Here is a 60,948-nt window from a genome sequence, read left to right on the forward strand (position 1 = left end):
CCATCAAGATACAATAGTTAATTATTGTAACTCAGAAAGAATAGCTTTCCATTTTATACCATCTTACTCACCTGTGTTTGGCGGTTTGTGGGAAGCAGGAATAAAAAGTATTAAGTATCATATGAAACGTGTAATAGGAGAAACTGTGTTGACCTATGAGGAGTTGTATACGGTTATAGTCCAAATTGAGGCTATCTTGAATTCACGACCCTTGACGCCTATGTCAAGAGATCCTAATGACATGTCATATTTATCCCCTGGACATTTCCTCACTGGTTCGCCACTGACTTCCTATCCAGAATTGTGTATTGTTGATGAAAATGTTGGTAGATTGAGCTTTTGGAAAAGATGTACTCAAATGCAACAGCATTTTTGGCAACAATGGCACAAACAATATCTTGTGATGATGCAAAATAGGCCCAAATGGAAAAACCAAATGCCTAATTTAGAAACGGGAACAATGGTTCTCATTAAGGGTGATAATATATCTCCTTTAAATTGGCCAGTGGGCAGAATTGTAGATGTGATGCCTGGCAAGGATGGTAAGGTTCGAGCCCTAGATGTAAAAACTAGTAAAGGTTCCATCATGAGAACTTCTGTTTGTTACAAAAGTATGTCCCTTTCCCATAGATTATACTTAAATAATTTTGTTTTCTTTTTATAAAAGGTATTACTTAAAGCCTTAATTTTCTTTAATTTTTTGTTAGCGAGTAAGTTTTTATTTCTTTTACATAATAATGTTTAACTTGAAGACTTAGAGTATTCTACTAGGTTTTATTTTTATGTGCTCAATCACCTAAATAATTTTATTTTTGATTTAATAATAATAATAATAATAATTTATTTATTATCAAAGAAATTTGTACAGATGTGCAATTAAGTTAAGTGCCTATATAGAAGGTGTACAAATTATTTGTTGAACTCTGATCTCCAAACTAAGCTTATAGGCCTGTGTCTTGGGGATCAGCGTTCGGCCAGGCAGAGATTGATCTGGTTGAGCTATTAGTTAGGGCAACACATCCTATGCAAAAGGTATCAATAATATAAAGATATATAAGGGGCTAGAAGACTTTTAAATAATAAAAATTCTAGAAAATCTCGGAGGTGATAAAGAAATTTACGGTGGAAAAGCAGGTAGGATAAATCTTGGTTCTTGGACCAGTCATCTAGCCAATTTTACAATGCTAAAACTTACTATCTACTGTAGATGAAGGCTATCGCTCCCAAACTCGTCGCCAGACACGTCAGAGAGAAATGGATCCTTCGTAATCTCGTATAATAAGTATACGTTTATATCGGAAAATGACACCAAACTGGCGAGCAACCCTGCAAGAGCGTAGCCCTCACAGAAGTTATATATATGTCGTAAAAGTGGTGGGTGTAACATCATCATCAGAATGGAGGGTGGGCGTTAGAAGACAATAATGGCCGTCATCAGTATCACAATCATTTTATTTACTTCCACATAGTTTTTGTATCACGATTAAATAAAGTCACAGCATAAGGTACACACTCACGGCAACGTCACGGCAACGTCACGGTATTCGTAACGGTTACACAGTCTCTCGTTATCTAGCGCGCATAAGGACGTTAGCGCGAAGGGGCCCTCCACCACCCATGGTTCCAACATTCGGACCGAATCATTGGGACATGTGAACGTACTTGCTAGGTGCTCTTTTCCGATCACACTTTCTTGACGTCCCTACAAGTTATAGGTGAGCGACTATAGCACTCCACGTTCCGATCGTAATTATTCGACACGTCCGTTCACGACGAAGGTTCGCGGTAGACTGCCCGACTAGAACGGCAGTACACGTCCGCTCGACACGACGACTCTGTAGTGACTCCCTGACTTCACTCGGCTCTGCTCGTACGCCACCTTTCGTCGGAGCGTTGCAACTTCAGGATGGAAGTGTTGCAACTTCATTATAGTGTCTAATTTGATCAATTTCTCTTCTTTATTCATAACTAACTCCGACATATAAATGATAATAATAAAAGGAACAAAGAGCAAAAGGAAATGGTATGCTTGATTACTTGTGTGTTTGTGTGTGTGTGTGTGTGTGTGTGTGTGTGTGTGTGTGTGTGTGTGTGTGTGTGTGTGTGTGTGTGTGTGTGTGTGTGTGTGTGTGTGTGTGTGTGTGTGTGTGTGTGTGTGTGTGTGTGTGTGTGTGTGTGTGTGTGTGTGTGTGTGTGTGTGTGTGTGTGTGTGTGTGTGTGTGTGTGTGTGTGTGTGTGTGTGTGTGTGTGTGTGTGTGTGTGTGTGTGTGTGTGTGTGTGTGTGTGTGTGTGTGTGTGTGTGTGTGTGTGTGTGTGTGTGTGTGTGTGTGTGTGTGTGTGTGTGTGTGTGTGTGTGTGTGTGTGTGTGTGTGTGTGTGTGTGTGTGTGTGTGTGTGTGTGTGTGTGTGTGTGTGTGTGTGTGTGTGTGTGTGTGTGTGTGTGTGTGTGTGTGTGTGTGTGTGTGTGTGTGTGTGTGTGTGTGTGTGTGTGTGTGTGTGTGTGTGTGTGTGTGTGTGTGTGTGTGTGTGTGTGTGTGTGTGTGTGTGTGTGTGTGTGTGTGTGTGTGTGTGTGTGTGTGTGTGTGTGTGTGTGTGTGTGTGTGTGTGTGTGTGTGTGTGTGTGTGTGTGTGTGTGTGTGTGTGTGTGTGTGTGTGTGTGTGTGTGTGTGTGTGTGTGTGTGTGTGTGTGTGTGTGTGTGTGTGTGTGTGTGTGTGTGTGTGTGTGTGTGTGTGTGTGTGTGTGTGTGTGTGTGTGTGTGTGTGTGTGTGTGTGTGTGTGTGTGTGTGTGTGTGTGTGTGTGTGTGTGTGTGTGTGTGTGTGTGTGTGTGTGTGTGTGTGTGTGTGTGTGTGTGTGTGTGTGTGTGTGTGTGTGTGTGTGTGTGTGTGTGTGTGTGTGTGTGTGTGTGTGTGTGTGTGTGTGTGTGTGTGTGTGTGTGTGTGTGTGTGTGTGTGTGTGTGTGTGTGTGTGTGTGTGTGTGTGTGTGTGTGTGTGTGTGTGTGTGTGTGTGTGTGTGTGTGTGTGTGTGTGTGTGTGTGTGTGTGTGTGTGTGTGTGTGTGTGTGTGTGTGTGTGTGTGTGTGTGTGTGTGTGTGTGTGTGTGTGTGTGTGTGTGTGTGTGTGTGTGTGTGTGTGTGTGTGTGTGTGTGTGTGTGTGTGTGTGTGTGTGTGTGTGTGTGTGTGTGTGTGTGTGTGTGTGTGTGTGTGTGTGTGTGTGTGTGTGTGTGTGTGTGTGTGTGTGTGTGTGTGTGTGTGTGTGTGTGTGTGTGTGTGTGTGTGTGTGTGTGTGTGTGTGTGTGTGTGTGTGTGTGTGTGTGTGTGTGTGTGTGTGTGTGTGTGTGTGTGTGTGTGTGTGTGTGTGTGTGTGTGTGTGTGTGTGTGTGTGTGTGTGTGTGTGTGTGTGTGTGTGTGTGTGTGTGTGTGTGTGTGTGTGTGTGTGTGTGTGTGTGTGTGTGTGTGTGTGTGTGTGTGTGTGTGTGTGTGTGTGTGTGTGTGTGTGTGTGTGTGTGTGTGTGTGTGTGTGTGTGTGTGTGTGTGTGTGTGTGTGTGTGTGTGTGTGTGTGTGTGTGTGTGTGTGTGTGTGTGTGTGTGTGTGTGTGTGTGTGTGTGTGTGTGTGTGTGTGTGTGTGTGTGTGTGTGTGTGTGTGTGTGTGTGTGTGTGTGTGTGTGTGTGTGTGTGTGTGTGTGTGTGTGTGTGTGTGTGTGTGTGTGTGTGTGTGTGTGTGTGTGTGTGTGTGTGTGTGTGTGTGTGTGTGTGTGTGTGTGTGTGTGTGTGTGTGTGTGTGTGTGTGTGTGTGTGTGTGTGTGTGTGTGTGTGTGTGTGTGTGTGTGTGTGTGTGTGTGTGTGTGTGTGTGTGTGTGTGTGTGTGTGTGTGTGTGTGTGTGTGTGTGTGTGTGTGTGTGTGTGTGTGTGTGTGTGTGTGTGTGTGTGTGTGTGTGTGTGTGTGTGTGTGTGTGTGTGTGTGTGTGTGTGTGTGTGTGTGTGTGTGTGTGTGTGTGTGTGTGTGTGTGTGTGTGTGTGTGTGTGTGTGTGTGTGTGTGTGTGTGTGTGTGTGTGTGTGTGTGTGTGTGTGTGTGTGTGTGTGTGTGTGTGTGTGTGTGTGTGTGTGTGTGTGTGTGTGTGTGTGTGTGTGTGTGTGTGTGTGTGTGTGTGTGTGTGTGTGTGTGTGTGTGTGTGTGTGTGTGTGTGTGTGTGTGTGTGTGTGTGTGTGTGTGTGTGTGTGTGTGTGTGTGTGTGTGTGTGTGTGTGTGTGTGTGTGTGTGTGTGTGTGTGTGTGTGTGTGTGTGTGTGTGTGTGTGTGTGTGTGTGTGTGTGTGTGTGTGTGTGTGTGTGTGTGTGTGTGTGTGTGTGTGTGTGTGTGTGTGTGTGTGTGTGTGTGTGTGTGTGTGTGTGTGTGTGTGTGTGTGTGTGTGTGTGTGTGTGTGTGTGTGTGTGTGTGTGTGTGTGTTTTAGTTTTTGCCTCATATTTATTTAGTTTTTGAATGTCCAGAATGTTATTAACAGCGTTATAGATAATTGAACTAGCGATAATGAAACTGCGCGTTGAAAATGTTGTTTTATGGGGGAGGACTCGACAAACATATTTAGTTTTCCTTATTGAGGGGTCAGGTATTGGAACCAGCAAATGTTTACGCAAGATTGTACGTAGCACATACAGCTGTCTCACGGTTAGTACTCTAGAAATGGCATAAAGTTCTGCAGTAGGAAATCTAAAAGGTTTGTGATGAATAACTTTAAGGACGGCTCTTTGTGCTCTTTCAATTTTGATAAAAGAAGTTTTTGTAGCGCAGCCCCATGCTGGAATACAGTAGGTGAGGATTGACTCACAAAGAGCGGAGTATACCATTTTTAATGTTTGAGAATCGGCTGAATGTCTTAGGGTTTTGAATATGTGAATAAGACGTCTGACTCTTGTAGCTAGTCTATCAATTTGTAGGGACCAATTTAGATTTTTGTCAATATAGACACCAAGGTATTTCGTGTTAGAGGTTTGCGATATTGTAGTACAGCCGCAGTTATCATTACGTTCACAGTTAGAATGTACAATCAGTTTGAAGCATGATGGGGGTTGAGAGTTATTTCTAATGGAGAAAGGAATAAAGTTCGTTTTGGAAAGATTTAAAGACAGTAAATTAAGTACAAGCCAATTATTTATTATATTCATTATTATCCTCAGCGGTTGTTTTTATTTCATCCCAATTCGAGCCGTGGATGATAACGGCAGTATCATCAGCGTAGGTAAAAATTTTACATTTGGGTAATTTGATATCACACAGTTGATTGATGTACAGTAGAAAAAGTGTTGGTCCTAGAATTGACCCTTGGGGTACACCATATTCGTTGTCCGCTTCGTCACTCATAAGACCATTAATCATAACTCTCTGTGACCGACCAGTAAGATAGTCACGAAATATATCGTGAACAGTACCTCTGATGCCGGCGTTTAGTAATTTAGCGAGAAGAGCAGGAACGTGAACGGTGTCAAATGCCTTCTGTAGGTCGAGAAAAATACCTACACATTTTTGTCCCTGATCAAGGTGCATGGTTATATGGTCAACTAAATCAATGACAGCATCTTCAGTTCTGATTCCAGTCCTGAAACCATATTGGTGTTTTGAAAGAATGTCATATTTGTTGAGAAATTGCATAAGCCGCTTATTTAGGAGTTTCTCAAGAATCTTAGACAGGGACGTCAGAATGGATATAGGCCTGTAGTTGGTAAGGTTACATTTATCGCCACTTTTTTGAAAGCCTTAGGGAATATTCCTGAGTGGAATGCAATGTTGCAGATGTGTGTAATAATGGGGGTGAGTATATCCTTATTAGACTTTAATAGCGATGTGGATATTCCATCATAGCCGCAAGCCGAATCAGAACGTAGGTTCATAATAACAGATTCTATTTCGGTGTCGTCAGTGTCAAGGACTACCATCGAATGTTGATTATATTGGTCACGAAGGAGGTGAGAGATGTTCTGAGTGATAGAAGAGTGGATTTTTGCAGCAAGTTTTTTACCTATCTCAACAAAATACCTGTTAACTGAATTTAACGAGGACTGGACAGCTTCTGTTAGAGTGAGAAGTTCTTGTGGTGAGTGCTGGGACTTTGAGGTATTAGTGATTCTTTTTATAGTGTTCCACAGTGCCTTTGGGTTGTTTTTGGATTTTAGAAGTTCATTTTTTTCATAAGCAATTTTTAGTTTACGAAGAAGGCGGTTACAGAAATTACGATACCGTATGTATGTGGTTCTAATAATTTGATTGTTAGGGGATTTCCTGAATTTTTGATGGAGCCGGTCTCTATTCCTTATGCAGCGTAGTAAGCCTTGGGTGATCCAAGGCTTGAGGATTTTCTTTTTCCGTGAAATAGGAGTAGGTTTGGTGTGTTTAGCAATAATGGTCGACAAGATAGAGACAAGGGCATCAGCAGCTAAGTTAGCATCCGCAATAAGTAGAATGAAATTAAGATCAATAGATTCTAACTCACGCCTGACACTTTCAAGGTCTAAAAGTGATTTTAAATGGGTATTGTTGTTGAGTTTGTGCTTAAGTTGAAGACTGACTAATGTAGGTAAATGATCAGTAATGTGAGAGTTTAGTACAAGAGTAGTTGAATTAAATTTAGACTTAATGAGAACATGATCGTAGCATTTATCAAGACGTGTAGTGAGCACGTGTGTGGGCGACATAGCATGAGTAGCATTAAGAATAAGGTACTCGTTGGAGAAACTAGATTTATTTTCTGGCTTAATATCAATGTTCAGGTCACCTACAAGAATTATATTATTGTGTTGTTTTAGATTAGTTAGGACCCCGTCAAGACTCTCAAGAAAACTGGCAAAGTCATCCCGGCGAGCAAACGAAGGAGAACGGTAAATTGAGATAATGGCTGTCTTGTTATCAATTATACAAGTGAGGCAGTCCGCGCAGTTGAATACTGGCTCAGAAACGGAGTGAGTTATGTTAGATTTAATGTAAATAACTACTCCAGCATTTTTATTACGATGGTTTGAAGTGGAATAGGAGAAATATCCTTCCAGATGCGGTAAGTTGGGGCATTTAGGGAGCCAGCATTCAGTCAAAACGATAACATGACAGGTAACTTTAATTTTCAGCAATAATACCCGGAGTTGATCGAAATTTTTACTGATGGAACAAATATTGAGCTGTAAGACTATGAGAGAATGTATTGCATTTATCAGGATCACATGAGTATGAATTACAGCTGTCAAGAGACTCGAGCTCAGAATTAATTTCTGTTATGGAAGCCATTTATATATGAATTTAGTGGGTAAGTAATTGGTACATACGGGATGGGGGAAGTTTAAGATCATTGTGTTCCATGTGTCAGTTGTGTAAAATAAAATTAAGAATATGTGTAAGAGTGAAGTAAAAATATAATAATGTTGTGTGAGACAGAGTGAGTGTGTGGTGAGTGAGTGTGAGTTACATAAGTATAGTATGAAATAGTATGGCAAATAAAAGAAAGAATTAAAGTTAAAACTTAATTCTGGAAATACAGTTAGTCATTGCTGTTTTGCAAGTGCTTGTAGGGTCTGCTCCGATTCGACGATAATGTGTTTCAAGCCGTGAGCTTTCCGAAGAAAAATTTTCTCCCCAGCTGTCCAGCAAAACTCATAGTTGTGGGTCTTAGCGAATTCTCTTGCCAAGTAAAAGAGTTTCTTTTTGGAGCTTGGCAGCATATCCGTGACATAGATCGGTTGAGATTTTCCCTGGTATCCAATCATAGTTGTATTCAGGCGATCATCTTTGGATCTAGCTTTATTGAAATTTTTTGCAGCTGTGATCACCTGTTCTTTGTTATGTACGGAGGTGAGTTCTACGACAATAGGCTTATTGGTTCCAGATTTTCCTGGGATACGATATACATCTCGGATACCGTTGATTGGAGTTTGCAGAGCCGCGCCGATGTTCAATACCATCTGGGTTAATGAGGACGAAGTTTCAGGTTCAGTGACTGGAACATTGCGAATTTCCAATGAGGAACTGCGCGAACATTGTTTTATATCAGTGATCTTTTTCTCTAACTCATTGATTGTGTGTATATATTCTTTCCGTTCTTTCTGTAAGATTTCTATTTGTTTGTTCATGTCTTCGAATTTTTGGTTTATAAATGTCATGGATTTTTCTATTTCGAGATTCGATTTTTGTATAATGAGGTTTTGTTTTTTCAGCTCCGCGATATCGGTGGTCAGCTTAATCATTATAGCATTTTGCTCACTGAGGACACGAGTCAAATTGTCATCTCTTTCAATTTTCCAAATGTTGAGGATTTCCAATATTTCATCCTTAAGATCATGCATTTGGGCAGTGGGCGAGAAATCTGGGCAGGGCCTTTTGGAGTTGCGGCTTTGCGTATTGACATTATTAGATTCCGATTGCATTAGAGATTGGTGCAGATTTGGTTCCGATTGGGTTTGGTTTAGCGAAGTTACCGGCGAGGTAGTCCGAGCCGGAGGCGGCGGCGAGCGATGAACAATAGACATTATACACAGTACCAGTCAAGAAGTGCAATAAGCTATCTCCTTCTAAAAACCCGCTAGAGGAGCACCTTATGGTCTTCAACTTATAGTGCGACAAGGAGGCTCCGAAGTAAACCCGCAAAGTTAGTATTAACTCGTTATAATCCAGTCGTGCGAGACACCGGCGGTACTAGTTATTTTCCATCAGTCGGGGGTCTAACGCCTGGACAATAGTAAACCAGTCGTGCGAGACACCGGCCGCGCTAGTTAGTCACCATAAGACGGGGGTCAATCGACTGGTCGGTTGGCCAAGGCGGCTAGCGCAAGTAGACACTTTTGATGGACGAGTAATATACGGAGACGGGGGTCTATGAACACTGGTTATACACAATTAGCTCGCGTGAACACGACTATTATGCACGGTTGCACCGAACGAACTGAATTTGTGATAAATGTGTTAAGAGTTTGAGTTCTCTTTTAAGTTTTATTTTACATACTTAACTAAGTATTTTTGTTTCTTTTATATGTAACTTAACTTCAATTCTGATAAGTTTTAATTTAGACATTAGTTTATAATATTTTGCCTAAGGCCCCAATATGTTCGGACAACGAACAAAATATAAAAATGTCTATGGTTTTGTTACTATTAAAAAGGTATTGTCATAGACAAATAGGAGACTTCCTTCTTGGCATCAAAAATGGATGCATAATGCGGCGTCCCAAGAAGCCGCTTCATAACTCGAAAATGTATGCGGACTTTTTTGAGTTAATTCGTATCTTTTTTTTTTGACGTGACTTATTATAGATTTGCCGCAGATGGCATTAACTACTTGGCCGGACAAATGGGGAGCGCTGAAGGCTCTCACCCGATACAACGTTTAAGACAACAGGCCTGAGAGTGCCCAGTTGGGCGCGAACCTCGGCTCCGGGCGTCGTCTGAGAGGAAAATATTTGAAAGAATTAATCGACCCTAGTGGGTCGATAGCGATAAGCGCTGAATGAGGGAAATCGTCGACCACGCCGGCGGGGTCGGTATCGGGGTCCTGAAGTGTTTGGTGTCGCGAGCTGATTGGCTGCCTCTATGGCTAGAGTAAGAGTTAATTCGTATCACAAACCTAAAGGTCTATGTAACCAGGCCAAAAATTTCCAAAAAGAAAAAAAGATGAGGCTTTAATTATGACATAATACATTTGTGTGTTACCTGTGGATTCCATTGCCTACCGATTTGAAAATATGAAAATACGTTTATTGTTTTTAACGAATTTAACGTACCTAATATAGTATTTGGCTGTATGGGTTATGTTTCCTTTGCCTGTCCTATAGACAAAATAACAAAAAAAAAAAAAACTAAACATGGCATGGTCTTATGGTCTCGTTGCTGAAAAGTTCTCTTGAGTCTTGATAATTTCTGCTACCTACTTTGTTAGAATTTGTAGCTTACAAGTTCATCGAGTAGTGCGAGAGCGTCGACATTCTACTGTAAAAACTTCCAGAGCCATTGTGTGTTTTGGATAGAGCCGATATGATAAAAAGTTTGTGGATAATGTTCGTTGATAAATTGCAATGTAAGTAACATACAATCAATTAACACTGTTATTATATATGACACTGTTATTATATAGTTATTTATTTATAGGTGTTAATGCTGATCGACTTTGTCATACTAACTCATAATCATACTAAGAGATGCAAGCAACAATAACAAGTTTCCTGAAGAATGTTCCAGTCGGACAGTTGGAAACAATTATGTCTGTATAAGTTGTGGAATATCTTTGGAAAGGCACTCACGAAGGTAAAATCACAGGCCATGGGCTTATGGAAAGAAGTGAAGAGTGGTATTATATAGAAAAACAATCTCCGAGATAGGTATTAAAGTATTATTTTTTTTAATTTATGTTGTACATAAAAAAAATATGTGTTTCAATCATAATTGTTATAAGGCAATCCTTAATAATGATTAAAACATTGTTCTAATTTTAAATTATTGTTGGCAATGTTTCAGTGCCATTCCTACACATTAAATAATATTGATATAATCGGGCATATTGTGCAATATACTATTAAAGACATTCATGTTTGCTTTCAGATGCCTGATGGATGCCCATGTATGTGTTGTTTGCAGGATGAGCTCACCTCAAAAGCATTAATATCTAGTGAACATAAAAGCTGTGTTAGGTGTGTTGTTGCAATGTATATAATTCTATTTATTAACCCCCGACGCAAACAACGGGGTGTTATAAGTTTGACGTGTCTGTATGTGTGTAAATGTGTATGTGTCTGTCTGTGGCATCGTAGCTCCCCAAACGGATGATGCAATTTTAATCTTATCTTATCTTATTAAAATTTAGCCTATACGATCCCCCTGCTGGGCAATTTTAATACGGTTTTTTTTTGTTTGTAAGTTATATTAGTCGAGAGTGTTCTTAGCTATGTTTGGTAGAAATCGGTTCAGGTCTTCAAGGTCATCAGGATGTTTGTTAAGTGTGATAGGAATGTTACACATTCAGTTTGCTTGCAAGTATAGGTATGTGGGATAAGTTATTTTTTGCTTTTTTATAGGGTTTTGAATTTTTTCACCTTTTTTCATAATAATTGAGTACTTTTGTTTTGTCGGGGGTTTTCTTTTTGTTCATAGATGTCGGTAAACTATGAGTTTATATCACTTTATAAGTATAATTTATATTATTAAATCATTAAATAGATAAAAACCTGTGTATATTTTAATGTTATTGTTAAGTTTATTCTCTACCTATGTACTAATATGTAACCATATTAAGTCTGTTCAAAAATCATAAATAGGTACTTGTTATTCTTCTATCATGTAGGTTGTGAAGAAATTTTTGTGTTTTGTCCCCACCGGGACTTGAACCTGGGACCTCCGGAATGTCAGCCACTGGACCACATAGGCCGAGAGTACATGGTTAAGTTGCTGTTTTATTTCAACTATTTAATTAAATGTAGGAATATTTTGTATTATATGAATTATATGAATTATATAATAAAACAAATTATTTCTAAAAATATATCTTTCATTATGTTTTTAATAAAATTGTTTCTTTATAAAATTATTTTGAAAAATAAAAATAGTAATCACGTCGTTTAACACCACTTCAACTGATAGGATCTCACAATCAATGTTTCTTGTGGTATCAAAATTGTTAGTTGCATTTACCTACTGGCATTTAATTTATGACCTCTTGGGACCAGATTTTCACATCAAACATCCTTTGGTGGTCTTTATTGGTCTAAATGCAAGACAAATATAATTACAAGATCTATAGGTACCAATGAGGGACTTCCAAGGCTACGTCCCCAAAAAAAATAGATGGCGCTGTACAGATGTGCGATCGTTTAAATATGCCTATATACCCTTGCCATTACATTTGAATAATATTTATTTACCCGAGCAATGAGAAAATAGGTATTTATCATGTTAAATCTGGACAGCGCCATCTGTATTTTTTTTGAGAATCTAGCCTGGAAAGTCCTCCATTAGTTTTTTTTTATAAAATAAGAGTAATGTGTGTTATTGGTGCTGATTCCAGTACACACTATCTAAGTTTATTTGATGTACCTGTCATTATATTATCAGCTGACGGGTAAACGACTGGTTTAAAATTTATGGAATAGGTTCACAAGAATTTTAGGCAGAAATTAAAAAACCCCAGCAAACGTTTGACAGCACACATGTCACCGACGATAGAATTAGACCAAGATTTAAATAGGTCTCGTGAAAAAAGAATAGTTTCAGATGCGATAGTTTTGCCGGGGCATAGTGTGTCTCCGTGATGAGGAGCAGTTTTCGAAGACCGGGAAGTATTTCCGTACTCTACAGACGTTCCGATCACACCTCCCATACATCATTTATAGCCCCGAGGCATTTTCTATATAAGGGAAATTTTGTATGGCGGCCATCTTGTATTTCCGCCAATTTGATTTTTGTCACCGGCGATTGAATTTGACCAAGATTTAAATATGTTATGCGAAATAAATATTGCTCCAGGTTTAATAGTTTTGCCAGGCCGTAGGGTGTCTCCCTGATGCGGAGCAGTTTTTCAAGATCGAGCAGTATTGAAATACTCAACATGACGATCCGATCACACCCCTATACATCATTTTTACCACAGAGGCATTTTCAGGAAAAACGAAAAATTTGTATGGCGGCCATCTTGATTTTCCGCCATTTTGTTTTTTTTTTACCGGCGATTAAATTTGACCAAGATTTACGTAGGTAAAGTGGAAAAAAAAATGTTCCGAGAGCGATAGTTTTGCCAGGCCGTAGGTTGTCTCTCTGATGCGGAGCAGTTTTCGAAAATAGAGAAGTATTTCTATATTCAACTTGACGTTTTGATGACACCCCCATACATTATTTTTACCGGTGAGGAATTTAAAAAAAAAAAAAAAATTGTATGGCGGGTTTTTTTTTCACCGGCGATTAGATTTGACCAAGATTTAAATAGATTTCGTGAAAAAATTATTGCTCCAGGTTTTATAGTTTTGCCAGGCCGTAGGGTGTCTCCCTGATGCGGAGCAGTTTTCCAAGATGACATTCCGATTACACCCCAAGACATTGTTTTTACCCCTGAGACATTTTTTGGAAAAACAAAAATTTGTATGGCGGCCATCTTGTCTTTCCGCCATTTTGTTTTTTTTTCACCGGGGATTGGATTTGACCAAGATTTAAATATGTTTCGCGAAAGAAAAATTGCTCTAGGTTTTATAGTTTTGCCAGGCCGTAGGGTGTCTCCCTGATGCGGAGCAGTTTTTCAAGATCGAGCAGTATTGAAATACTCAACATGACGATCCGATCACATGCCTATACATCATTTTTACCACAGAGGCATTTTCAGGAAAAACGAAAATTTTGTATGGCGGCCATCTTGTTTTTCCGCCATTTCGATTTTTTTTTGACCGGCGATAAAATTTGACCAAGATTTAAATAGGTCTTGTGGAAAAAGAATAGTTCTAGGTGCGATAGTTTTGCCAGGCCGTAGGGTGTCTCCCTGATGCGGAGCAGATTTTCAAGATCGAGAAGTATCTTTATACTCTACATGACCTTTCGATTACGCCCCCATACATTGTTTTTGCCCCCGAGACATTTTCTGGAAAAACAAAATTTTGTATGGCGGCCATCTTGTTTTTCCGCCATTTTGATTTTTTTTCACCGACAATAGAATTTGACCAAGATTTAAGTAGGTTTTGTGAAAAAAGAATCGTTCCAGGTGCGATAGTTTCGCCAGGCCGTAGGGTGTCTCCCTGATGCGGAGCAGTTTTCCAAGATCTGAAAGTTTTCCCATACTCACCGGAAAATTTTGATCACATCCCCCATACACCATTTTTACCCCCCGACGCTCCTTCTGGGAGAACAACCCTGTCAGTGAGTCAGTCAGTCAGTCAGTCAGTACATGGGTTTGTAGCTATACAGGGTGTTAGTGACATCGTAACGAAAAAAAAAAAATGGAACGCCTATTTTATTGTACTAAAAACGATGGTGGGTGTTTTTCTTGTCGCAAATGTTTAATTAAGATTTTCAATTTTTACTGTGCCGCAATGTAAGTCGAACAACGCGCCACACAGACGCTAAACTTACGCGCGGCTACGTTACGCGTGTGAGATACGATGTTGATATCTAGGTAGGAGTTTTCATTCTCTTGTATTTAGATGCTTAGTAGTGGTTCAACGTTTAAAAATGTTGTTTGTTGAAGTAGAACACCTACTGCCACGATTTTTCACGCACGGTACCTACCTACCAGTTATTAAAACGTTCCTAACTTATTAACAATAAAAACCCTACTCTTGCCTTACCTTAATTGTTATTCCTTCGGATGAAGTACCTAGGTAGGTACCCTAGAACATGTCACGTCACGTAGGTATGCAACATCGCGTTTCCTCCGCGGTAGGTAGGTATCACACGCACTCACAAACACAACACCTTGCTCTTTAATAAACATCAACAATCTTCCATACTTTTGCGCAGTAAATGGTCTATGATCTATCATCATAGTCGACACTACTCATTTACAGAATGAAACAAACACTCACAAACACGAAAAAAATATCCTCGAAAAACATCACGCGATTCGGGTCAAGCTTAGTATTCGACTGAGCGGAAGCGCGCGGCGGCGTTAGCGCAAAGCATCAAAGGCGCCGACTAAGGGCGCCGACGACGCACCGGCCGCGGCCGCGTCGAGCCGACGACTAGAGAGAGAGAGAGAAGTATGTTTATGGTGCAAGTGACAGAGAAAGAAATAGTATCTGTTCGTATGCCTACTTTATTGGCGAGCGTTGCCCTTGACCCGTGCGCCGGCTATTCACCTGCGCATAGCTGAAGTTGTAGATACGTTATTATTATTATTGATGACATTGATAAAATTTAATAATTAGTAATTTTTATTTGTTTATTTTAAATGTGCGTTCTATGCAGCTTAAAACACAATATGGGACTGAAAAAAATCTATTATTTTTATGAATTTGGCGACAGGAAACTTCACTTGATACCTATCAACTCAAAGAAATACCTAGTATCTGTTCGTAATGCCTACTTTATTGGCGCGCGTTGCCCTTGATCCGTGAGGCTATTCACGTCCGAGTATCCATCAAGACAGATCAAACAAGCCCTAACTCGGAGGTCTTGCGTCCCAGGATCCTTTAATTATGTCTTAGAACCTTCTTGGCCTATGTGGTCCAGTGGTTGAGCGATGGGATGCGGAGGGTCCGGGTTCGTATTCCGGTGGGGACATATCACAAAAATCTGTTTATAAGGCCTTTGGTTGGGACGTTACAGGCTGATCACCTGATTGTCCGAAAGTAAAATGATCCGTGCTTCGGAAGGTACGTTAAGTCGTTGCTCCCGTCTACTAGGTACTTATGTAAGCACATAGCCGTTACATGAATATTGTACACAGAACAGAATAGGTTTAATTAGTTCTTTACTGATGATTTAACAATGAGATTTAAAACTACGAATAACTTAGTACTTAGTACCTCGGTACGGTACCAACATGTAACAAGAAAAATAAGATCACTCCACTCGGACAATTTTTTTCTTTGAACATGCCGACATTGCCTACGCGGCGGAGTTGCCGAACTATCGATAGGTAGATTATCAATTGTTGAACTTGAAAATTGTCTAAACTATCGAAAGTAGTGATAGTACATTTAGATCGATACTAGCGATAGTACCGATAGGTCTTGCTTTGTAACAATAATGGGTATTGATCTAAAAGATCTATCGATAGCTACCTACTATTGTTTTTTTTTAACTAGGTATCGATAGAATATCGATAGGCAACACTCTGGCGGAGTGTCCGCCCAATTCTAGACGCGATCTCGCTCGATTTTTTTGTAGCGAGGTTTTGCGTAGGTACTTACATACTAAGTTGGTGGATGGTTGACATAGTAGGTAACTAATTACCTAATCTGTGGTGGTTGTGTTAGTTGGTTGTTAGTTATTCTAATGACAACAAAGAATACAATTATTTACTGTTTCAACTGTTTTAGGTAGATAATGGCCCTGATTCCTATGAGTAAATGAATGAATAACCCGGTCGAATCAAAAAGGTATCTCGCTGGTAAATTAATTCTGTCGGTTGTTTTAGATTTCTGCTTAAAATTGACGTGTATTCCATAAATTTTATGCCTGTTGATTATCCGTCCATTTAAGAATAAGAATAAAATAAATTTATAATTTACGATAGACAGAGAAAGAAATAGGATCGGTTCGTAGTGCCTATTTTGTAGGCCGCGCCGCCGCCGCGCCGCCGGCGTGCGGCGCGGGGCGCGCGGAGCGGGGCGTGTGGCCGTTGACCCGTTCGAGCAGCTGTTGTCTCCATTACATCGAAAATTTTCGATAATTTGTCATTATTGTTTTTTTTATTGAAATTTGGATTCTATGCAGCTAAAAGCACAATATGGAATTGAAAATAATTAAAAACAAAACTCAAAATTTCATGAATTTTGCGACGGAAAATTCCACTAGATATTAACTCAGAATCATGGTCTGAATCATCCCTTTCAGTATTCGTTACGATGTCACTAACACCCGGTATATAATATATATAAAACTAGATGTCGCGTGGTTCGCTCGCAGCAAGCTGCTAGCGTGTCCTGTATTAGTTCGAAGCTTTGTATGGCGGCCATCTTGTTTTCGTGACATCAAAAAAGTTCTAGGTGCTATAGTTTTGCCAGGCCGTAGGGTGTCTCCCTGATGCGGAGCAGTTTTCCAAGATGACGTTCCGATCACACCCCTATACATCATTTTTACACCCGAGACATTTTCTGGAAAAACAAAAATTTATATAGCGGCCATCTTGTTTTTCGGCCATTTTGTTTTTTTTTCACCGGCGATAAAATTTGACCAAGATTAAAATAGGTTTTGCGGAAAAAGAATCGTTCCAGGTGCGATAGGTGCGCCAGGCCGTAGGGTGTCTCCCTGATGCGGAGCAGTTTTCGAAAACCTGGAAGTATACCCGTACTCTACATGACGTTCCGATCAAAACCCTCATACATAATTTTTATCCCAGAGGCATTTTCAGGAAAAACTAAAAATTTGTATGGCGGCCATCTTGTTTTTCCGCCATTTTGATTTTTTTTCACCGGCGATAAAATTTGACCAAGATTTAAATACATTGTGCGAAAAAAGAATTGTTCCAGGTGCGATAGTTTCGCCAGGCCGTAGGATGTCTCCCTGATGCGGAGCAGTTTTTCAAGATCGAGAAGTATTTCCATAGTCAACAAGACGTTCCGATTACACTCCCATAAACAGTTTTTACCCCCGAGCCATTTTCTGGAAAAACAAAATTTTGTATGGCGGCCATCTTGTTTTTCCGCCATTTTGATTTTTTTTCACCGACAATAGAATTTGACCAAGATTTAAATAGGTTTTGCGAAAAAAAATTTGATCCAGGTATAATAGTTGCGCCAGACTGTAGGGTGTCTCCCTGATGCGGAGCAGTTTTCCAAGATCTGGAAGTTTTCCCATACTCACCGGGAGGTCCCGATCACTTTTCTCATACATTATTTTTACCCCCCGACGCTCCTTCTGGGAGAACAACCCTGTCAGTGAGTCAGTGAGTCAGTCAGTCAGTCAGTCAGTCAGTCAGTCAGTGGGTCTCCAGCTATATATAGTATAATAATAATAATAACTAGATGTCGCGTGGTTCGCTCGCAGCAAGCTGCTCGCGTGTCTTGTTTTCCCGCCATTTTTTTACCGCGATAAAATTTGACCAAGACTAAAATAGGTCTTGTGAAATCAAAAAAAATCTAGGTGCTATAGTTTTGCCAGGCCGTAGGGTGTCTCCCTGATGCGGAGCAGTTTTCCAAGATGACGTTCCGATCATCAATTTTACCTCTGAGACATTTTCTGGAAAAACAAAAATTTGTATGGCGGCCATCTTGTTTTTCTGCCATTTTGTTTTTTTTTTCACCAGGGAAAAATTTGACCAAGAATTAAATAGGTTTCGTGAAAACAAAAAAGGTCCAGATGCGATAGTTCCGATTACAACCCCATACACAGTTTTTACCAACGAGGCATTTTTTCAAAAAACGAAATTTTGTATGGCGGCCATCTTGTTTTTCGGCCATTTTGTTTTTTTTTTTTCACCCACAATAGAATTTGACCAAGATTTAAATAGGTTGTGCGAAAAAAAAATTGATCTAGGTATAATAGTTGCGCCAGACTGTAGGGTGTCTCCCTGATGCGGAGCAGTTTTCCAAGATCTGGAAGTTTTCCCATACTCACCGGGAGATCCAGATCACACCCCCCATACATCATTTTGACCCCCCGACGCTCCTTCTGGGAGAACAACCCTGTCAGTGAGTCAGTCAGTCAGTCAGTGAGTCAGTCAGTGGGTTTGTAGCTATATATATTATAATATAACTAGATGTCGCGTGGTTCGCTCGCAGCAAGCTGCTCGCGTGTCTTGTTTTCCCGCCATTTTTTTACCGCGATAGAATTTGACCAAGACTTGAATAGGTCTCGTGAAATCAAAAAAGTTCTAGGTGCTATAGTTTTGCCAGGCCGTAGGGTGTCTCCCTGATGCGGAGCAGTTTTCCAAGATGACGTTCCGATCACACCCCAATACATCATTTTTACCTCTGAGACATTTTCTGGAAAAACAAAAATTTGTATGGCGGCCATCTTGTTTTTCGGCCATTTTGTTTTTTTTTTCACTGGCGATAAAATTTGACCAAGACTTCAATAGGTCTCGTGAAATCAAAAAAGTTCTAGGTGCTATAGTTTTGCCAGGCCGTAGGGTGTCTCCCTGATGCGGAGCAGTTTTCCAAGATGACGTTCCGATCACACCCCAATACATCATTTTTACCTCTGAGACATTTTCTGGAAAAACAAAAATTTGTATGGCGGCCATCTTGTTTTTCGGCCATTTAGTTTTTTTTTCACTGGCGATAAAATTTGACCAAGATATTAATAGGCTTCGTGAAAACAAAAAAGTTCCAGGTGCGATAGTTTCACCAGGCTGTAGGGTGTATCCCTGATGTGGAGCAGCTTTCGAAGATCGAAAAGTATTTCCATACTCAACATGATGTTTCGATCACATTCCTCATACATCATTTTTACCCCCGAGGCATTTTCGGGAAAAACGAAAATTTTGTATGGCGGCCATCTTGTTTTTCCGCCATTTTGATTTTTTTTTACCGGCGATTGGATATGATCAAGTTTTAAATAGGTTTCGTGAAATTAAAAATGTTCCAGGTGCGATAGTTTTGCCAGGCCGTAGGGTGTCTTCCTGATGCGGAGCAGTTTTTGAAGATCGGGAAGTATTTCCATACTCAACATGACGATCCGATCACATCCCTATACATCATTTTTACCCCCGAGGCATTTTCGGGAAAAACGAAAATTTTGTATGGCGGCCATCTTGTTTTTCCGCCATTTTGATTTTTTTTCAACGGCGATAAAATTTGACCAAGATTTAAATACATTGTGCGAAAAAAAAATTGATCCAGATGTGATAGTTTTGCCAGGCCGTAGGGTGTCTCCGTGATGCGGAGCAGTTTCTGAAGATCAAGAAGTATTTACATACTCAACATGGCCTTCCGATTACGCCTCCATACATTGTTCCTACCCCCGAGACATTTTCTGGAAAAACAAAATTTTGTATGGCGGCCATCTTGTTTTTCCGCCATTCTGATTTTTTTTCAACGGTGATTGTATTTGACCAAGAATTAAATAGGTTTCGTGAAAAAAGAATCGATCCAGGTGTGATAGTTTCGCCAGACTGTAGGGCGTCTCCCTGATGCGGAGCAGTTTTCCAAGATCTGGAAGTTTTCCCATACTCACCGGGAGGTCCCGATCACACCCCCCATACATCATTTTGACCCCCCGACACTCTTTCTGGGAGAACAACCCTGTCAGTGAGTCAGTCAGTCAGTCAGTATATGGGTTTGTAGCTATATATATTATAATACTAGATGTCGCGTGGTTCGCTCGCAGCAAGCTGCTCGCGTGTCCTGTATTAGTTCGAAGCTTTGTATGGCGGCCATCTTGTTTTCGTGAAATCAAAAAAGTTCTAGGTGCTATAGTTTTGCCAGGCCGTAGGGTGTCTCCCTGATGCGGAGCAGTTTTTCAAGATCAAGCAGTATTGAAATACTTAACATGACGATCCGATCACATTCCTATACATCATTTTTACCCCCGAGGCATTTTCAGGAAAAACGAAAAATTTGTATGGCGGCCATCTTGAATTTCCGCCATTTTGATTTTTTTTCACGGGCGATTGAATTTGACCAAGGTTTAAATATGTCTCGTGAAAACCAAAAAGTTCTAGGTGCTATAGTTTTGCCAGGCCATAGGGTGTCTCCCTGATGCGGAGCAGTTTTTCAAGATCAAGCAGTATTGAAATACTTAACATGATGATCCGATCACATTCCTATACATCATTTTTACCCCCGAGGCATTTTCAGGAAAAACGAAAAATTTGTATGGCGGCCATCTTGAATTTCCGCCATTTTGATTTTTTTTCACGGGCAATTGAATTTGACCAAGGTTTAAATATGTCTCGTGAAAACCAAAATGTTCTAGGTGCTATAGTTTTGCCAGGCCGTAGGGTGTCTCCCTGATGCGGAGCAGTTTTCGAAGATTGAGAACATTTTCCGAACTCGACAAGCCACTCCGATTACATTCCCATACACAGTTTTTACCCCCGATACATTTTCTGTAAAAACAATTTTTTGTATGGCGGCCATCTTGTTTTTCCGCCATTTTGATTTTTTTTCACCCACGATAAAATTTGACCAAGATTTAAATAGGTTTTGCGAAAAAAAAATTGTTCCAGGTGTGATTGTTTCGCCAGGCCGTAGGGTGTCTCCCTGATGCGGAGCAGTTTTCCAAGATCTGGAAGTTTTCCCATACTCACCGGAAGGTCCTGATCACACCCCCCATACATCATTTTGACCCCCCGACACTCCTTCTGGGAGAACAACCCTGTCAGTGAGTCAGTGAGTCAGTCAGTCAGTCAGTCAATCAGTCAGTCAGTGGGTTTGTAGCTTTATATAATATAATAACTAGATGTCGCGTGGTTCGCTCGCAGCAAGCTGCTCGCGTGTCCTGTATTAGTTCGAAGCTTTGTATGGCGGCCATCTTGTTTTTTTTTACCGCGATAGAATTTGACCAAGACTTGAATAGGTCTCGTGAAATCAAAAAAGTTCTAGGTGCTATAGTTTTGCCAGGCCGTAGGGTGACCCCTGATGCGGAGCAGTTTTCCAAGATGACGTTCCGATCACAACCCAATACATCATTTTTACCTCAGAGACATTTTCTGGAAAAACAAAAATTTGTATGGCGGCCATCTTGTTTTTCCGCCATTTTGTTTTTTTTTTTTTCACCGGTGATAAAATTTAACCAAGATTTAAATAGGTTTCGTGAAAACAAAAAAGTTCCAGGTGCGATAATTTCGCCAGGCCGTAGGGTGTATCCCTGATGCGGAGCAGTTTTCGAAAACCTGGAAGTATACCCGTACTCTACATGACGTTCCGATCAAAACCCTCATACATAATTTTTATCCCAGAGGCATTTTCAGGAAAAACTAAAAATTTGTATGGCGGCCATCTTGTTTCTCCGCCATTTTGTTTTTTTTTTACCCACAATAGAATTTGACCAAGATTTAAATAGGTTTCGTGAAAAAATTATTGTTCTAGGTGCGATAGTTTTGCCAGGCCTTAGGGTGTCTCCCTGATGCGGAGCAGTTTTCAAAGATCAAGAAGTATTTCCGTACTCAGCAAGACGTTCCGATTACACCCCTCTACATCATTTTTACCCCCGAGGCATTTTCTGGAAAAACGAAAATTTTGTATGGCGGCCATCTTGTTTTTCCGTCATTTTGATTTTTTTTCAACGGCGATAAAATTTGACCAAGATTTAAATAGGTATCGTGAAAACAAAAAAGTCCTAGGTGCGATAGTTTTTCCAGGCCGTAGGGTGTCTCCCTGATGCGGAGCAGTTTTCGAAGATTAAGAAGTATTTTCAAACTCACCAGGACGTTCCGATTACAACCCCATACACAGATTTTACCCCCGAGGCATTTTTTGAAAAAACATTTTTTTGTATGGCGGCCATCTTGTTTTTCCGCCATTTTGGTTTTTTTTCACCGGCGATTGGATTTGACCAAGATTTGAATAGGTTTTGTGAAAAAAGAATCGTTCCAGGTGCGATAGTTGCGCCAGGCCGTAGGGTGTCTCCCTGATGCGGAGCAGTTTTCCAAGATCTGGAAGTTTTCCCATACTCACCGGGTGGTCCAGATCACTCCCCCCATACATCATTTTTACCCCCCGACGCTCCTTCTGGGAGAACAACCCTGTCAGTGAGTCAGTGAGTCAGTCAGTCAGTCAGTCAGTCAGTCAGTCAGTGGGTTTGTAGCTTTATATAATATAACTAGATGTCGCGTGGTTCGCTCGCAGCAAGCTGCTCGCGTGTCTTGTTTTCCCGCCATTTTTTTACCGCGATAGAATTTGACCAAGACTTGAATAGGTCTCGTGAAATCAAAAAAGTTCTAGGTGCTATAGTTTTGCCAGGCCGTAGGGTGTCTCCCTGATGCGGAGCAGTTTTCCAAGATGACGTTCCGATCACACCCCTATGCATACTTTTTACCTCTGAGACATTTTCTGGAAAAACAAAATTATGTATGGCGGCCATCTTGTTTTTCGGCCATTTTGTTTTTTTTCACCGGCGATAAAATTTGACCAAGATTTAAATAGGTTTCGTGAAAACAAAAAAAATCGAGGTGCTATAGTTTCGCTAAGCCGAAGGGTGTCTCCCTGATGCGGAGCAGATTTCAAAGATCGAGAAGCTTTTCCACGCCCTATATGACGATACAATCAAATTCTTCACACATCATTTTTACCCCCGAGGCATTTTCGGGAAAAACAAAAATTTGTATGGCGGCCATCTTGTTTTTCGGCCATTTTGGTTTTTTTTTCACCGGGGATTGGATTTGACCAAGATTTGAATAGGTTTCGTGAAAAAAATATTGCTCTAGGTTTTATAGTTTTTCCAGGCCGTAGGGTGTCTCCCTGATGCGGAGCAGCTATCGAAAATCCAGATGTATTTTCATACTTGAGATGACGTTCCGATCACATTCCTATACATCATTTTTACCCCCGAGGCATTTTCAGGAAAAACGAAAAATTTGTATGGCGGCCATCTTGATTTTCCGCCATTTTGATTTTTTTTCACCGGCATCTAACTTTGACCAAGATTTTAATAGGTATCGTGAAAACTAAAAAGTTCCACGTGCGACAGTTTCACCAGGCCGTAGGGGGTCTCCCTGATGCGGAGCAGGTTTTCAAGATCGAGAAGTATTTCCATACTCAACAATACGTTCCGATTACACCCCCATTCACAGTTTTTACCCCCGAGACATTTTCTGGAAAAATAAAATTTTGTATGGCGGCCATCTTGTTTTTCCGCCATTTTGATTTTTTTTCATCCACAATAAAATTTGACCAAGATTTAAATAGGTTTCGAGAAAAAAGAATCGTTCCAGGTGCGATAGTTTTGCCAGACTGTAGGGTGTCTCCCTGATGCGGAGCAGTTTTCCAAGATTTGGGATTTTTCCCATACTCACCGGGAGGTTCCGATCACACCCCCCATACATCATTTTGACCCCCCGACGCTCCTTCTGGGAGAACAATTATGTCAGTGAGTCAGTCAGTCAGTGGGTTTGCAGCTATATATAATATAACTAGATGTCGCGTGGTTCGCTCGCAGCAAGCTGCTCGCGTGTCTTGTTTTCCCGCCATTTTTTTACCGCGATAGAATTTGACCAAGACTTGAATTGGTCTCGTGAAATCAAAAAAGTTCTAGGTGCGTTGCGTATGGTTTTGCCAGGCCGTAGGGTGACCCCTGATGCGGAGCAGTTTTCGAAGATCTAGCAGTATTTCCATACTCAACAAGACGTTCCCATAACACCCCTATACATCGTTTTTACACCCGAGACATTTTCTGTAAAAACAAAAATTTGTATGGCGGCCATCTTGTTTTTCCGCCATTTTTTTTACCGCGATAGAATTTGACCAAGACTTAAATAGGTCTCATGAAAACCAAAACGTTCCAGGTGCTATAGTTTTGCCAGGCCGTAGGGTGTCTCCCTGATGCGGAGCAGTTTTCAAAGATCAAACAATATTTCCATACTCAACAATATGTTCCGATTATACCTCCATACACAGTTTTTACCCCCGAGACATTTTCAGGAAAAACAAAATTTTGTATGGCGGCCATCTTGTTTTTCCGCCATTTTGATTTTTTTTTACCAGCGATAAAATTTGACCAAGATTTAAATAGGTTTCTTGAAAACAAAAAAGTCCTAGGTGCCATAGTTTCGCCAGGCCGTGGGGTGTCTCCCTGATGCGGAGCAGTTTTCAAGATCGAGCAGCTTTTCCATACTCAGCTTGACGTTTCGATCACACCTCCCATACATCATTTTTACCTCCGAGACATTTTCTAGAAAAAAGAAATTTTGTATGGCGGCCATCTTGTTTTTCCGCCATTTTGATTTTTTTTCACCCACGATAAAATATGACCAAGATTTAAATAGGTTTTGTGAAAAAAGAATCGTTCCAGGTGCGATAGTTGCGCCAGGCCGTAGGGTGTCTCCCTGATGCGGAGCAGTTTTCCAAGATCTGGAAGTTTTCCCATACTCACCGGAAGATTTGGATCAAACCCCCCATACATTATTTTGACCCCCCGACGCTCCTTCTGGGAGAACAACCCTGTCAGTGAGTCAGTCAGTCAGTGAGTCAGTGGGTTTGTAGCTATATATATTATAATATATAATAACTAGATGTCGCGTGGTTCGCTCGCAGCAAGCTGCTCGCGTGTCTTGTTTTCCCGCCATTTTTTTTACCGAGATAGAATTTGACCAAGACTAAAATAGGTCTCCTGAAATCAAAAAAGTTCTAGGTGCTATAGTTTTGCCAGGCCGTAGAGTGTCTCCCTGATGCGGAGCAGTTTTCCAAGATGACGTTCCGATCACACCCCAATACATCATTTTTACCTCGTGAGACATTTTCTGGAAAAACAAAAATTTGTATGGCGGCCATCTTGTTTTTCGGCCATTTTGTTTTTTTTTTCACTGGCGATAAAATTTGACCAAGACTTTAATAGGCTTCATGAAAACAAAAAAGTTCCAGGTGCGATAGTTTCGCCAGGCTGTAGGGTGTCTCCCTGATGCGGAGCAGCTTATGAAGATCGAAAATATTTCCATACTCAACATGATGTTTCGATCACATTCCTCATACATCATTTTTACCCCCGAGGCATTTTCGGGAAAAACGAAAATTTTGTATGGCGGCCATCTTGTTTTACCGCCATTTTGTTTTTTTTTCACTGGCGATAAAATTTGACCAAGGTTTAAATAAGGTTTATGAAAAAAAAATTGGTACAGGTGTGATAGTTTTGCCAGGCCGTAGGGTGTCTCCCTGATGCGGAGCAGTTTTTGAAGGTCGGGAAGTATTTCCATACTCAACATGACATTTTGATCACATTCCTATACATCCTTTTTACCCCCGAGGCATTTTCAGGAAAAAAGAAAAATTTGTATGGCGGCCATCTTGAATTTCCGCCATTTTGATTTTTTTTCAACTGCAATTAAATTTGACCAAGATTATAATAGGCCTGGTGGAAAAAATAATGTTCTAGGTGCGATAGTTTGGCCAGGCCGTAGGGTGTCTCCCTGATGCGGAGCAGATTTGAAGATAGAGAAGTGTCTCCATACTCAACAAGACACTCCGATTACACTCCCATACACAATTTTTACCCCTGAGACATTTTCTGGAAAAACATTTTTTTGTATGGCGGCCATCTTGTTTTTCCGCCATTTTGATTTTTTTTCACCAGTGATTGAATTTGACCAGGAATTAAGTAGGTTTTGTGGAAAAAGAATCGTTCTAGGTGCGATAGTTGCGCCAGGCCGTAGGGTGTCTCCCTGATGCGGAGCAGTTTTCCAAGATCTGGAAGTTTTCCCATACTCACCGGAAGGTCCAGATCACATCCCCCATACACCATTTTTACCCCCCGACGCTCCTTCTGGGAGAACAATTATGTCAGTGAGTGAGTGAGTGAGTCAGTCAGTCAGTGGGTTTGTAGCTATATATAATATAACTAGATGTCGCGTGGTTCGCTCGCAGCAAGCTGCTCGCGGGTCTTGTTTTCCCGCCATTTTTTTACCGCGATAGAATTTGACCAAGACTTGAATAGGTCTCGTGAAATCAAAAAAGTTCTAGGTGCTATAGTTTTGCCAGGCCGTAGGGTGACCCCTGATGCGGAGCAGTTTTCCAAGATGACGTTCCGATCACACCCCAATACATCATTTTTACCTCTGAGACATTTTCTGGAAAAACAAAAATTTGTATGGCGGCCATCTTGTTTTTCGGCCATTTTGTTTTTTTTTCACTGGCGATAAAATTTGACCAAGACTTTAATAGGCTTCGTGAAAACAAAAAAGTTCCAGGTGCGATAGTTTCACCAGGCTGTAGGGTGTCTCCCTGATGCGGAGCAGCTTTTGAAGACCGAAAAGTATTTCCATACTCAACATGATGTTTCTATGACATTCCTATACATCATTTTTACCCCCGAGGCATTTTCTGGAAAAACGAAAATTTTGTATGGCGGCCATCTTGTTTTTCCGCCATTTTGATTTTTTTTCAACGGTGATAAAATTTGACCAAGATTTAAATAGGTTTTGTGAAAAAAATATTGCTCCAGGTTTTATAGTTTTGCCAGGCCGTAGGGTGTCTCCCTGATGCGGAGTAGTTTTTCAAGATCGAGCAGTATTGAAATACTCAACATGACAATCCGATCACATTCCTATACATCATTTTTACCCCCGAGGTATTTTCAGGAAAAACTAAAAATTTGTATGGCAGCCATCTTGATTTTCCGCCATTTTGTTTTTTTTTCAGCGGGGATTGGATTTGACCAAGATTTAAATATGTTTCGCGAAAGAAAAATTGCTCCAGGTTTTATAGTTTTGCCAGGCCGTAGGGTGTCTCCCTGATGCGGAGCAGGTTTTCAAGATCAAGAAGTATTTCCATACTCAACAATACGTTCCGATTACACCCCCATACACAGTTTTTACCCACGAGACATTTTCCGGAAAAATAAAATTTTGTATGGCGGCCATCTTGTTTTTCCGCCATTTTGATTTTTTTTCACCGACAATACAATTTGACCAAGAATTAAATAGGTTTTGTGAAAAAAGAATCGTTCCAGGTGCGATAGTTTCGCCAGACTGTAGGGTGTCTCCCTGATGCGGAGCAGTTTTCCAAGATCTGGAAGTTTTCCCATACTCACCGGGAGGTCCCGATCACACCCCCCATACATCATTTTTACCCCCCGACGCTCCTTCTGGGAGAACAACCCTGTCAGTGAGTCAGTGAGTCAGTGAGTCAGTCAGTCAGTCAGTACATGGGTTTGTAGCTTTATATAATATAATAATAATAATAATAACTAGATGTTGCGTGGTTCGCTCGCAGCAAGCTGCTCGCGTGTCCTGTATTAGTTCGAAGCTTTGTATGGCGGCCATCTTGTTTAAATCGGTCTCATGAAAACCAAAACGTTCCAGGTGCCCCCTGATGCGGAGCAGTTTTCAAAGTTGACGTTCCGGTCATACCTCTATACATATTTTTGGATCTTGAGGAATTTTCTAGAAAAACAAAATTTTGTATGGCGGCCATCTTGTTTTTCGGCCATTTTGTTTTTTTTTTTCACTGGCGATAAAATTTGACCAAGACTTTAATAGGCTTCGTGAAAACAAAAAAGTTCCATGTGCGATAGTTTCGCCAGGCTGTAGGGTGTCTCCCTGATGCGGAGCAGCTTTCGAAGATCGAAAAGTATTTCCATACTCAACATGATGTTTCGATCACATTCAACATACATTATTTTTACCCCCGAGGCATTTTCGGGAAAAACGAAAATTTTGTATGGCGGCCATCTTGTTTTTCCGCCATTTTGGTTTTTTTTCAGCAGGGATTGGATTTGACTAAGATTTAAATATGTTTCGCGAAAGAAAAATTGCTCCAGGTTTTATAGTTTTGCCAGGCCGTAGGCTGTCTCCCTGATGCGGAGCAGTTTTTCAAGATCGAGAAGTATTTCCATACTCAACAAGACGTTCCGATTACAACCCCATACACAGTTTTTACCAACGGGACATTTTCTGGAAAAACAAAATTTTGTATGGCGGCCATTTTGTTTTTCCGCCATTTTGATTTTTTTTCACTCACGATAGAATTTGACAAAAATTTTTGAATAGGTTTTGCGAAAAAAAAATTGATCCAGGTATAATAGTTGCGCCAGACCGTAGGGTCTCTCCCTGATGCGGAGCAGTTTTCCAAGATCTGGAAGTTTTCCCATACTCATCGGAAGATTTTGATGACATCCCTCATACATCACTTTTACCCCCCGACGCTCCTTCTGGGAGAACAACCCTGTCAGTGAGTCAGTCAGTGAGTCAGTCAGTCAGTCAGTACATGGGTTTGTAGCTATATATAATATAACTAGATGTCGCGTGGTTCGCTCGCAGCAAGCTGCTCGCGTGTTTTGTTTTCCCGCCATTTTTTTACCGCGATAGAATTTGACCAAGACTAAAATAGGTCTCGTGAAATCAAAAAAGTTCTAGGTGCTATAGTTTTGCCAGGCCGTAGGGGGACTCCCTGATGCGGAGCAGTTTTCCAAGATGACGTTCCGATCACACCCCTATACATATTTTTTACACCCGAGACATTTTCTGGAAAAACAAAAATTTATATGGCGGCCATCTTGTTTTCGGCCATTTTGTTTTTTTTTTTTCACGGGCGATAAAATTTGACCAAGATTTAAATAGGTTTCGTGAAAACAGAAATGTTCTAGGTGCGATAGTTTCGCCAGGCCGTAGGGTGTCTGCCTGATGCGGAGCAGTTTTCGAAAACCTTGAAGTATACTCGTACTCTACATGACGTTCCGATCAAAACCTTTATACATAATTTTTATACCTGAGGCATTTTCAGGAAAAACGAAAAATTTGTATGGCGGCCATCTTGATTTTCGGCCATTTTGTTTTTTTTTGACCAGCGATAAAATTTGACAAAGATTTAAATAGGTATCGTGAAAACAAAAATGTTCTAGGTGCGATAGTTTTCCCAGGCCGTAGGGTGCCGCCCTGATGCGGAGCAGTTTTTGAAGGTCGGGAAGTATTTCCATACTCAATATGACATTTTGATCTCATCCCTCTTACATCATATTCACCCCGAGGCATTTTCGAGAAAAACGAAAATTTTGTATGGCGGCCATCTTGTTTTTCCGCCATTTTGATTTATTTTCAGCTGTGATTGAATTTGACCAAGAATTAAATAGGTTTCGTGAAAAAAGAATCGTTCCAGGTGCAATAGTTTTGCCAGACTGTAGGGTGTCTCCCTGATGCGGAGCAGCTTTCGAAGATCGAAAAGTATTTCCATACTCAACATGACGATCCGATCACATTCCTATACATCCTTTTTACCCCCGAAGCATTTTCAGGAAAAAAGAAAATTTTGTATGGCGGCCATCTTGTTTTTCGGCCATTTTGATTTTTTTTACCGGCGATAAAATTTGACCAAGAATTAAATAGGTTTTGTGAAAAAAATATTGCTCCAGGTTTTATAGTTTTGCCAGGCCGTAGGGTGTTTCCCTGATGCGGAGCAGATTTTCAACATCGAGAAGTATTTCCATACTCTACAAGACGTTCCGATTGCAACCCTATACACAGTTAGTTTCCCCGAGACATTTTCTGGAAAAACAAAAATTTGTATGGCGGCCATCTTGTTTTTCCGCCATTTTGATTTTTTTTCACCGACAATAGAATTTGACCAAGATTTAAGTAGGTTTTGTGAAAAAAGAATCATTCCAGGTGCGATAGTTTCGCCAGGCCGCAGGGTGTCTCCCTGATGCGGAGCAGTTTTCCAAGATCTGGAAGTTTTCCCATACTCACCGGAAGGTCCAGATCACACCCCCCATATACCATTTTGACCCCCCGACGCTCCTTCTGGGAGAACAATTATGTCAGTGAGTGAGTGAGTCAGTCAGTCAGTCAGTCAGTGGGTTTGCAGCTATATATAGTATAATAACTAGATGTCGCGTGGTTCGCTCGCAGCAAGCTGCTCGCGTGTCTTGTTTTCCCGCCATTTTTTTACCGCGATAGAATTTGACCAAGACTTGAATAGGTCTCGTGAAATCAAAAAAGTTCTAGGTGCTATAGTTTTGCCAGGCCGTAGGGTGACCCCTGATGCGGAGCAGCTTTCGAAGATCGAAAAGTATTTCCATACTCAACATGATGTTTCGATCACATTCCTCATACATCATTTTTACCCCCGAGGCATTTTCGGGAAAAACGAAAATTTCGTATGGCGGCCATCTTGTTTTTCCGCCATTTTGGTTTTTTTTCACCGGGTATTGAATTTGACCAAGATTTAAATAAGTTTCGTCAAAAAAATATTGCTCCAGGTTTTATAGTTTTGCCAGGCCGTAGGGTGTCTCCCTGATGCGGAGCAGTTTTTCAAGATCGAGCAGTATTGAAATACTCAACATGACGATCCGATCACATCCCTATACATCATTTTTATCCTCGAGGCATTTTCAGGAAAAACGAAAATTTTGTATGGCGGCCATCTTGTTTTTCCGCCATTTTGGTTTTTTTTCACCAGGGATTGGATTTGACCAAGATTTAAATATGTTTCGCGAAAGAAAAATTGCTCTAGGTTTTATAGTTTTGCCAGGCCGTAGAGTGTCTCCCTGATGCGGAGCAGATTCTGAAGATAGAGAAGTGTTTTCATACTCCACAAGACGTTCCGATTACAGCCCCATACACAGTTTTTACCCCCGAGACGTTTTCTGGAAAAACAAAATTTTGTATGGCGGCCATCTTGTTTTTCCGCCATTTTGATTTTTTTTCACCCACAATAGAATTTGACCAAGATTTAAATAGGGTTTGCGAAAAAAAAATTGATCCAGGTATAATAGTTGCGCCAGGCCGTAGGGTGTCTCCCTGATGCGGAGCAGTTTTCCAAGATCTGGAAGTTTTCCCATACTCACCGGGAGGTCCCGATCACATCCCCCATACATCATTTTTACCCCCCGATGCTCCTTCTGGGAGAACAATTATGTCAGTGAGTGAGTGAGTGAGTCAGTCAGTCAGTCAGTCAGTCAGTGGGTTTGTAGCTATATATAGTATAATAACTAGATGTCGCGTGGTTCGCTCGCAGCAAGCTGCTCGCGTGTCTTGTTTTCCCGCCATTTTTTTACCGCGATAGAATTTGACCAAGACTAAAATAGGTCTCGTGAAATCAAAAAAGTTCTAGGTGCAATAGTTTTGCCAGGCCGTAGGGTGTCTCCCTGATGCGGAGCAGTTTTCCAAGATGACGTTCCGATCACACCCCTATACATCAATTTTAGCTCTGACACATTTTCTGGAAAAACAAAATTTTGTATGGCGGCCATCTTGTTTTTCGGCCATTTTGTTTTTTTTTCACTGGCGATTAAATTTGACTAAGATTTAAATAGGTTTCTTGAAAACAAAAAAGTTCCAGATGCGATAATTTCGCCAGGCCGTAGGGCGTATCCCTGATGCGGAGCAATTTTCGAAAACCTGGAAGTATACCCGTACTCTACATGACGTTCCGATCAAAACCCTTATACATAATTTTTATCCCAGAGGCAATTTCAGGAAAAACTAAAAATTTGTATGGCGGCCATCTTGTTTTTCCGCCATTTTGATTTTTTTTTCACCCACAGTAGAATTTGACCAAGATTTAAATAGGTTTCGTGAAAAAAAATATTGTTCCAGGTGCGATAGTTTTGCCAGGCCTTAGGGTGTCTCCCTGATGCGGAGCAGTTTTCGAAAACCTGGAAGTATACCCGTACTCTACATGACGTTCCGATCAAAACCCTCATACATAATTTTTATCCCCGAGGCATTTTAAGGAAAAACTAAAAATTTGTATGGCGGCCATCTTGTTTTTCCGCCATTTTGATTTTTTTTCACTTACGATAGAATTTGATTAAGATTTAAATAGGTTCTGTGAAAAAATAATCGTTCCAGGTGCGATAGTTTTGCCAGGCCGTAGGGTGTCTCCCTGATGCGGAGCAGATTTGAAGAAAGAGAAGTGTCTCCATACTCAACAAGACACTCCGATTACACTCCCATACACAATTTTTACCCTCGAGACATTTTCCGGAAAAACTAAATTTTGTATGGCGGCCATCTTGTTTTTCCGCCATTTTGATTTTTTTTCACCCACAATAGAATTTGACCAAGATTTAAATAGGTTTTGCGAAAAAAAAAATGATCCAGGTATAATAGTCGCGCCAGACTGTAGAGCGTCTCTCTGATGAGGAGCAGTTTTCCAAGATTTGGGATTTTTCCCATACTCACCGGGAGGTCCCGATCACACCCCCCATACATCATTTTGACCCCCCGACGCTCCTTCTGGGAGAACAATTATGTCAGTGAGTCAGTCAGTCAGTCAGTCAGTCAGTCAGTCAGTCAGTGGGTCTCCAGCTATATATAATATAATAATAACTAGATGTCGCGTGGTTCGCTCGCAGCAAGCTGCTCGCGTGTCCTGTATTAGTTCGAAGCTTTGTATGGCGATAGAATTTGATAGGTCTCGTGAAATCAAAAAAGTTCTAGGTGCTATAGTTTTGCCAGGCCGTAGGGTGTCTACCTGATGCGGAGCAGTTTTCCAAGATGACGTTCCGATCACACCCCTATACATCAATTTTACCTCTCAGACATTTTCTGGAAAAACAAAATTTTGTATGGCGGCCATCTTGTTTTTCCGCCATTTTGATATTTTACCACCAGAGAATAGATTTGACCAAGATTTAAATAGGTTTTGTGAAAAAACAATCGTTCCAGGTGCGATACTTTTGCCAGGCCGTAGGGTGTCTCCCTGATGCGGAGCAGTTTCTGAAGATCAAGAAGTATTTCCATACTCAACAAGACGTTCCGATTACAACCCTATACACAGTTTTTACCCCCGAGACATTTTCTAGAAAAATAAAATTTTGTATGGCGGCCATCTTGTTTTTCCTTCATTTTGTTTTTTTTTCACCGGCGATTGGATTTGACCAAGATTTAAATGCGTTGTGCGAAAAAATCATTGATCCAGATGTGATAGTTTTGTTAGGCCGTAGGGTGTCTCCCTGATGCGGAGCAGATTTCAAAAATCGAGTAGTATTTCAATATCCAACTTGACACTCCGATTACATTCCCATACATCATTTTTACCTCCGAGACATTTTCTGGAAAAACGAAATTTTGTATTGTTAGGCTGAATTGTTCGTCGACAGTTATAAGACATTTTTCTATACATGGCAACACAAGAATGGGGTTGTCAAATCGGACGGATTGATACGCGCTCTCTTGCGTTGGGGACCTTGACGACATCGGATGTGTTTACCAAGTTAAGTGTTATTTTCTTGATACCAGAATAAATAAGTGTGATTACTGTTCTTCCGTATTTTTACTACATATCAGAAGTGGTAAGTACCTACGTTTTTGGAATGTTTTGTTGCTACGCGTGACCACTTTTCAAGCTGGATAGTTTGTAAGTTTAACTGTAGAAAAGTGTTGTTTGAATTATAATTATTCTTTAATTATTAGTGAGACTCTAATTGTTTCAATTACGCATAGTCAACTTTTATTTCAAATAGTAGTTGCTGTCTTTGATTACTTGTGGCTCTGCCCACCTCATCATATATGTATGTATGTACATATGTAATATGGTCCGGTCAATCTGGTTTCAGTAATTGAATCTTTATTTAGATACTAAATTATAAAATGTAATTATTTTGTTTGGCCTAATATCATTAAAAGTCATTGTAATTATTATCATAAAGTAGAACTACTTAAATGTAATTTATTGTCATAAAGTAGAACTTGCTGGTATTGAAGGTTATAAGGGATTACTGAAGATGTCGTTTGTCACATGCATAGTTTACGAGATTTTTACACAAATATTTTTAACTTTTACGTTTTTGTGAATAAAATGTTATCATAGCCTTATTATCCATCCCCTAGCAGGTTTTGGGTGTTCTTTAGTAACAATAATAGATCCTATATGAACAGCACATGTGATGATACCAGGTTGAGGTTACGGAGGTTGATGAAAGGGGTCAAACATATTGTCTATTTTCTCTAGATGCACCTAGGGCATGCTGTCCGGATATCGGACAACCGAACACTCCGGATTGTTCTTCGGATTTATTATCTCGATGGTAGAATCTGGCGGATAATTACGTGCCCCGGAAGCACCGTTTTCGAGTTATCATCAAAAACAGTAAAATTAGATTCTTTAAAATTCAAATGTTGGTTAGTCATTAATGGTTACAATTTTATTTTACGAGTTCTAGGAAATGGACGGAGGAAACGGAGTCCTTAGTCTGGAGACTCCTAGGAGGAGCCGTTCACGTGCCAGACGCAGCCGCAGCCGCGGTGAAAGCCGCAGCCGCAGTCGCTGCTTGCTTGATCGCGAGCTGGCTTCGAGAAGAGAGCAGGAGAAGGTTGTCGAACTAATTAAAACTATTAAAGATGCTCTCCCATCGCAGCCGTTAAATCAAAGCGCACCATCAGTAAATAAAAATTTGGATTACAAAAATATTCTTCCGGAATTTAATCCGTCTCTGAAAAGCCAACGCATAGACATGTGGCTAAAAAAGGTAAATCAGTGCGCGGAGGTTTACGGCTGGGATGAGAGGACAGTAGTGCATTTCGCAATGCAGAAATTGGGCATTCGAAGGTTGGCGGCGAAAGTATACGGAACTTGGCTAGTCCACGTGACGTTGAATAGTTTGTTTTTACCGTTGGAGCGGTAATTGTTTACCAAGATATGCAACAACGTGATGAATCTGAAGCTCAGAGGCGACGGAGCCTTACAACTCTCGAGATCCAGACATCCGAGCAGTCACGTGAAAGGCGCACCGACCGTGATGTGCATACCGAGGGTGGACTTCACTCTAATTGCAATGACTCAAGTAAGATACGTAGTACAAGTCGTAGACGTAGTCCAAGCCGTTCTCGTCGTCACCGCAGCAAAACCCGAACCAGTAGCCGTAGACGTGTATTCCAAGCTATTGTCATCGTCAACGCAGTAAGACGCGAAGTAGAAGTCGTAGACGTAAATCGAGCTGTTCTCATCGTCACAGTAAGACGCGAAGCAGAAGTAGAAGACGTAGTCCTAGCTCCACTCTCTACCACCGTAATCGCAGTGTAAGTCGCCAACAAAGTAGAACTAGGAATAGTTCGAGTATACAGGAGCGAGAACAATTGTAAGCGCGAGAGCGAGCACGGCTGCAGTTTCTTTAAGATCAACTTCATCGTGACCGTGAACGTAGTAGACTACCAGACAGAAATGACGTCAATCATGGGATGAAACGTCCGCATACAGATGCACATGACGAAGGAATTAATACCGCGCATCAGTCTAGACGGATAGATAGTCCTACATTCACGTCCAAGGATGTTATAGACATACTAAACTCAATAAAGCCCCAGCCGACGCCGGCAGGCGCACCCAGTCACTCTAATAACCCCAATCCTAAGAATATACTTCCAGATGTTGACCCGTCATCGAAAGGACAGCGAGTAGATGTTTGGTAAAAAAAGGTGAATGAGTGCGCCACCGTCTACGGTTGGGACGAAAGAACTACAATTCATTTCGCGTTGCCAGAAACGGCAGGGACTGGCTAAATCGTGGTATGATAGTCTAGAAACCATAATGTATACGTGTGTGGAATAGCAACAAAAGTTGTGTAGTGCATTCCCATTTGAGCAAAACTATGGCCAGTCCTTGGAGTACATGCTAAAGCGCAAAAGTATGTTCCAGGAACCAATCGTAGTGTACTTTTACGAGAAATTGGCAATGTTGAACCAGTGCAATATCGGCAAACGCGCGGTAGATTGTCTGATACACGGGTTGAGTGACAAAACTACCAAGTCGAATGCTTTGGCGTTACGGTGCACAGAACCTGAACAGTTATTAGAATTCCTAATGAGTAATAAGGAGACAAATATCCCAGAACGTTTCAATTTTAGGAATAGGCCAAACGTAGGGTTCAATATAACTAGCGGCAGCAATGGTAATAGAGCTAGTGGTTTCAAGATAAAATATATTATATTTATAGATAGAGTATATTTTGTTTTAATTGTAAGGGATCAGGTCACCCATTTCGAATGTGCCCGAAACCACTTATTCAATGTACTCGGTGCAACAAAGTAGGCCATAAAATAGACAGTTGTTTTATGAAACCCGACGAGTAACGTGATAGTAAGGCTACCAATTCTCAAAAGACGATGTGCATATCCACGTCTACTCTGAACTTTAAGTTCTATAAAGAAGTTTTTATTAACGGGGTTCCAGTGAAAGCTTTTGTAGATTTCGACAGTGAGGTTTCTCTTTTGGAAAATTCAGAATTAACACATTTGGGCCTACAACACAACAACGTAACGACAGCTTTAAGGGGATTTGGCAACGAAGTTGTTTATTCGTTAGGGAAGGTGACGATTGGCTTCACACCCTGCAGTTAGGCGATAGTGAATTATGCCGGATTCGAGAGATACTTTCATCTGACTTAGATGCTAATGGATTAAAAGAAATAAAGGAAAATTATGTTATCAAGGATAACAAGTTATACAGGTGTGTTAATTGTAATAGATCTGATTTGCGTTGGGTGGTGCCGAAGGGGGCAAGGTGGCAGCTATCTCGTATGAACCACGACGACATAGGCCACTTTGGCCTAGAGAACACTGGATCGGTTAAAGAGGACAAGGAGGAGGATTGGTTGAGGTTTTCCTAAGATGTCAAGATTCGTGAAAAAAAAAAAATATATGTGGATGCTTACATCGAATGTGCATGTTCTGGGAATATGCGCATATTCTAAGAATATGCGCATGTTCTAAGAATATGCGCATTAGTAGAGGTTACGTCTTCAAATTTTAAAAATGATGGAAAAAGTAAAAAGTTACTACCACAATTATTCGGGTCCATATCGTGTTATTGCAGTACTCGGTAATGACCGGTATAAAATCGCGGCGACACCAGGTTTAAGTAATAGTAGACATAAGCGTAAAACTACAGTCGCTGCCGATCGTTATGTTGCCCTGGGTTCATGTAGCAGCCTTAAGCATAAATGAAAGTGACACGCATCTTGAAAATATTGACAGTGAACATGATTTTTAACAGCGTTTATTGTTGTTGATCATGACTTAGAGTTACGAATCAAATTTAAATCAACGATATTACATCTTTTGTTTTAGTATAAATATCAATATGTGTAAAATGTGTATGAAGGTATCACGATACGATAAGATTAAAGGTATTATGACAATAGTTTGTTAAGGTAGCGACCATGTGATTGGTTAGGTAATATTTGAGAAACAGATGACCATGTGATTGGTTCGTTAAATTGAAGGTATAAAGAACCATGTGATTGGTTCGTTAAATTTAAGGTATGAAGAACCATGTGATTGGTTAACTAATATTAGAGAAACAGACGACCATGTGATTGGCTCGTTGGTATTGAAATAAAAAGAACCATGTGATTGGTTCGTTAGAACTGAGATAGAATGGACCATGTGATTGGTTCATTAGTATGTAATATAGATTAATTTAATTGTAAACAAAATCTATTACCTTATATCTAAATATCTTGAATTGTTATTCTGTGCAGCTAATTAAAATTACCTTTGTACCACCATAAATCGGTAGCTATTACCCACGGCTAGAAAGCATTTTTGTGGGTTTATATAAATCTATACCTATTACCGGTCATTCTATATTACCAACATTCTTAATTTGAATATAAATATTTTCTTTTACATTAATGGACGTAAAACCCAATGTTGAGTTAAATCGAATCTCTATCATTTAATTATTGCGTCTAGAAAACCGGGTCTTACGATTAAAATCTTTGTATAGTGAATTTCAAAATGAACAACCTCATGTCTATTCAAAAACTTAACTGCTCTAATATGAAACTGTGTGAAAAGATTGAAATGAAATGAAATGAAATTTATTCTGTGCATTTATTGTGTGATTAACTTAAATATACTTTGTTAATTAGGTACATTAAGCTGGAAGCGTGCATCAATCAGCCGAGTGTTAGGCTCATCTGTCGACGTGTATGGGGACATACACGCGGTCAGGATGGACGAGTGTTAGGCTGAATTGTTCGTCGACAGTTATAAGACATTTTTCTATAAATGGCAACACAAGAATGGGGTTGTCAAATCGGACGGATTGATACACGCTCTCTTGCGTTGGGGACCTTGACGACATCGGATGTGTTTACCAAGTTAAGTGTTATTTTCTTGATACCAGAATAAATAAGTGTGATTAGTGTTCTTCCGTATTTTTACTACAGTATGGCGGCCATCTTGTTTTTCTGCCATTTTGTTTTTTTTTCACCGACGATAGAATTTGACCAAGATTTAAATAGGTTTTGCGAAAAAAAAATTGATCCAGGTATAATAGTTGCGCCAGACTGTAGGGCGTCTCCCTGATGCGGAGCAGTTTTCCAAGATTTGGGATTTTTCCCATACTCACCGGGAGGTCCCGATCACACCCCCCATACATCATTTTGACCCCCCGACGCTCCTTCTGGGAGAACAATTATGTCAGTGAGTCAGTCAGTCAGTCAGTCAGTCAGTCAGTGGGTCTCCAGCTATATATGTCACCGTAAAATTGTAAATAACGTTACATTATAATCTATCTCGCGAGATTGTGAAACGTAATATACTGCTTACAATTTAACGTATTATTATTCGTCAGATTATAATCTATCGAAGTAAAACTGTTAAATCACAATCTTACAATTGTCAAATTGTCAACTGTCCGACGGCTGTCCCTGATTGGTCGGCCTTACAGTAGACCGTTCTGTGTATATAGAGTTAGGAATAAAACACAGGTGTCAGTCAAATAAAATAAATGCTCTTCAAGATTGTGAAATCAAGTACGTATTTATTAATTATTTAGTAAGTAATCAATAATTCTGACATCACATGGTAAGAAAAAATGTATCAAAATTAAAAAATCTGAAACGTATCATTCAGTATACTTTTCGTGTGTAAGATAGACATGCTGGCGGCATAGGGGTGGCCCATGGGCCACCCCCGCCGCACCCTAACCTACTGTTATGCCTTGTAAAAATTATGACAAAACACTATTATTCTAAAAAAGAATTATGGATATCTATTTATTAATCCCAAAAATAAGTTATACCTAACAAAACTTATGGGAAAGTAAAACTATTATGCTAAAAAACGTTATGCAAAAAGGATTATGATAATTAAAATTATGACAAAAACATTTATGCATTTTAAGAGAATCCCAAATTAACATTATGCTCACTCTAATAGTTTTGTAACTCTATGGTATAGCACGCGAGGTGCGTTTCGTATCACAATTTGACGGTTTCACTTCGATAAATTATAATCTACCGAAAAATAATACGTTAAATTGTAAGCAATATGATACGATTCATAATTATTCGACAGTTCACAATCTCGCGAGATTCAAATCGATAGATTATAATCTAACGTTATTTACAATTTTACGGTGACATATATATAATAATAATAATAATTGCAATGTATGTTTAACATAAAACCGTTTAACTTAAAAAGATTTTTACCTATTTTTATTTTCTAGTTTTTAGTTTTTATTTCGCATTCTGTTTAATTCATTTAGTGCTTCATTATTGCAAGGTTTCGTGCCCGTTAGTTTATTGCAGTCCAACTCCTCTATACGTAGTCCCTGCAAAGATCTTACTCTACTAAGAGCCACGTAGGCTTGACCTTCTTCAAACAGTTTCGCACCTAAGTATACAACTGCGTGATCCACAGTGCTGCCCTGCATTTTATGTATTGTAGAAGCCCATGATAGTATTAAAGGCAACATTCTTCTTTCAGCCGTCATCCCAGATTCAATTTCTAAATTTTAATCTTATTATTATACGCCATTTAGTGGCTGCGCCCATCTTAAATATTGAGGTTGTATAGTGCACTCTATTCTTCTTGTCAAGCCCTTTTTTTTTTAGTATATTGTATTCTGCTTGTTGAGCCCTTTTATTTGATACCCATATTGATGGGATTGATAAAACCTACGTTATCCGCCATTTTGTAGCGGCCGCCATCTTGGATTTAATTTTTTTTAGTATATTGTATTCTGCTTGTTGAGCCCTTTCATTTGATACTCATATTGTTGGGATTGATAAAACCTACGTTATCCGCCATTTTGTAGCGGCCGCCATCTTGGATTTATAATGATAATGAATAAACATAATTATATTGTCACCAAAATCCAAAGTGTATACAAAATTTCAGATTAATCGGTTGACAGAAAGAGGGTGAAATTTGAATTACTAAATTTGACCCAAGAATAAATAAAACAAACGGGGTGAGCTAAATATAAAACCGTTTAATTTTGCATAATACATTGTATTCTACTGGTTGAGCACTTTCATTTGATACCCATATTGATAGGATAGATAAAACCTACGTTATCCGCCATTTTGTAGCGGCCGCCATCTTGGATTTAATTTTTTTTTAGTAAATTGTATTCTACTTGTTGAGACCTTTCATTTGATACCCATGTTGATGGGATTGATAAAACCTAAGTTATCCGCCATTTTGTAGAGGCCGCCATCTTGGATTTTAATTTTATATAGTTCATTGTATTCTACTGGTTGAGCACTTTCATTTGATACCCATATTGATAGGATTGATAAAACCTACGTTATCCGCCATTTTGTAGCGGCCGCCATCTTGGATTTAATTTTTTTTTAGTATATTGTATTCTGCTTGTCGAGCCCTTTCATTTGATACCCATATTGATGGGATTGATAAAACCTACGTTATCCGCCATTTTGTAGCGGCCGCTATCTTGGATTATTTTTTTTTTAGTATATTGTATTCTGCTTGTTGAGCCCTTTCATTTGATACTCATATTGATGGGATTGATAAAACCTACGTTATCCGCCATTTTGTAGCGGCCGCCATCTTGGATTTATAATGACAATGAATAAACATAATTGTATTGTCACCAAAATCCAAAGTGTATACAAAATTTCAGATTAATCGGTTGACAGAAAGAGGGTGAAATTTGAATTACTAAATTTGACCCAAGAATAAATAAAACAAACGGGGTGAGCTAAATATAAAACCGTTTAATTTTGCATAGTAAATTGTATTCTACTTGTTGAGATCTTTCATTTGATACCCATGTTGATGGGATTGATAAAACCTAAGTTATCCGCCATTTTGTAGAGGCCGCCATCTTGGATTTTAATTTTATATAATACATTGTATTCTACTGGTTGAGCACTTTCATTTGATACCCATATTGATAGGATAGATAAAACCTACGTTATCCGCCATTTTGTAGCGGCCGCCATCTTGGATTTTTTTTTTTTAGTATATTGTATTCTGCTTGTTGAGCCCTTTTATTTGATACCCATATTGATGGGATTGATAAAACCTACGTTATCCGCCATTTTGTAGCGGCCGCCATCTTGGATTTAATTTTTTTTAGTATATTGTATTCTGCTTGTTGAGCCCTTTCATTTGATACTCATATTGTTGGGATTGATAAAACCTACGTTATCCGCCATTTTGTAGCGGCCGCCATCTTGGATTTATAATGATAATGAATAAATATAATTGTATTGTCACCAAAATCCAAAGTGTATACAAAATTTCAGATTAATCGGTTGACAGGAAGAAGGTGAAAGGAGAATGGGCGAATCTGGTCCAAGAACCTCCACTGATGAGACTTATATGTAATGAAAGCTTATGCTTTCTCTATGAATCTGGCAAAGTTCTATCAGATTCTGTCCCGGGGTTCTTTTTTTACGGCCATGTTTGTCCTGGCTAAAATGTGATAAAATACAGTGGGAGCTAAAATCGGCTCAAGATTTGTTGCTGGATAACTAAGTCTACATAAATAATTATGTATCATATTGTATATCATTTTAAAGAGGATCTTTTCCAGAATCCGAAACATAAAAAAAAAACAAAAAAGTCTTTATGTAAGCGAATTATAGTCAATTTGCATCTGCAGCGCCATTGTTTCTCGGTAGCTAAGTTCAAGTTTCATGCCTTTTACCCCTTTCAAAAGTATCTTACCGATTTTTTTTATATTGCTTCCGGAATTTGATCTGAGTGATAAAAACAAGAAAAATAAATAGACACCTCTCCGATAGAGACCGCCTAAGCTATTGCAAGAAATCGTCATCATTAGCAAGTCATTACGGTATTGCATATTATAAGCTTATCAGCAACTTGGAACTTGGTCCAAGAACCTCCACTGGTGAGACTTGCATGTAATTATAGCTTATACTTGTCCTATGATTCTGGCAAAGTTCTATCAAACTCTGTCCTAGGGTTTTTTTTTCGGCCATGTTTGTCCTGAGTGTACAGTAGTGGACTGCAAAATCACCTCAGGATTTATTGTCGAAAAACTATTTAACTAAGTCTATATACATAATTATATATCATAATGTATATCAATTTTAAAGGGGAAGGTTATCAGAATCAGAAACACAAATAAAAAAAAATTCATTAAGTATGTAAACGACTTTTAGCCAACTCACGTCCGTAGCACCATTTTTCTCAGCAGCCACGTACGAGTTTCGCGCCTTCCAACCTTTCCAAAGAAGCCCAATCATTTTTTCCTTCTTCTGATATTGCATTCTTAACCTGACAAGTGACAACAACAAGAAATAAAATAGATACCATTCCGATAGAGGCCGCGTAAGCTATGGACCTATTGCAAGATAACGTAGTCAGAGGCTAGTCATTATAATCCAACAGACGTAACATGATTAGAATGCGGGAGGACGCAAATGTAGTATGTTTTCTTTCACCACAATCTTGTTTTATTAATCCAGGCTTATATCTTGTCTTATAAACAATGCCGAATGGTACAACAAACGTATCGTAAACGTAAGGTTGCCTGGTAGTAATTGCTACTTTGGCAATAAAGCCGCCTTTTGCACCAGTTATTGCCTGAACTTGTTTAATAAATGTGTTTCTTTTGTATACAATAAAGTCATTGTATTGCATCTTGATTAGAATGACTTATTTCTTGTTTCTCTCGTACTAAGCTGTATACTGTTAGTGTTAAAGAGACACATATTTTGTCTCTTTCGCATAAGGCGATGTACTACATTTCCGTCCCGCCGCATTCTAATCATGTTACGTCTGTTGGATTATAGTGACTAGCCTTTGAGTACGTTATCTTGAAATAGGTCCATAGCTTTACGCGGCCTCTATCGGAATGGTATCTATTTTATTTCTTCTTATTTATTTTTTTTTCTTTGTTGTCACTTGTCAGGTTAAGAATGAAGAAGGAAAAAATGATTGGGCTCCTTTGGAAAGGTTGGAAGGCGCGAAACTCGTACGTAGCTGCTGAGAAAAATGGTGCTACGGACGTGAGTTGGCTAAAAGTCGTTTACATAATGCATTTTTTTTATTTGTGTTTCTGATTCTGATAACCTTCCCCTTTAAAATTGATATACATTATGATATTCCGATGTTTTATATGTTCCTAGACAACAGTGTCGCGACAGTTGGAATGAGCATTTTGACGAGAGATCGTTAAGTAAGGGAATATGGTATAGAACTATTCAGCCCGACATCCCTAACTATTCATGGATTGAGGATTCTAAGATGGGACGAAATGAGATTGTAACAACATTGAGGCTTCGGTCCGGACACGTGCCTCTCAATAGTTTTGCTTACCTAATGCGTAAAATAACCTCCCCTTTATGTTCGGAGTGTCTTGTAGTTGAGGATGTTTTTCATATTCTTATGGAATGTGTTCGTAATGAGGCTGAAAGACGGGACTTTTTTGTTAAATATAATATTCTTTACGAGATTGGAATATGTAATAGCCTCCTCTCTTCTCCGCTGAGCGAGAAAGCACGAGATTTAGTTAAAATTGTTAAAAAGGGATTGGATAGGAGGCTACCAAATTAATTGTTATTTATGTTAATTTTGTATCAATATGAGGATGACATTTTCTTGTAAGAAAAAATCCTCCATAAAATTTAAGAATAAAAAAAAAATCCTGAGGTGATTTTGCAGTCCACTACTGTACACTCAGGACAAACATGGCCGTAAAAAACCCTAGGACAGAGTTTGATAGAACTTTGCCAGAATCATAGGACAAGTATAAGCTATCATTACATGCAAGTCTCACCAGTGGAGGTAAGAACCTCCACTAAGTTCCAAGTTCCAAGTTGCTGATAAGCTTATATGCAATACCGTAATGACTTGCTAATGATGACGATTTCTTGCAATAGGCAATAGCTTAGCCGGTCTCTATCGGAGAGGTGTTTATTTATTTTTCTTGTTATTATCACTCAGATCAAATTCCGGAAGCAATATAAAAAAAATCGGTAAGATACTTTTGGAAGGGGTAAAAGGCATGAAACTTGAACTTAGCTACCGAGAAACAATGGCGCTGCAGATGCAAATTGACTATAATTCGCTTACAAAAAGTTTTTTTTTTTGTTTTTTTTTTATGTTTCCGATTTTGGAAAAGATCCTCTTTAAAATGATATACAATATGATACATAATTATTTATGTAGACTTAGTTATCCAGCAACAAATCTTGAGCCGATTTTAGCTCCCACTGTATTTTATCACATTTTTAGCCAGGACAAACATGGCCGTAAAAAAAGAACCCCGGGACAGAATCTGATAGAACTTTGCCAGAATTATAGGGAAAGCATAAGCTTTCATTACATATAAGTCTCATCAGTGGAGGTTCTTGGACCAAGTTTCATACAAAAGTGCCCTGTGTCATTTGAATTACTAAATTTGACCCAAGAATAAATAAAACAAACGGGGTGAGCTAAATAAATAAAAAAAAAACCGTTTAATAATAAAAAAAATCCAAGATGGCGGCCGCTACAAAATGGCGGATAACATAGGTTTTATCAATCCCATCAATATGGGTATCAAATGAAAGGGCTCAACAAGCAGAATACAATATACTAAAAAAATTAATTCCAAGATGGCGGCCGCTACAAAATGGCGGATAACGTAGGTTTTATCAATCCTATCAATATGGGTATCAAATGAAAGTGCTTAACCAGTAGAATACAATGTATTATATAAAATTAAAATCCAAGATGGCGGCCTCTACAAAATGGCGGATAACTTAGGTTTTATCAATCCCATCAACATGGGTATCAAATGAAAGGTCTCAACAAGTAGAATACAATTTACTATGCAAAATTAAACGGTTTTATATTTAGCTCACCCCGTTTGTTTTATTTATTCTTGGGTCAAATTTAGTAAAACAAATTTCACCCTCTTCCTATCAACCGATTAATCTGAAATTTTGTATACACTTTGGATTTTGGTGACAATACAATTATGTTTATTCATCCATACTAATATTATAAATGCGAAAGTAACTCTGTCTGTCTGTCTGTCTGTCTGTCTGTCTGTCTGTCTGTCTGTCTGTCTGTCTGTTACTCTTTCACGCCTAAACGGCTCAACGGATTTTGATGAAATTTGGTATGGTGATAGATGATAACCTAGAAATGGTCATAGGCTATAAATAATCACGCCATCGTTCTTAGGGGGTAGGCAGTTGGCAGATAACTAAATTGATTTAGTGATTTGTAGTCGTTTTTGTTGGGACTTTTGCTCTTTCACGTCTAAACGGCTGAACGGATTTTAATGAAATTTAGTAAGGTAATAGTTGGTTATCTAAAAACGGTTGTACGATCAAATTGATCACGTCATCGTACTTAGGGGGTAGGAAGTAGGCAGAAAACTGAATTGAGTTAGTGATTTTTTTATGGTTTTTGCTGGGAGTTTTGTCTATCATGCCTCGCTCAACGGATTTTGATGAAATTTAGTTAGCTGATAGATAGTAATCTAGAAAAGGATATGGCCTATTAATATTTATGCTATCGTACTTAAGGCGTAGGCAGTAGACAGAAAACTAGGTTAGTGATTTTTAATTGTTTGTTTTAAAAGTTTGCCTCATTCACGCCTTAACGTCTGAACGGAATTTTATAAGACTTGGTTAATTTAAAGATAGGATCTTAGGCACGGACACAGGCTACTTTTTATGGCGGGAAAATACCTCATTCCCGCGGAAATCTAGATTTCGTGATCGTGTCAAGAAGCGCATGACGCCATAGCTACTGGAATGATTTCGATGTTTTTTTTTAAACTGAGTGACCTCAAGTTAGTATTTGATCACTTTTCTAACTTAGAGGGTAGGTAGGCGCCATAATTTAGGGAATTTATGATAAAATTTTGATGCAACTGTCTTTATTAAACAGTTATATCTCATTCCTACAGGAACCTACACATAGCTATAGCTAGCTATCTATTAACATTAAAACTCTTTCTAGAATCACATTACGCCAATTAATTGATCTGATTTGTATAAGTTTTTTTATTCAACTAACTATTACATTACATACAGATAAAATCTAATTACTTACACCACAAAATTAATATAGTACTACATGACTAGCTACGCTTTAAACTTGAGGAGGTAATTCGATAGACATTTATACGAACTTTAAGCCCAGTAATCAATCATAGTAATAAGGTAATACTCATTTTAGACAAAGAAACGGATAGGTAATCAGTTCTTCAACGAAATTATAACACCTACACTTAGTTTGTTTACTATTTAACGAGGGAAAATAATCCTTACTAATATTATAAATGCGAAAGTAACTCTGTCTGTCTGTCTGTCTGTTACGCTTTCCCGCTAAAACCTCTCAACCGATTTTGATTAAATTTGGCACAGACAATCTTTAGACCCTGAGAAAGAAAATAGGATACCTTTTATTGCGAAAAGAAGGGACGAAGAGATTGAAATAGGGGTTGAAAGTTTGTATGGGATATTTTAATTTTAAAATATAAATCCATGAAACTTTATATTTAAGCACTTGATAAAAAATAATTAAACATTTGTTCTAGCGTTGCTGAAATTTCGACCAGTGAGGGGGTGAAATGAGGGTTGAAAGTTTGTATGGGAGTTCGTCATTTTTGGGGATAAAACCACGAAACTTTATATTTAGGAACTTGATAAGAAATAAAAAAACAATTTGTTAAAGCGTTTTTGAAAATTCGATCTTTGAGGGGATGAAATAGGTGTTGAAATTTTTTATGAGGTTCGTCATTTTTCAAGATAAAAATATTAAATTTTGTGTTTAGGCACTAAATAACAAACAAAAAATCGTTTGTTCAAGCATTTTGAAATTTTTACCAGTATGGGGGTGAAATACGGGTTGAATGTTTGTATGGGTATTCGTCATTTTTGAAGATAAAACCATGAAACTTGGTACGTAGGTCTCTTAGGATGTGCAGAGTTTTTCAACAAACGGATTTTCCGAAATTCGAACGGAACGGAACGGATTCGGAACGGGAACTACGAAGCCAAACTTTTTGTATACAAAATATTAACCACTGAACCTAGGAACATGATATTTAGTAGTTTTGGGTGTATCAAGTTAAAAAAATTTGGCTTTTGTAGATAAAGTTCCTTTTAACGAATACTCTGCATCGCCGCCACTGCCGTCGGTCGTCGTTCGTCGTCGCGCACATTCGCCGAAGTGTGGCGGCAGTCAACGGCGCTGTCTTGTGGTGGGGGAGCGCACGTGGTGTATACGTGGCCTGCTCGCGAGTGTCGAGTCCAAACAATTTCTACATTTTAACAAATAATAACAAAATAGCAAACGTTGTGTACAAAAAAGTTTTAAATTAGGTCATTTTAAAATATTTTTGTACACAACGTGACGCTGACCCCTGTAAGTGTCTTGGACATAAGGGACCGATAAATATTCCTAGGTAATTTCTGCCACTCAATGGAATACATAGGTACTTTATAACGACTGTAAACAGATATTTTTTATTTTTTTTTAAATATACCTACTTACTCTCTTTTAATCACATGCTATACCGTTCCTTTTATATAATCCTTAATATTCAAATTAAAAGTACGCAGACGAAGTCGCGGGTACCAGCTAGTTATCATTATAAATCCAAGATGGCGGCCGCTACAAAATAGCGGATAACGTAGGTTTTATCAATCCCATCAATATGAGTATAAAATTAAAGGGCTCAACAAGCAGAATACAATATACTAAAAAAAATTAAATCCAAGATAGCGGCCGCTACAAAATGGCGGATAACGTAGGTTTTATCAATCCGTCGGATAACGTAGGTTTTATCAATCCCATCAATATGGGTATCAAATGAAAGGGCTCAACAAGCAGAATACAATATACTAAAAAAAAATTAAATCCAAGATGGCGGCCGCTACAAAATGGCGGATAACGTAGGTTTTATCAATCCTATCAATATGGGTATCAAATGAAAGTGCTCATCCAGTAGAATACAATGTACTATATAAAATTAAAATCCAAGATGGCGGCCTCTACAAAATGGCGGATAACTTAGGTTTTATCAATCCCATCAACATGGGTATCAAATGAAAGGTCTCAACAAGTAGAATACAATTTACAATGCAAAATTGAAATCTAAGATGGCCGCCGCTACCAAATGGCTTATAACAATTTTTTATCAATCCCACCAATATGGGTGTCAAATAAAAGGGCTTGACAAGAAGAATAGAGTGCACTATACAACCTCAATATTTAAGATGGGCGCAGCCACTAAATGGCGTATAATAATAAGATTAAAATTTAGAAATTGAATCTGGGATGACGGCTGAAAGAAGAATGTTGCCTTTAATACTATCATGGGCTTCTACAATACATAAAATGCAGGGCAGCACTGTGGATCACGCAGTCGTATACTTAGGTGCGAAACTGTTTGAAGAAGGTCAAGCCTACGTGGCTCTTAGTAGAGTAAGATCTTTGCAGGGACTACGTATAGAGGAGTTGGACTGCAATAAACTAACGGGCACGAAACCTTGCAATAATGAAGCACTAAATGAATTAAACAGAATGCGAAATAAAAACTAAAAACTAGAAAATAAAAATAGGTAAAAAAACTTTTTAAGTTAAACGGTTTTATGTTAAACATACATTGCAATGTTTAAGCTAAATGTACTAAAAACCAAAAAGTAATAAAATAGATACAGTCGTGGGAATTATAAACATATGCATAGACTAGACTAAAATAAAACCGTGGGGCACGTCAATTGTCTACAATCGTTGATTAAAATGTTTGTTTTGTAATGTTACACTATAATTAGGCAGTTGTTCAACCGACAACGATGGACGTGTGATAAGTAGGGCTAGAATGTGGAAACAAGCTAGCAAGCTCGATTATAAGCGAGTTTTAGGGTTTCATAGTGGTGAGCGAGTAGTACTTTTATCATATGTTTTGTCGATTAAAGACAAACTACGAGCAGTGAAACGATTCCTCGCCAGCCAGCAGTGCGAATGTCCAACGATAAACTAGTTGAAACATCTCTTTTATTTACATGGAGTGTAAAACTATTGGAATTTCCATGAGCAAGAAAATAGTAAGTAATTTCCTCACCGTCTGCGGGCCAACTGCCTAACGACGAATTAAACGATTCTTCTATCGCACATTAAGTCGATAATTTGTAGACAATTGACGTGCCCCACGGTTTTATTTTAGTCTAGTCTATGCATATGTTTATAATTCCCACGACTGTATCTATTTTATTATTTTTTGGTTTTTAGTACATTTAGCTTAAACATTGCAATGTATGTTTAACATAAAACCGTTTAACCTAAAAAGTTTTTTTACCTTTTTTTTTATATTCATGCTATCGTACTTAAGGCGTAGGCAGTAGGCAGAAAACTAATTAAGTTAGTGATTTTTAATAGTTTGTTTTAAAAGTTTACCTCATTCACGCCTTAATGTCGGAACGGATTTTTATAAGACTTGGTTTATTTAAAGATAGGATCCTAGGCATGGACACAGGCTACTTTTAACGGCGGGAAAATACCTCATTCCCGCGGAAATCTAGCGTGATCGTGTCAAGAAGCGCATGACGCCATAGCTACTGAAATGATTTTGATGTTTTTTTTTTTTCGTAAACTGAGTGTTACTAAGACTTCAAGTTAGTATTTGATCACTTTTCTAACTTAGAGGGTAGGTAGGCGCCATAATTTAGGGAATCCCTACTAATATTATATATGCGAAAGTAACTCTGTCTGTCTGTCTGTCTGTTACGCTTTCCCGCTTAAACCTCTCAACCGATTTTGATGAAATTTGGCACAGACAATCTTTAGACCCTGAGAAAGAACATAGGTCTTTATTGCGAAAAAAAGGGATGAAGAGGTTAAAATAGGGGTTGAAAGTTTGTATGGGATATTTTGCGTACGGCTGTGCAGCATGGTTCAAAAAGACATCTATTGGGACCTACATTACGGACCTAACCAGCGTTTAAAGAATGGCTTGCATGATAATAACGTGAGCTATGGTACTCGTACACATGTGTACGTATACAGCTAATGCATGCGGTGACGTAACCGCGCTTGCAATAGCCCATCACCTATATAGCGATAATTATATGTCCTAATAAAATGTATGTAATAGTTAGTTCTTGCTATACTGAAATACAGTTCAGACGTATTTACTTGTTTTATTTACTGGACCTTCGATTAGAGATAAAGAGTTGGATATTTGGACTATTGATCAATCAATTTATTAACTCTAAAGTTGTGACCCCGTGGAACATTTTGTTGGTAAAATCAGTGCAGTGAAACTTTTTGTGCACGTTGGCGATTTCGATATAGCAAGAACTCACGTGGCGTGCCGGAAATAAGGAGTGACATCATAATGAATCCTCCAACACCAACACCATCAGCGGTTCCTACAACACCACCACCGGTTCCTATGGCGATGTTGGAGCAGATCATGCTGACGTCCAGAATCCCGGACTTCTGGCCTGACATGCCACGGGCATGGTTCAGGAGAATGGAAGCCACGATAAATCAGCAGAAGTTGTCAGATTTATCGAAGTATGATCTTGTCATAACCAAGTTGGACAAGGAGGTCATAGCTCAGGTGTCAGATATCGCACCCCTCGTGGAAAAACGCAGTAAGTGGACTAGCGACATTTTTTTTTTATTGCACCATTCAATTCAGCGTACACGAATACACTTTCTCACAAATTTTCATTAAGATATCAGTAAAAATGAAGAAATTATTACAAAAACAATGAAATTGTGCAACATTGATAAAAATATTTTTCCCCCATAATAAGAAAGTAAGTATAAATACGTGATTTTTTTTTGTAATTTTCCCATATAGTAAAGTCATAATAACACTTCGTCGATTTTACACGAAAGTTTTTTAGGATGGTCGAGTCGTAAGTAAACGTACTGACATGTTTCACGACATTATACGACACGATAGTGGTTGTAGGTACGTCTAGTTACTTCGTTATTCCACGAATCTTGTAGCGTTACTATTTGGTGTAACTCCAGCTACTTGCCTATTCTGCGAATCTTTTAGTGTAACGGTTTGGTGTAAATATAATCACGTAGTTTTTTCCAAGCAAGGTTTGATATTACTATTACGTTATTTCATTTAACTTCATTTTTCGATGACATATTTTACACTATACTCTTCGTAAATATGAATACAACTCTTTTAAAGGCAATAATTTGAATCATTTGTCGTGTTATTCTAATTACCTACAAATACACTTCTCATCAAAAAAATCGAAACACTTCCGTTTTCATTGTTTCTGTCCGAATTTAACACAAAAAAGAATTCATACGATGAAAAAAAATACATAAATGTATAGCTGGCAGTTTGGCCATTACAGTAATAAGCGAAAATTCTAAATTCAAAATTAGAATTTCATTTGTTTATCTTATAAACGAAATGAATCACTGTTTTGAGACAAATGTGTGTTTAGGGTTGGAGTACATTTAGCGTTTAAAAACTAAAAATTGGCGCCTATCCTTAAACTTTTTGTTTTTTATTTCAATACTGTGACTTTGGGACGTCTGAAAAAAGGTTTTTTTTCTAAAACGTATGGATACTTCGCCCACAGAAGCCGCCCAAGTTGTGGCATTGCTGGATTCTGGCCTTAGTCAGCGTGTTGTGGCTGCAAGACTGCATCTAAGCCTGTCATCTGTTCATAGAGTCTATAAACGTTATCGGGAGACTGGTTTGTTCACGCGCCGTTCAGGATCTGGCAGGAATCGGGTCACTTCTGAGCGAGATGATCGATTTATTGTAACAACTTCTTTAAGAAATCGACGCCTTAACGCTTTTCAACTGCAGCAGCGGCTTCGTGTTGTACGAAGGGTGGCTGTAAGTGACTCTACAATTAGAAGAAGGTTGAAGGATCGTGGACTGGTACCGCATAAGCCAGCAAATGGGCCGAAATTAACTGCAGACCATCGAAGAGCGCGCCTTAACTTTACACGTGAGCACCTAAATTGGTCATACCTACAGTGGAGCAAAGTTCTCTTTTCTGATGAGTGTAAAATTATGCTGTATGGTAACGACGGAAGGAACAAGGTCTACAGAAGAGACGGAGAACGCTATGCACAATGCTGCATTGAAGAAAAGGTCAGCTATGGTGGCGGTTCGTGGACGGTTTGGGGAGGAATCAGCGCCGACGGTAAGACAGAGCTTGCTTTCGTGTCTGGGCCACGTCTGCCTGCACTAAACTGTCATCGGTACGTCAAAGAGTGTCTCGAGCCTCATGTGATGCCCTATGCACATTTTATTGGCAACGGCTTCATATTCATGCACGACAATGCTAGGGCTCACACCGCGGGCGTCGTACGAGATTATCTTAACGAAGTCGATATCTCTATTATGGAATGGCCAGCAAGAAGCCCGGACATGAATCCCATTGAACATCTGTGGGATGAATTAAAGAGACGAATTCGAGCAAGAGATCCTGCCCCAGAAACACTTAGCCAGCTGCAAGATGCAATCCAAGAGGAATGGGATAATATACCACAGCATGTGATCGTGACTCTCATCCGATCGATGAAGAACCGTATGGAAGCAGTAATTAGAGCTCGGGGAGGGAATATAAGTTATTAAATTGTTAGGTTTTCTGTAATTTTGTGCGAATTTGTGTTGCCTTCATATGGCAACACTAGGAGAAAGGGTATAAAAAGGCGTGTTTGTCTTTCATTGGGGTTCTTTTGATTCGAGCACGCATCGAAGGCAGACGTACCATTTTGAACACGTGTACACTTGTGTTTGAGCACGCGTGCGTTTTGGAAATTTAGAGTAAGTAACCAATATACTTATTATTTATTATTTCAATGGTTGTTTTATTTATAGAGCATGTACCTGAGGCAGCTTTATGTATATCCAGGTATCCGTATGTTAGTTAATGATCACGTTACCGTGGTCCTACTACATTTCAGAAGTGGGATCGTATCTATATGTGTTAATCAGGATACATACACCGTTTTTGAGATATTTTACTTTGGAAATATATCTGTATAAATATATACATATAGGGTTATCTGAAGAATATTTACATGTTCCAATGTTTTCGAGTTCCAGATTATGCCTCTTGAAGACGAGATCGTTCCACGAAGACGACTGACGAGCCGAGACGAGCCGAGACGAGCCGAGCCGAGCCGAGCCGAGCCGAGACGAGCCGAGACGAGCCGAGACGAGCCGAGACGAGCCGAGCCGAGACGAGCCGAGACGAGCCGAGACGAGCCGAGACGAGCCGAGCCGAGCCGAGCCGAGCCGAGCCGAGCCGAGCCGAGCCGATACAAGCCGGGAGCGCAGCCGGAGAGAGAGCCGGGAGTGCAGCCGGAGAGAGACGTCGCTTCACGCGTCGGCACAACGAGCGACACAGCCAACGACGTCGCGGCGAAGGGCAGGAGGTGCGACGTTCGTCGGCAGCTAAGGGAATAGAAAGGTCAGATAGCCCTACATTTTCATCTAAAGATGTTCTTAATATTGTTGAATCATTAGTTAACTTAAGATCTTAACCTAATCCGACAGCAGTCGCCACATCACATCCTTCCAGTAGTATTATGAACCATGTTACCCGAATTTGGACCCTCATCGAAAAGTCAAAAGATTGATACTTGGTTAAAGAAAGTTAATGAGTGTGCCACTGTTTACGGATGGGATGAGAACAACCGTTATCCACTTCGCAATGCAGAAACTGCAGGAGTTGGCCAAAGTTTGGTATGAAAGCTTCAATTCTATTTTGTACAGCTGGGCAGAATGGCAGCAAAAGTGGTTAGACGCATTTCCTTTTGAACATGATTATGGCCAATCCCTGGAGGATACGCTTAGGCGAAAGAGTAGGTTTGGTGAACCGCTAGAGGTTTATTATTATGAAGAATTAGCCATCGTGAACCGGTGTGACATCGAAGGGAAACGAGCCGTGGACTGCATTATCCACGGATTAAGTGACAAGACAATTAGATCCAGCGATAAGCGTTACGATGTACGCAGCCTGATCAACTCCATTTTCTGATGAGTAATAAGGAGAACCAACCGCCGCCCGATCGCTTTCATTTTAATAAAACAAAGTAGTCGACTGAATCCACAGCGGGAAGTAATAATGACAATAGGGATAAATCAGTTAAGACTTCAAAAAAAAATTCAAGTTACAAATTATTTTGTTTTAACTGTAGGGAAAAAGGTTACCCGTATCTTAAATGCCCCAAACCTCTGGTCCAATGTACAGGATGTCGTAGGTTCGGTCATAAAATGGAAACTTGCAGAGTCCCTTTTTTTTTGAAAACCGTGATAATCTAGGTAACATTCCTAAAATCATGCGCATACTTACCTCTAAGTCGGGCTCAAAATATTTCAATACAGTTAGGGTAAATGACACCTCTATGATATCGTTTATAGATTTCGGTAGCGAAGTTTCGCTCATAAAACAAACAACGACACTGATTTTGGGGTAGACTTGTGATCAACCCCCGACTCCATTAAAAGTTTTGGTAGTAATTTTATTTTGTCCATGGGCAGGACACAGGTTAATTTATGCATCGACGGTGTTAGTGCGGATGTTTTGTGTCACGTGGTTGACAGTAATCTGCTCAATTGTCCGATATTAGTAGGACAGTCCTTCACCGAACAGAAGCAGGTGCTGGTATTCAAGAATGCCAACGAATTGAGGTTTTATTATGACGATGAATTCCCTTTTGCTAACGGTGGTAGTGGTGATACTGCGAGTGTAAAGGTCGTCTCCGCTTCATGCGCAAGATTGAGTGGAGAGGCGATTATCAGAGCTCGTACTGATGTTGTGATTAATTGATATGTTAGGCTTAGCGGAAGAGTCGTGGGGAAGCCAAACCGAGAATTCACGATAGCCGGCGGGTTATACAAAGTAGAGGAAGGTCAGCTCTTTGTTCATATTACCCCATTGTCAGCTTTTGTTATATTGATGAAGGTGATATTATAGGTAGATGAAATAGAGTTCAGATTGTCAATCATATTTGTACATCACCCACAGACCTCGTTGGCGAGCATTGAGGTATAGAGCCTAAAGATGTTAACTTTAGCAAAAACGCTTGAAGAGCCACATAAACGACGTCTATTTTAACATTTTGAACGAATACAAGCATTGCTTCGCGCAATCATTAGAGGAGTTGGGATGTACAAATATGACTGAAATGAAAATTGAATTGAATATTGAGCGTCCTGTGGTTTACCGGCCTTACATATTGTCGCACAAGGAACGACAACAAGTAAGAGAAATGGTTGGTGAGATGATGAATGCGGGGATTGTACGAGAAATTGTATCGGAATATGCGAGTCCAATTATGTTGGTTCGTAAGAAGGACGGTAAACAAAGGCTCTGTGTTGATTATAGGTTTCTGAATTCAATGACAGTTAAGATAAGGTACCTGATGGCAGTGATTGAAGACGAGATTGCTCGATTAGTGGGGCAGGCCTACTTTATAACTTTGGATCTGGCATCTGGATACTACCAGGTGCCTATTGCAGAAGAATCGAAACCCTTAACTTCCTTTATCACCCCAGACGACCAATATGAATTTAATCGTAAGCCGTTTGGGTTGGCTAACGAACCAGCTGTATTTCAAAGGCTGATGAATAAGGTATTGGTTTCCGCTAGGTTCTCAGAAGCTACTGCTTACATCGATGACGTATTAACTTACGAAAAGGATGTAGAAGAGTGTTTGGATAGGTAAGAAAGGGGCTTTACAGTTGATAGAAAAGGCAAGCCTAACTCTGAATTTGGCAAAATGTAATTTCTTACAGCAGAATTATTAACTATTTGGGTTATGATATTAGCGCTGCTGGGGTGCGGCCGGCTGACAAAAAGACACAGTCAGTGTTTGATGTTCCTCGTCCCACCAGTCCACATTCCGTCCGCCAATTTCTGGGACTAGTAGGATATTTTCGGATTTATAAGGAGTTACGCGTCTTTATCACATCCGTTGAATAAGTTGCTCAAGAAGGATGTGGAATGGTGTTGGACTGAGGAACAAGAAGCCGCATTTGTTGATCTCAAGAGTAGTCTGATAGATAGGCCAATCTTAGCCATTTACGACCCGACCGCCGAAACACAGTTGCACACTGACGCCAGTGAAGTGGGCGTCAGTGGAATATTGATGCAGCGACGTAATGGAAACGACACCTATCATCCCGTAGCGTACTATAGTCGCCAGACATCTCCAGAAGAGAAAAGGTTTATAAACTTGAGACTCTTGCTATAGGTAGTAAGTTCGCTCAAAAGTTTCGGGTTTATCTTCTGGGTCAGAATTTCAAAATCATGACCGATTGTAGTGCGTTGCGCTCCATGCTTTCCAATCCGCGATTGCGTTAGACTCCGTTAGACTCCGCGATTTGGTTAGACGTATTGCCCGCTGGTGGCTGTTTTTGCTTTTTGAATATCGTGCTGGCACGAAAATGTCGCACGTGGACCTTCTATTTCGGAACCCAATTGAGGATCTTAGTTCAATGGAAATTGACGCTGGTCTTTACCCGACGGTTATGTCAATCAATGAGGGGGACAGGTTGTAGACTCTTCAATTAGGTGATAGTGAACTGGGTCGCATTCGGGAATTTCTTACCACTGATATTGATGCAGATGGGTTAAAGTACATAACAGAAAACTAATTCAAATGAGGGCCTATTCCACGTAAACGAAAAGTCGAGGTGCCTTTTCACACCCTGTACATCAATCACCTTGGACCTTTTTGTGCGATCAAAGAGAGGAAAACTCTTACCTACTGGTAGTCGTAGATGCCTTTACGAAATTTAAATTTATCAGGCCAGTCAGAAATACCAAAAACAGTTACAACAACGCGAGAATTAGAAGATATTTTCTATACGTTCAGAAACCCAGATCGAATTATTAGCGACCGCGGTACTTTCTTCACATCGTACGTGTTCAAACGTTTTGCTCGGATAAAGGTATTAGACACGTGTTGAACGCAGTTGCAAGTCGAGCAGTGTAATCGCACGATGTTAGGGTCGTTAACTGCGCAAAATCTTAATTTTGACAAGAACGTCTGGGATGACAAGATAGGTAGAGTCCAATGGGGCATGAACAACACCCGTCGGAAGACAACGGGACGGACTGAGGTAATGTTTGGACTTCAGATGGATGCGGAAATTAATCCTATGTTGAACGAAATAGTATGCGAAACGCAAAATTATACTTTATTGTCAGTTCGGGAATCCCTTAAAGATGTAAAAATTGACGATTCAAAGTGTAACAATGTTACCTACTGAATAAACATATTTTTGAGTTTGAATTTGTTGGGATTGATGACTACTTCATTTAACAAATCGAATGTCACCCTGGATTCACGTTAATGATGATAAAGAAAGTAGTGATGAAGATGACTGATTGTGTCATTATTATATACAATCAAAAGAAAGTAAGTAGAGGTACTGTTTGTTGGATGAAACTGTAAGATGTGTATTTAGTAATAGCTTGAGAAGGAGGGCTCATAGCTATTTAGTTAAGGTGACTTTCAATTTTGTGAGGAGGGTTCACAATTATTTTAATTATCGTATATAAGAAGGAAGGGTTTGTATACGATAGTTACAAGTGTGAGAAAGAAGGTTCACACTCAATTGCTTTGCAATAGTTCGTGAGAAAGAAGGGTTTGCGAACTATTGCCAACTTGAATAGCTTTATAATGTTATGATTATTTTAATTATCGTATATAAGAAGGAAGGGTTTGTATACGATAGTTACAAGTGTGAGAAAGAAGGTTCACACTCAATTGCTTTGCAATAGTTCGTGAGAAAGAAGGGTTTGCGAACTATTGCCAACTTGAATAGCTTTATAATATTATGATTATTTTAAATATCGTATATAAGAAGGAAGGGTTTGTATACGATAGTTACAAGTGTGAGAAAGAAGGTTCACACTCAATTGCTTTGCAATGGTTCGTGAGAAAGAAAGGTTTGCGAACTATTGCCAACTTGAATAGCTTTGTAATATTATGATTATTTTAATTATCGTATATAAGAAGGAAAGGTTTGTATACGATAGTTACAAGTGTGAGAAAGAAGGTTCACACTCAATTGCTTTGCAATAGTTCGTGAGAAGGAAGGGTTTGCGAACTATTGACAACTTGAGTAGCTTTATATTATGATTATTTTAATTATCGTATATAAGAAGGAAGGTTTGTATACGATAATTACAAGTGTGAGAAAGAAGGTTCACACTCAATTGCTTTGCAATAGTTCGTGAGAAGGAAGGGTTTGCGAACTATTGACAACTTGAATAGCTTTATATTATGATTAGAAAGAAGAGCTGATGTTTCACCCCGTAAATGTGATTATATGTCGTTGTACTTTTAGATTTTAAGTGAAGCTTTGTAACTGTTCTCGATGAGTGTGGAATCACTTGGCCCGCCGAATGTTAGGTTTGAACATTAGACGTTTTGTCTACGTGCATGAGGACATGCACGACGTCAGGATGGTCGAATGTTAGGTTTTCTGTAATTTTGTGCGAATTTGTGTTGCCTTCATATGGCAACACTAGGAGAAAGGGTATAAAAAGGCGTGTTTGTCTTTCATTGGGGTTCTTTTGATTCGAGCACGCATCGAAGGCAGACGTACCATTTTGAACACGTGTACACTTGTGTTTGAGCACGCGTGCGTTTTGGAAATTTAGAGTAAGTAACCAATATACTTATTATTTATTATTTCAATGGTTGTTTTATTTATAGAGCATGTACCTGAGGCAGCTTTATGTATATCCAGGTATCCGTATGTTAGTTAATGATCACGTTACCGTGGTCCTACTACAAAATAAACGTTTTTTAGCTTTTTTTTTCATTTACGCGTGTTGTTTTATCCATTTCCTTTATTCTCCATACGGAATAAAAATGACTCATTTAACAAAATACGAAACCTATGAAAAATTCATTTAAATTTAGAACATTAACATTAAGATTTGATAAGCTCATATTACTCACTATTAAACAACATTTAACATTTATTCCTAAATGTACAAATTTTTCTGATAATCCTGACAAAACGTAAACTTGCAAGGTGTTTCGATTTTTTTGATGAGAAGTGTATATACTACTTATTAATGTCCTAAATAAATATACTTACTTATCACTAGCGTAAATCCCTACGTTTTATTTGGTTACTGTACTTACGCCGCGCCGGCGGCGGCGGCGGGCTGCACACTCAAAGAGAGGTATTAGAAAGATATTAGAGAGGTATTACATCTATCCACCAATTTTTCGTCAAACTCGACTTTTTATTCAACCAAAAATCGACCCTATTATTACTGTACTGTGATCGTTATTTGTAGGGTTGTATGCTGATTGTGGTTTTACCACGGTAAAACCAAGATCACCCATAGACAAAATTATTGCCGACGAAGTTTATAAAAAAACGACCTTATTATTATCGCACTGTGATCGTTATTTGTAGAGTGAAAGCTGATTGTCTATTTGTGATCGTAGTTTTACCACGGTATACCGTCAGTCAGCATACGACCCTACAAATAACGATCGCATTGTAGTAATAAATAAGGTCGATTTTTGTTAGAATAAAAAGTCATGATTGACGAATGTTGGATAGATGTAATAATTATCTCTCTACTTAATTTGTTCATGGTGGCTACTCGAAGCGTGCATATCTTTGTGTGGAAGTAAAAAACCCAAGGATTATACGTATGCTCAAATTGGACAAAATCGAAGATGGTGAGTTATTTACTTGTAAATAGACTAGCTAGATTTTAGGTACCTATTACCTTACCTACTTATTATATTACTATTTATTAGACTAAAAATATTATAAACTAGCTTTTGCCCGCGACTTCGTCCGCGTGGCGTGTTATATAAGAGAGAGATCTTTGTGTGTGTGGGAGTGCATATCAAATTTCAAGCATCTAACTTATGCAGTTTAGATTTTTTCATACAATTTTTTTCCCAATAACTCCCATTTTTCAAAATACAGCCAAAAATAAACTTTATATTTACTAAGGTATGCATGCATGCTAGATTGAATCAATTGATTGAATTGATTTTTTTTTAATTGATTGTTCATTGAGTTTTAATTTTAATACACACTTCCTCTCTTCCCTTCAACGTTGCTGTGCCCTACAGGGTCCATGTTTTAGTTCCTATGCCTATGTAACACCCCATTGTACTACATGGAATGCAATAAATAATTTAATTGAATTGAATTGAAAACATCTATCTTACGCGGTTTCGATTTTTTCATACAAATGTTTTTTTCCCGCTAACTCCCGTTTCCGTGGGAATTTTGCAATATCCTGTTGCAACTAAGGTTTACGTTAACTAAGGTACCTGCATGCCAAATTTCAAGCGTCTAACTTAAGCGGTTTAGATTTTTCATACAAAAGGATTTTCCCGCTAATTTCCGTTCCCGTGGGAATTCCGGGAATTCCTTTCTTAGTGCACCTCTACGGTACATAAGCTATGTCCCTTCCAAATTTCAAATGCCTACATTTAGCCGTTCAGGCTATGCGTTGATATGTCAGTCACTGAGTCAGTCAGTTTCTCCTTTTATTTAGATTTGATTTTTTCATACA

The 60,948-nt window shown here is 39.3% G+C and overlaps 1 protein-coding gene and 1 long non-coding RNA gene across 2 annotated transcripts; both read left to right on the forward strand.

Moving 5' to 3' along the window:
- The first annotated feature begins 9,882 nt into the window (after positions 1-9,882).
- Positions 9,883-11,445, forward strand: LOC126381044 (uncharacterized). The gene is made up of 3 exons (XR_007568644.1): positions 9,883-10,045; positions 10,117-10,346; positions 10,567-11,445. It is a non-coding gene; the product is annotated as an uncharacterized LOC126381044 (long non-coding RNA).
- A 41,653-nt stretch (positions 11,446-53,098) lies between these two features.
- On the forward strand, positions 53,099-53,837 carry LOC126381039 (anti-sigma-I factor RsgI8-like). The gene is made up of 2 exons (XM_050030600.1): positions 53,099-53,192; positions 53,469-53,837. The coding sequence occupies exon 2, from the start codon at positions 53,478-53,480 to the stop codon at positions 53,835-53,837; it is 360 nt and encodes a 119-aa protein (XP_049886557.1). The 5' UTR covers positions 53,099-53,192; positions 53,469-53,477.
- Positions 53,838-60,948: the final 7,111 nt, after the last annotated feature.

The sequence above is a fragment of the Pectinophora gossypiella genome, unplaced genomic scaffold (assembly GCF_024362695.1).
Source record: "Pectinophora gossypiella unplaced genomic scaffold, ilPecGoss1.1 Pgos_34, whole genome shotgun sequence".
NCBI lineage: Eukaryota > Metazoa > Arthropoda > Insecta > Lepidoptera > Gelechiidae > Pectinophora > Pectinophora gossypiella.

Bases quoted from the DNA above. Each gene is read 5' to 3' on its own strand.
- LOC126381039 (XM_050030600.1), top strand. From the start codon at position 53,478: ATGCCTCTTGAAGACGAGATCGTTCCACGAAGACGACTGACGAGCCGA.